Below are 55,108 nucleotides of genomic sequence, written 5' to 3'. Positions count from 1 at the left end.
AGGAACAGGCTGCACCTGCGGGAATGGTTCCCAGGAAAACATGAGGCCCCCACTTAGGAACGGCTCCCTCTGCCCCCTTCAGGAAGGTAAAGAATCAGGGGCTACCCAACGTCTGTTGACCTCAAGAACCATCACCTCACTGATTCAGGATCAGGAAGCTGCTTCAGCAACAACCTCTCCACACCCATAAAGCCCAACCCTGGATGCCAGAAGACAGCAGCCCCAGCATCCCAGTGTCTCCCCAGCCATGCTGGACCGGCCAGCAACAAGCCATATTCCCAAGACCACAGGACTGACACAACCTGTTGTCTAACCAGGACTTCAGAGGCAAAGGAATGTGAAAAATACAGAAAAATGCGTGCTCTGCCTTTTTGAAGATCAATCAACATACTCCATCCCACCCACAAGCTGAAGAAGAAAAATCACACGATCATATCCATGGCTGCATTTCTGCCCCACCCCCTGGGGACACTGACCGTGTCAGGGGGAAGGAGAGGAGCAGAGAGAGGTTGGGAGAGAGGCAAGGTGGCATGGGGACAGCAGCTGAGACTGGAATTGGTGTTCTAGGACTGGGTTAAGGTGTAGGAAGCGGCCAAATGTAAACAAAAAAGCCGCACCTTCCAAGAAAGACTATGACCTCAGGCACAGGGTCATAAGGGTAGGGGGCCGGTGGCCCTGAAAGACTGCCCTTTGTGCCAGCCCCCAGGGTTAACGGAGAACCCTACAGTCCTGGCCCAGCACCATCAGCTCCCCGTGACCTGCCCTTTTCCTCTCCTCTCCGCCAAACCCCCCTCTCCCACCCACTCCGCATCCCTGCCCCCCATCCTGAGCTGCAGCCCGGTGAGGGAAGCCGCTGTGTGCCATGCAAGCTTGCAGCTTGCATCCTCCCCACTTTCTTTGTTCAAAGACACAACTGCTCACCAAGTCACGTGCCCGCCGGGCTGCACAGATGTCCAGAGATGACTTTCAATGCGGCCATCAGGAGGGAGCACCTTTTTATAACTTTGCCGGCTGGGCTCCCTGGCCTCCCATGACCCTGGTTCATCAGGCCTCCCCAAAGCCACGGGGTGTCAAAAACTTTAAGGCTGGGGTGCCTGGGTGGCTCAGTCAGCTAAGCATCTGATGCTTGGGTTCGGCTCAGGTCAGGATCTCAGGGTTGTAGTAAGATCCCACCACAACGGGGTTCGGCTCAGCGTGGGGTTGGCTTGGGATTGTCTCCCTCTTCCTGTCCCACCCCTTCTGCAACCCCTCCCTCCCCATCCCGCTCACGGGCTCATGCACTCTGTCTCTCTCTTAAATAAATTTTAAAAATCTTAAAAAAAGAAAACTTGAAGGCCAAAAGCCTTGCCATTGAGCGTAATGGGGGCACTGAACAGCCCACCCGCCTATCCCCGAGACCAGCCACTGCTGGGATCACCATGAGTCCCTGAGTTAGAGATTTGGCCAACTCCGTCACTGCAGACCAACCTGCCCAGATCTGGCTCAGCTCTAGCACCAGGGCCTTCCCCTTTCAACACTCTGGGACTAGGGAGAAGGGACGCTTAGACTTCCTGTCTCTCTGCCAACGCCCTCACAGGGAGCTTCTGCCCTGAGGCACAGATCAGACCATGTAAAAGGCTAGCCGTGTGTGAATTAATGAAGTGAAACAAAGCTACACGCCCCTTCTCAAAGTCCTCCGGACACTCAGAGCCTCCTTCCCTTAAGTCAGAAGCCCCATTCCCCTGCGAAGAAGAAAAAAAGAAAAGAAAATGTAAGATCTGTGCCCAGTCTTAGTTCCAGTGGGCCCCTACCCTACGCCTGCTGCAGGGCAACCCACCCCGGACAACACAGGAGGGGGGTGTGGGAAGGGGCTCCTGCCCACTGGCATCCTGCTTTCCTAGGCCAGTGCCTTCACTGTCTGCTTGTTCTGCACCCCGTGGTGCTTTCCCTGGCTGGCACATGGTGGACAGAATGCTCACATCGCCCCTTAGTCCTAACAAGGCCCTGTCCCCGTGACAGAGCTTGTCTCTAACAAGCAGGACTCTGCTGACCATGCGGTGCATGGACCCCTCTCCCTTCCACAACACAAGGCAGTTAGGAGGGGTGAGTGGGACAGGCAAACAAGAAGCTTGGGAATCATGTACACACACACACACACACACACACGCACACAAGCACACAGCCCCAGCAACTGCCAGGGATGGTGCCTGTGCCAGCCCCACCTGAGCTCATCAGCCATAGGAGGGGCGGGCCTGCAGGCTATCAGCCACGTGTAGGGCCTGGAGGGGAAGAGGGAGGGAGGAGAGCCGTCTGCTCTTAAGGCAGGTCTGGAGGTGAACCACACCTCCCCGTACTCCATACCTGGACTTTGAGCAGCCTTGGTCCCAGGCGCCAGGAGTGAACACAGCGATCTGCCTGCCCGGACTCCAGGTATGTGCCTTTCTTCTCCAAAAAGAGAGGGAGATTCAGCACCGAGGCCAACCTGACTCATTTAACCCTTTGTCCTCAGCTTTTCCACCTGTCCTGGGGGCTAGAAGTCAAAGCAGAGAGAAAGGGGAGGAGGCCGGAGATGAAAGAGGTGGTCTCAGGACCACAGACCCTGGAGGTCAGCGCTTTAAGAGAATGAAATCTGTGTCCCTCAGTGCACAGATGAGAGAACCAAGGTCTGGGGGGGGGGAGCAGGGAGAGGGATTTGGAAGAGGCTTGCCTGAGGTCACAGAGTCTTGGGAAGGGAATGGACACAGAACCGAGGCCTCCTGCCTCCCAGCACAGAGCCCAGAGCCTGGCCCTGAGTGCTACCCCTGGCCCCTCTTCACCCATGCTGGGCCCTTCCCAGGCTGCCAGGAATCCAGGGGTGGGGGCTGTGGCTGGGTTCTATTTCACTGGATCTGGGTGGAGGAGATGAAACAATCCGAAGGCACTTGTCAAGGATCGGGGGAGGGAGGCAGTGGGGTGAGCTACTGAGGCAAAATGCTTTTGAGGAGGCTCAGGCTTCACCTGCTGTCCCCTCTCCCTTCCCTGAGCTGGGCTTAAGATAGGAGGGAGAGAGTAAGTCAGTGAAGTGGAAACGGGAGTTTGCCAAGGTTTCAGGATCTCTCTGCCTCCAGAGCCCTTGGGAACAAAGAAAGATATTTGAGTCAATCTGAAGGGAGAATACACGGGAGAGACCTATGAATAAGGCAGAGCTGGCTGGAGCACTCCCATGTACACAGGCAAGTACACACGCATACACACACGCCCCCCCCCCCGCCAAGTCTGGAGCCCCAGGGACCCTCCCCTCCACCTTCGAGCAGGAAAGAAAGAGCTAAAGAAGTGGGCTGGTGAGGGTGCCCAGGAAAAAAGGAATGAGACGCAGACTCAGCCCCACACCACTGGTGGTGTGATTCAGAGAGTATTCAAAGGGAGAAGAGCTTGAACAAGAAGCCTGAGTGCCTGCCTTTTGCTCAATCCCAGGCCTGTCCAGGTTTGTCTGGAACCCTCTCTGGGTTCCAGAACACCAGAAGGAGCAGATGTGAAAAGGGTCTTAAATCTATGAAGTAGCGATATAGGGTTAAGAGTTTGGGACTGTGGGGGCATCTGGGTGGCTCAGTGGATTAAGCCTCTGCTTTCAGCTCAGGTCATGGTCTCAGAGTCCTGGGATCGAGCCCTGCATCGGGCTCTCTGCTCAGTGGGGAGCCTGCTTCCCCCTCCCTCTCTGCCTGCTGCTCTGTCTGCTTGTGCTCTCTTGCTCTCTCTCTCTCTCTCTGTCAAATAAATAAATAATATCTTTAAGAAAAAAAAAAAAAAGAGTTTGGGACTGTGGAGCTACAAGCCCAGGTTCAAAGCCACTGGGTTCAAACCCACGTTCCACCAGTGGATTCTTCAGGTTCTGTGACCTTAAGCAAATCCCTGAACCTCTCCAGCACCACAGTAAGAGTACCCTCTGCACAGAACCACTGAGAAAATGTAACAAATAAGCTTAAAGTTGTTATTATTATATCCCTGTCATACAGATGGGACAACTGAGGCCTGTAGAGGAAAGGGTAGCACAATAGCAGTTTCCAGTCAGTAAGCAGGCATTCTAGATTCTGGTCCTGAGTGATGACCGAGGCCCCCAGTGTGCTCTCCAAGTCAGTAACCTCCTCTGTGGGGCCCAGCCAAAAACCCTATAGGATGCACTGAAATATATGTGCAGAAAGAGCCACAGCTCCGTGTCCTCAGCTGCCCCCAGGAAGTTGCTCGGAGGCCTAGTCCCTTCCACTGCCATTTATAGACAGACCAGTGCCCGGGACGCACCGCCCGCTCCAGGTCTCAGCCAAGGAGAGGTCTGGCAACAGAGCCTACAGGAACCATGGGGAACAAAGGAGCCTGGCTTTTCCCATTAACTTAAAATGCAACCTCAGGCAAATCATACGCCCTCTCTGGACTTTAGATATCCCTCCGCATTTGAACCCCATGAGGTATATGGAGTTAGGAATCCAGGTCCCTTCCTCCAGGAAGTCCTCCCTGACCTCTGCACCAGTGCCACAGAGTCTCCTCTGTTTTGCCCCTCCATGGTAACACTGTTTATAATTGCTCACCTGCTTACTTGTCTGTTTCACTAACTGGCCCACACACAATAGTAGCTATTAAATGTGGGTTCCTGACATCAGGCAGCCTGAGGTCCAGGCCTGCTCTGACACTAGTATGACACAGCATGACGCTTGGGCAAGTTACTAACCTCTCTGTCTCTCCATTCACACATCATAAAATGTAAAATAATAGTATCTACCTCAGAGGGTTGTTAGGAGGAGTTTAAAAGACTTTATGTGTAATATAGGTGCATAGTAATCGCTCAATAAATATTAGCTGGTATTTATTTGATAAAGAAGGCTGTAACAGAGCAGATATTCAGTAACCTTGTTGAAGCGATTTTATTTGACCGTCACCGGCATAGTGCTTATTAAGTGCCCTGCACCATCCTAAGCATGTTACAAATCTCAACATATTTTATAGTTAAGGAAAACTGAAGCACAGAGAAGTTAATTAACTTGTCCAACATGGCACAGCTAGTAAGTGGTAGAGCCAGAATGCAAACCCAGGCAATCTGGCTCCAGGACCCATGTTTTTAATGAATGAATAAACATGCCTTTGCTTGGGGGGAGGAGTGGGAGAAACTTCAACTACCAAAGTTACTCAGTTCCCAACCCTGACCTCTTTCAGATTCTGGGAGCTCCTGGTTGGCAAGTAACATATCTGGGGTGTAAGTGAGGCTGGTTTGAAGCTAGAGGCAAACAGACAGCCACTGCCCCCACCATGTCACAAGTGATGTCCAGCCCCCTGCTGGCAGGAGGCCATGCAGTCGGCTTGACTCCCTGTGAAGAACCCAGGAGGACCCTGCACCCAGCACCCAGCCCTGGCCTGCCACCCCAATGTCCTTACTACACCACAGAAGGCTGGGGAGCCCAGGGCCTGATGGCCTCCACGCCTTTCAAGGGGCCCCCCAGCAGGCTCCAGCAGGGCCCAGAAACTGGAGCCAAAGCCAGCCGCCTCCTACAGTCGCCCGCTGAGCAGACCTCGGGGACCCTGGAGGACCTCAACTCCTACATTGACTTCTCACTGGAGAGCCTCAACCAGATGATTCTGGAACTGGACCCCACCTTCCAGCTGCTCCCCCCAGGAACTGGTAGCCCCTGGACTGAGCCCACCCAGAGCACTACCTCAAGGAAAAAGAAAGATGACGCTGAAGCCTTGGGTAAGGATCTGGGACACAGTGCCAGGAGGGGGTGCTTGGGAACCAGACATCATGAGGAAGAAGGACTTTTCTATCAGATCAGAGGAGACAATGTCCTGTTGGGAGGTGCTGTGCAGCCCTGAACAAGTTACTTAATCACTCTTTTCTTTCCTATATCAAAGAGATATATACAGGCTTCCCTCACTCTCCAATGCTATTTTTGTCCCTAAGTTTGGAAAAGTGATGAATACCTGTTTTATGGGATCTTTCAGGAACTTTAAATAAGCTATATGTATATGTATATATACACACATGTATATACGTGTATATATACATATACGTACTGAGAAAATGTAACAAGTAAACTTAAAGTTGTTATTATTATAACAACATATATATATACACATATGTGTATATATACATATACATATATACATATACATGTGTGTATATACATATACATATATACATATATGTGTGTATATACATATATATGTGTATATACATATATACGTGTGTGTGTATATATAAATGTCATACAATGCCATACATGTAAATAAGAGATCAAGAAATGTGAAGTCCCTGAACCTCACTGTTCTATAGTAGATCTCTTTAAGTCCTAACCTGGATCCCCTGAAACTTTCATAGGATTGCTCTCTGGGCCCCTGTCCCTTTTTAGGGGTTATCTCTCTGGAGAGCTGGAAGCAGTAGGGTTGGAAAGACACAGAATTCAGTCTGTTTAGGGCAGGACCCTGCTGTGGGTAAGCAGTGGTGTGCTGGTAAAAGTTTAACAACGAGCTCCATGCCGGGGTGCTAAAGGCTCCAGCTGGAAACATCTACCAAATTTCATGGGATAGGCTCTCTCACTGTGGCCAGTCTCAGGCTACCAGCATGATGTCACCAAACGTAGCACTGGAAAGAGATAACCTGTAGACGGCCATTACGGTATATACAGTATTTCTACCAAATAACCTCTGGCATATAGATCGTACTGGAGCACCTGACTGGCTCAGTCGGAAGAGAGTGTGACTCGTGTGGATCACGAGTTCAAGCCCCATGCTGAGGGTAGAGAATACTTAAATAAATAAAATTTTATTTTTTAAAAGATTTTATTTATTTATGTATGTATTTATTTGAAGGAAAGTGTGAGCACATGAGGATACAAGGAAAGGGAGGGGCAGAGGGAGAAAATCTCAAGCAGACTCCATGCTGAGCGTAGCTCAGTCTCACGACCCTGAGATCATGACTTGAGCGGAAACCAAGAGTCGGACACTCAACTAACTGAGCCAGCCAGTGCCCCCCAAAAGAAATAAAACTTGAAAAAAAAAAGAATCCAGGTAATAGCAGCATCTAGTTAAATAACTGGTATATGATGAATTGTATTTATTACTTTTGTTTTTATTGTAAGTTATTTCATTGTAGACTTATGTAATTTAATTTTTAATAACATCTGAGTTTAGAAATCAGCTGGACAAAATCCTAAAAATTTAACAGTCTGCTCTTACGAGCTGGTACAAGTCGACTTCAATACACCACTGCATCCAAGGGAGTCTAGAAATCTCTACATCTGGTGTCAGTTTCTCAAACAAAGGGTTTCAGGTATATTCTGAGGATGAGGGTCAAGGAGCAGCAGTCCCAACAGACAGGCTAGAAGACTGAGGTCTCCGGGATTTTAAAGGATCAGCATGGATTAAGGGGTACAATGAGGATCAGTGATAGGGTCCATGAGAATTTCCACTTACTGAGATCTTATAATATCCAGACTCTGCTAAGCACCCTACAGGAGAACATTCAATCCTCCCAACCTATCCCCATGAAATATTTCATCACCATTTTAGAGATGGAAAAAACTGAGGCTGACAGACTTCAGTAAGGAGTAAGTCTAGCCTAATCACTGGAGGTGGGCAAACCTTTTTTTTTTTTTTTTTAGATTTTATTTATTTATTTGACGGAGATCACAAGCAGGCAGAGAGGCAGGCAGAGAGAGAGAGGAGGAAGCAGGCTTCCTGCTGAGCAGAGAGCCCGATGCAGGGCTGGATCCCAGAACCCTGGGATCATGACCTGAGCCGAAGACAGAGGCTTTAACCCACTGAGCCACCCAAGCGCCCCTGAGGTGGGCAAACCTCATACAAGCTAGTGACCTCACTCCTCTGTTTCATATTCTTCATCAGTAATACAGAGATGAGTTCTTACCTCCATGAGGTTTGCAGGGTTTAAAAGAAATAACACTTGGGTGTTTATCAGAAATCCTGACATGCTGTTAGTCATTATAAATGGTAACTGTTTTCATTAAACACTGGGGTGGCATTTAGGACCCGCCCCAGGGGAAGCTCAGGGACTGGGGTGGAGGTGAGCCCAGCACCCAGGTCCTTTGGTGCCCCCCCCCCGTTCCCAGTCTCCGCCCTGCCTTCTGCCCCTCCCACTGAGCATTGCCTGCCAGGGCTGTTGAAAGAACCACCTCTACCCCCCAAGATCTTCCTGCCTCTTGAGGCCAGTCACAGGCATGTCTCTGCAGGGAAGATGGCTTGGGTCTAATTATCACTGGCAGGAGCAAGCTCAGGGCTTTAATGTTCATGCCCCAATGTAGGGGTTCCACACACTCAGGGCCTGCAGGGGCAAGACCAGCCTCTGTGGAGCATCCACATGTACGGGGTGGAGATGTGAACAACATCCTCTTCCTCCAAGGGGCCAGTGGTCAGTAATCTGTGTCCCCTGATGCTCTGGACGCAACCTGCCATAGTGGGGAGGTGTCCACCTGACTCTGGGTGGCAGAGGGGTTCGGGGGGTGAGCGAGAAGCCAACAGTGGTCAGAGAGCCCTGATGAAGCCCCCTAGTTCTGCCCTAGCATCTTCTGATGCAATAAGAAAATCCTCTCCTCTAACCTCTGCCTGAATGGCAGTGACACCTGGGAATTCACCACATCCTGAGACAGCCAGCGCAGTCAGCTCCCCTGACTGCGTTCCTTGTGATACCTAATAGCGTGTCACTGTGATGGGTGGCGCCTGTCCCAGGCATCTGAACCTGCCAAAACTCTCCCCTCAGACCACCACTACCGGTGACAGAGAGCTTGCCAGCCCATGGCAGCGTAACTCGTTCTGGGCACCGTGATGAGCTTTCACTGGGCCAAACATATCCAAATGTGTGGGACGCCCTCCCTTCGCCTCTCATCCTTCCTTCTCTTGGGGTGTCAAAGGGAAGGTGTTCTATAATTGTGGTGCTAGCAGATGTTCTCTGTTTCTCTTTGTCCTCACTTGGCAAAATTAAAAATTAAGCATTGGCGATCCTATGTTTCTCCCTCCCTTAAATATATATAGATAGATTTTGTAGTGCGTGATCTCAGCCTCTGCCTGAGAAGGAAACAGCAGTAGCCTCATTTTACAGAAACCAAAGTGAGGCTCAGGGAGAAGAAGTAATGATCCAGGGTTACACAGCCAGTGGGTCGTAGGTCAGGCCCCAAAGCCTTGGATTTTGGCCTCCAAAGTCTGTGTTCTTGCCTTTCTCTCTCTTTTTTGGAGCCAGTTTCCTGCCCTCCGGAGCTTCGAAGAACAGATCTGTTTGGAGGCAGCCTTCAGGCTCCTCTTCTGGGGCTCCCCCTCCCCCAGTGCTCACAAACCTCCCCCCAGTTTCCCTGCCCCTGCCTCTTGCTTACCTTCCTTCAGACTGACCCTGGGGGGCTCCCAACCCACAGGGAGAATGGCTATTCCAAGCAAACACCATATCCGTCTCTGCCACTCCCTCCCCTCCCCATCTTTGGAACAGGCACCCACATTTCATTTTCCAGCAATTTTCCAGCAATTTCTGCCAGGCAAGGCTGTTTGCCAATTCCAAGGGAAGGGTGTTTAATAACTGTCTCTCTGCCCCCCGCCCACGTGCCCCTTCCACCAGCCCAGCCTGGCGCTGGCGCCTACATCCACCCAGCACTGCTGGGACTTGCCCCACGGGCTTGTAAACAGCGGCTGCACCCAGGTGAGGGTGTGCGGGGGCCTCCACCTCCCCTAGCCACATGCACCTCGGGGCAGCAGGGAGAGGTGACTCACGGCTCCAGGACTTCTTCCTTCCTCCCTTCCCACCCTGCTCTGCTTGTTCAGTCCCCCTGAGCAAGGCCTTTGGTCAATGTTGGGACCTGGTAAGCAGGAGGCCCAGAGCTTCACCACGAGGAGATACCCTCCCCCAAAGCAGCCAAGCACCTTTTCAGAACACAAGGCCTTGGGAAAGTATCCTGAGGAGTCCTTTGTCCTGGAAGAGGCCCTCCAAACACAGCACAGGAGCAGGAGTCAGATTCATCAACTCTGGCTGTGTGGCATCGGATCACTCCCTTAACCTTTCTGAGCCTTGATTTCTCATCTATTATATGGAATTCATAATATTTTCTAGTTCAATAGAGTTGTTGTGGGAGTTAAATGAGCTAGTACAGGTAACATGTTTGCAACAGTGCTGGCACACAGCACTCAGTAAATACCAGCCTTAAAAATTCTGCAGTAAATGCCAGCCCCATTGCCACATTTCTCTGAGCCTCAGTTTCCTCCTGAGGAATGTTGGCATTGGGCATAAGGGCCGAGAGGATTATGGGTAAAAACACGATGAAGTCCTATAAAAATAGAAGTTGTGCTTGCCAACCTTCCAGAAGAATCCACCCCATTCCAAGACCTCTACTCTCTCAGAACCCACAACACATTGTGCTAAATAGTCTTTTCTTACCCTTGGCAGAGGGACTCCCTTCTTAGCTGGACAGTGTCAACCTCTGGCCAATACTGGCCTCAAAAAGCAAGCAGGCAGGAGGAGTTCTCCAAAGCTCACCATGGGCCAGGATCCAGGCACCATTCATCAGTGTCTTTTATCCTTACCACAACCTCAGGAGGTTAGCTTTAGATCCCCACTTTGCAGATGAGAAAACTGAGGCTCACAGTGTCTAGGAAAGTTACCTGATGCCTCTTGGCGGGAAAGTGCAAAACGAGGACTCACACCCAGGTTTGTCTGATGGCAAAGCCAGGCCTGTTCCTACACCCCTTGGAACAGCATGCCCGGGTCAGCCTGCCAGCCCCCCCTCATCTGATGTAATCCTCCACCCCCACCCTAGCCTAAGCAGGCTCAGACAGAAGCAGTAACCGCCAGCAGGCTCTGAGGTCCTACCCAGGAGCGGGCTGGGGCAGGCAGGGATTCCACAGAGTAGGAGGGAGTTGGTTCATGGCCAAAGCCCAAGGGGGATGGGAGGCTGGCAGACAGGGGCTGAAGGTGCAGTTTCCTGCTGACTTTGCCCCAGTTTCCATCCTCGGAAGCCAGAGACAGGACTCGACAGGTCTCTAGGAGGGAAGCTAGGTTGCCCCCATCTTCTCCCACTTTTGCTGGAACAGCACCAAGGACAGTTCCCCTCCCCCAGGTCAAGAGGCGGGGTGTCCATACTCACCATGGGGAAAACCACAGGGTACCCCACTCCAGGGAGGAGCAAGTTCTCAGAACAAGAGCCCTGGGTGCCCACACAGGGGAATAGAAGCAGCATTGGAGTGAGTCACCACCCTGGGCCGTGTTTGATAACCATCAACTGCATACCAGCTAACAGCATGGCCTGGGAGGTCCACAGCTGGATAGTATAGCAAACCCTGGCCTCTGGGAGCCCCTGCTCTAAAGCAGAGTTCTCAGACTCTAAAGTGCTCTCAGATGCCAGGGAGTCGAGCTAAAATGCAGATTCTGCTTCGGTGGGTCTGGGGTAGAAACAGATTCTGCACATCTGACCAGCCCCCAGGTGACATGGCACTGCTGGGCAGGGGTCCCCGACCTGTGGCTTGGTGCCCAGTGGAATCGGCTGGGGAACTAAACCAGCCTGATGTCTGGGTCCACACTGGAGATTCTGGTCTATTTGCCGCAGAGGGTAGCCTGAGTATCGAGACTTTGAAAAGCTCATCGGGTGATTCTAGTGTGCAAACAAGCATGAAAACCCCTCTGTGCCTTGATTGTAGGCACAGATGTAGAAACAGCCTTCACCAGCCCTGAACAATGGAGCCATCAGAAGATGTGACTGGCACCCTCTATAAACAGTTCTTTCAACCTGGGGAGGGGGACATTCACACAGTAAAGGATTTGCTATTTTTAAAGTATTTACTGTGTGCCAAGAACAGTGCTATGCCACCTGCATTCATCTCGTTTCATCCTTACTTACCAAGAGACTGGATACAGTCAGCCCCGTTCAAGGGTGTGAAAGCTGAGGCTCTCGTTGGTGAAGTCGTTTGGCCAAGTGCTCTAATAGTAAGTAGCAGAACCAGATCTGAAACCCAGACCTATCCCAAGCCTGTGTTTATTCCACTGCATCCCCCCACCAGAAGGAGGAATCACAAGGAGGGTGACTTTGGAACTGTGCCTAGAAGGGGGAGCCGGGTGCTAATCCTAACCCAGCAAACTTGTCCTCTCTTGGAGCCTTGGTTTCCTCTTCTGCCTAAAGAAGGGGAAACCAGAGGTTCTGGAAAACTCTTCCAGAATTCTTGTTCTGGCAGTCCAGGCTCCTGGGTTTCACCAGTGCTCTGCTCTCTCCCCAGACATAAAGTACATCGAGGTGAGCTCCACCAGATCAAGGGGTCCTGATGGCCCCCAGTGCTGCTCCAACTCATCTGCCACCCCGCCCTTTGGCTCCCCACGCAGTGGTGGCCTCCTCCTTTCCAGAGACATCCCTCGAGAGACCCGAAGCAGCAGTGAGAGCCTCATCTTCTCTGGGAGCCAGGGCAGGGGGCACCAACGCACCCCTCCTCCTTCAGGGGCTCCCTCTTCCCATCCTTCACCCTCTCCCAGCATCTCCATCCCCTGCATGAGGAGCAAGGCCTCGGGCTCCCACGGCTTGGGATCCCCACTGGCGGCTTCTCCGGGCTTGGAGAAGGGGCTGGCCCCACAGCGAAGCAGCCGGATCTCTGTGCTATCAGCCAGCCCAGTGTCCGATGGCAGCTATGTGTTCGGAAGGTAGGTCGCTCCCACTATAGCTTCTGATATTGTCTCTGCAACATACACACTCACACTCAGGCACACACCCTAAAATCCGACAGGCACCCTGTTCTAGCTGAGCAAAATCAGGGTGCACACCCAGAACAAAAGAGTGAATATTCTCTTTTATGCCATCAGAGCCATTTGGACCTCAAGCTTTCCTTAAGCACTTAAGACGATAACTCAATATACAAAATTGTTGATTTATGCTGACCTCTTCAGTAGGAGAATGGTTACATTCATGAGGCTCACCTGTATCCTTTCCAGCACTCATACAACCAATCTCAAAGAGGGGATTTTTTTCTCTTCTTTTTTTCTTTTAAAGATTTTATTTATTTATTTGACAGAGAAAGATCACAAGTAGGCAGAAAGGCAGGCAGAGAAAGAAGGGCTTTTTTTTAAAGGTCAAAACACAGGGATGTAAGTACAATTTGGAGGCCTAGGGTAAACCATTAAGGAAAGAAAAGCCTCCTTCCTTCTTCCCTAGCAGGAGGGAGGCAAGCTTGCCTGGGCATTATTTGTTGCTAGCAAAACCTAGCAGGAAGGAGGGGAAACTGCAGTTTGCTGGCCTCACAGTAGAGCTGCACACACACACATACACCCAACCTGCGCATGAGGACCACACCACAGGACCTCTGTCCCCCACACTGACTACAAAGCCGATGTGCCAAGGCAGTCCTTGGCAAGGAGGCCAGGATTCCACAGCCATGGCCGTTGGCATGGGCCTCCAAGCTCAGAGGAAAGTCTGGCTGGATGCAGAGCTGGCCTCCTCCTCTTCCTCCAGCTGGGGAGTTCCCTCTGCATCCGCCATGGACGTGGTCCAGCCAGCGTGCAGGGCTCTTGCGAATTTCGGGTACTTGCGTGATAGCTCAGTCAGACCTGCCCGGCTGGGAAGGCAGAGGGAATCCAGTCCAGCCTAAGCCCACATGACCTGCAGAGGATCAGCTCATTAGCTACTTTAAATGACCAAAGACTCTGCAGTACAGGGACATTTCTGCATCCTTCAGCATCCCTTGGGGATGAGGTGGCCATGTACTTTGCTCTGGGCTGTGGGGGATGGAGTATGCAATATTCATTTTAACCAGAGCTGTGGGCACCCAAATCAATAGATTCCGGAGCCTGGCTCTGGCTCCTGCGTGTGCACTGACACCCTAATACCCTGCCTGTCTGGTGTCTTCCTTGCAGCAGCCAGTCCCTCATCCACTCCAGCGTTTCCAGCCATCAGTCATCTTCTAGATCCTTGGAAAGCCCAGCCAGCTCTTCCTCCAGCCTCCACAGCCTGGGCCAAGTGTCCCTGTGTACAAGAGCCAGCGACTCTCAGGTCCCCGGCAATCCCACCCCAAACATGGGCCAACCCAGAACAACTCATTCCCCGCCAGCGGCCAAGGAGCATGCCAGCAGCTGTCCGCCATCCATCACCAACTCCATGGTGGACATACCCATCGTGCTGATCAATGGCTGTCCAGAACCGGGGTCTCCCCCCACCCAGCAGATCCCAGGACACCAGGACTTTGTCCGACCTGGGGCCACTTCTTCCAGCAACTCTTGTCCAGCCACCAGGAGCCACAGCCAGACCCTGCCAGATGCCTCTCTCACCACACCCTCGGAGGGTATGTTGTAAACCAGTCCTTCAGCCCTTGTGAGGTTTGGCTTGGAGGCAAAGACAAAGCATCAGTGGGTTTCTGCAACAGCAGGTCCATGTGCTGAATACCTACTGTGTGCCAGGCAGTTTGCCAAAGAGTAGAGACAGAGATGGAAACAGCTTCAAGAGAGACAAATACCAAGGATCACTATAGAGTAGAATAAACACAGAAGTAGAGGTATCCTAAGTCTTATGGGGCCACAAAGGAAGGGGTGATCTTTTTAGTCTAAACAACTCCTTGGAATTTTTTACTCCTTGGAGGAAGCGACATCTGTGTTGGATCTGGAAAAGCGGATCAAATGTCTAGAGCCAGAGCAAGATAGGAGGGGCCTTCCGAGCAGAGGGAACAAGTTCATGGTCATGGAGGTGTAGAAGGACAAGCATGTTCAAGGAATGACTGGAGTGTTGGGTGTGGGATGAACTGGTTGAGAAATCTGGAGCCAGATTGGGAAAGGTCTTGAACACCAAGCTAAAGGATGGATTTTCCCTATTAGACTGCGGGGTGGGGGGTGAGGAGGGGTCTAGCAGGGAGTCTCAAACAGGAAAGTGATGGGGTCAGAGGTATACATTTAATAGATCACCCCAGCAGCTGGCAGTTGACTTGCAGGGCCCGGCCTGGACAGGGAGATCAGCTTTGTTTTGATTTTCCTCATGAAGTGGTCCAGACAAGCTGTAACGGGGGCCTGCACCAGGGCAGGGCAGGGCGGAGGGGAGAAGACAGAGCCAGGAGACCCTCGGGATATGAAAACAGCAGGCTTGATGACTAACCCAAGAGAGGGAGAAAGAGAAGGAGAGTCAGTTCTACCTCTGACGTTCGTGGATGACGAGTACACAGAGAGCCGACGGAGACAATGCATTCCAATTCAGACAGCTAAAAACCACAAAGCAGAAAACACCCTCCTTCCCGTAGTCTGTGACTACAGGCATCCAAAAAGAACAAAACCAGCCAGAACCCAAAGCAGTAAACACAGAGGCTCAGGCTTAGCACCCGCAGGGTACACGTCTCCAGAGTAGAGCATCCCCCACCACTGGCAGAGCCCCAGGGACACTGTCCCCCATCCCCCGTCGCTCAGCCACAAGCATCAGGGTGACTCCTAGGGGTGTGAGGTTCAGTCTGGCCCGCACTGCCATGCAGGAAGCCATCCATGTCAATGGCAAGACAGGTGTGCCTTTGAATCTGCTCTGATCGTTTTCCCAGGACAAATCATTTGCAGATTTTAGTACTTTTTTTTTTTTTTTAAATAATGAGTTACTCTCAGCTGGCCACAACACATCTTTTCAAGGTGCCAAAATTGAGAACCACTGTTCTCTGCCTTAGGGACCTGGGGAGATGACCATTGTGTCATGGCAGAGAGCACATTTACTTAGTCCGGTGATATTCCCATCCTGGTTTGGTGATGCCCCGGGATATCACTAATTATACCCTGGGGTCTTATCAAATTCCACAAGCTGTTCTCAAAACAAAATCCACCCTAATTGCCTAGGCTATTGGAACGTCAAAAACCCTCAGAGACTGCTTAGTACACTCAGTCCCCTCTGGGCTTTAGAAGCAAGACTGTTGTCCCAAATCAGAGTCAGGAATCCTGTCTCCTGACTTCCGCTCAGGCTCATTCAACAAAATCTGCCGCCTTTCTTTCCTCAAACTTTTCTTTCATTTTCTTCTCCAAACTTAATATGCACCCCAAAGACCCTTGTAGGATTCTTAAGGGGGAAAAGAGGGTAAAACCAAACACGATGCCTCTCAGAATCCCTTGTCTCTTCTTTCCATCCGCACCAGACAACACAAGGTTTGAGAAACTGTTTCTCATTAAACTGAGATTTTATCTGTTTGTGATTCATTACCAAGGATACAAGGGGAGACTCCTAGGTCCTAGATGTGCCAAGCCCTGAATTCTTCTGTTGGATTTTGCCTCTTGTAGGCAGATGGAGATACAATGGGGTTGGGATAGGGTAGGATGGGTTGAATGGGACCACTGGGTAGAGGTGGGTGAAGGGTGTCTCAACTCCCCTCTGTCCAGCCTAAAGTGTTCCCCCTCTCTGTCTCCAGGTCCCACCAGGGACATGCAGCCCACCATGAAGTTTGTGATGGACACATCTAAATACTGGTTTAAGCCAAGCATCACCCGGGAACAAGGTAAAAGGAAGTGCTGTGTTTCAAGGGATGAGGGATCCAGGAGTCAAGTCTGGGTCTTGTACCTTGTATCAGGTAGATGGGGCCCCGGGTCACGGTAGGGGAGGGAATGGCAAATGGTAGATCCAGGGAAGGGGGATATCGTGCAAACCTCATGTCCTGAGGAAATAGGGGCCGCAGCAGGAAGGGTGGAGATTAGACAACAGGAAGGACTTCCTGGGAACACAAGGTGATTCTGTAATGTCTGTTCTATGAAGATTCTATGGGGCTGGGGGACAGGGGGTGTCCCCTGCAGGTGGGGGTGGGTGGCTAATTCTCTCTGACTCAAGGATTGTTCTAGCAATCGAGCTGCTGAGGAAAGAGGAGCCCGGGGCTTTCGTCGTGAGGGACAGTTCTTCCTACCGAGGCTCATTTGGCCTTGCCTTGAAGGTCCAAGAGGCCGCTGCTCCTGCCGCAAACCGGTCAGGTATGCACCCGCCTCTTTATTCAAGGCCTCGCAGAGGCAAGGGGCGGTGGTAGGTTCTAGTCCTAGCTCCCCCGCTACCTTGCAGCGGGCCCGCAAGGACTCCTAGGAGGAGGGCCCACCTCCGTGCTCTTCCAGCTGCCTTCCTGCACCAAGGTTCCGTAAGGAACTCCTTCCACGGCAAGCCTGAGCCTCCTCTGCCTCCGGGAGTCCCCAGATTCCCTGCTCTGCTCTCATGGGGGCAAGAGGAGGGAGTTCCCAGCCCCTCTTCAGGATGCTCTCCTCCGCACCCCACCCCGCTGTCCAGACCAGCCTTATTGTGAGGGAAACTGATGTGGTAATAACGTGTGTGTCCCAGCTTGTCACATGTATGCGAGGGTTTCTCACGTGTGACAGCTTATCGAGGGTATGCCCTGGCTTATTCCACGTGCATGATAGCTTATCACATATGTGCTGGTTTTTTCACACTTGTGATAGCTTATCCCATGTTTTCCCGTGGTCTCGCATATGCAACACACATCTCTGGGGCGTCCCTCCTGCCCTGGGATACCTCGCTGGGGAAAGAGGTATAATGAAATGTACTATAATGAAAGATCATTATAGTACAAGGTACCTAAGTTACAACCCCTCCCCAAGCCCCCAGGGTATAGCTCTCCTGTAACAAAAGGGTCAGGTAAACGGGTCTCCAAGAGTTAGTTAATGACAGCCTGCCACACCCCCTCCAGAGCAAAGACAAAAACCCCAACTTTGTGCTCTCTACACTTTGCCGCTCTGGTTAAATCAGAATGTGAGATCTGGAGCAGGGCTGGTTTGCAAGGAAGCCTGGCCAACAAGCCCAGAGAGGAGGAAGCCATGGGCTGGTGAAGAAGAGCAGAGGGGAATGGTTTCCCTCCAGGGCCAACCAGCTCCAGTAAGGACCATCTGGTGGAGAATAACAGCCCCTGGGAAGGACTAGGTAGACAGAGAGAGCGATCAGGCTGATGGATTAAGATTTCATCCCAGTAGTTGTTGGGACCATCCCCGGGAGCCCTTGAGACCAAGAGAAAGTTCTCCTAAAAGGAGAATTACTGGATGCAGAAGCCTTGGAGCAAACATGTTGGGACCTCCTTTGTGGGAGGCCTTGAAGATAGGGTCCCACCTAGCAGTCCCACCCCGAGGCAGGTGACGAACCAGTTAACCTCTGGGTACACCTGGAGGAGGCGGGTCAGGGAATGAGTGGGTCAGTGTTCGTCGAACACTGGGCTCTGGAACTCCCATCCACATGCACTCTTTCCTCTGTCCTTGTCCAGGTGAGGACAACAGCGACCTCATCCGCCACTTCCTCATCGAGTCTTCTGCCAAAGGGGTGCATCTCAAAGGAGCAGACGAGGAACCCTACTTTGGTGAGCCTCTCCAGCCTGAAGACCTCTGGGGGTGGGGGGCGCTCTTCTGCAGTGGGAGACTGGTCTGGGGAAAGCCTTCTCACACAGGGCTATCTGTTTTCTTGCAGGGAGCCTCTCTGCCTTTGTGTGCCAGCATTCCATCATGGCCCTGGCCCTGCCCTGCAAACTCACCATCCCACAGAAAGGTGGGTCTGGGCCCCAAAGAGGCAACACCAGAGCACCGGAAAGACTCCTAGTGGTCACGTCCCACCTTATTTATAGATTAGTGTCACAATTAAAAGTGAATTGCCTAGCATCCGCTAGCATTTCCACTTCCTGGCCTGAGAATTTGAGACTGTCGACCTCTGTGAACCTCTGTTTCCTCCTCTATGAAATGGAGACAGCCGTCATCATACTTACTGACTGGATTGGCTGGGGGTTAAAAGAGCTGGTCCAGGCAAGGCTCTTATCACAGAGTATATATTTGATAAACAGGAGCCTTCTTCGAGAGGATGAAAGAAGCATAAAGCAGCCAGTTTGGAGAGGGCAGGGTTTTTTCCTCCCAGGTCCAGCCTTTACTGGGCGCTCCCTCGTTCACACGTCCCTTGTCCCTCGCCACAACTGTGTCAAATAGGTGTTGTCCCCATTTCACGGATGAGAAAAGGAGAGCTCGTGGAGCTGAGTAACTTGCCCAAAGACACACAGATCAGACCCCAAACGAAGATCTGGAAGCCCCATCCAGAGCCCCCAGCCCCGCCATACCAGCAGCCAGAGTAGATGATCTCTGAGTGTCCAGGAGAAGCAGCTGAGGGGTTCTGGGAGAGGACACAGAGCAGGGGGATCCCCCGGTGTGGGGATGGGGAAAGCCTCCCTATGTTCCACAAAGAAAGGTGTGGGTTTGGGGTGGGCTCTGAAAGAAGGATCAGAGACATCTGAGGACCAAGTGACGGCCCAGTCCTGGGGCTGGAGGAGTATGGAGGGGAAGGAGGGATCAAAAGGCTTGTAAGTCAGGCCTCTGGGGAGCCTCAAGTGGCCCTGTTTGTCTAATTAGGGTAATCACACCAGGTTTCTCAACGGCTTGCTTCCTGGGGGCGGAGGTGGGAGATGTTCAAAGGGATTAATGTTCCTTCATTCACTCCACCTCCCCCTCCACCCCCACCCCCCACCCCGGGCCTGTTACTTTGCTTTGGCTCAGAATTGGGAGGTGGAGTCTCCTCGGACACTACAGACAGCCGGGCCTCCTGCCTGAAGAAATCTGCAGGTGAGCGGTGTGGGGGAGGCTCCAGGCTTGCCTGTGTCCCCGGAGGGTGCCTCCCAGCCCCCCACATACACATGTGCATGCACAGGTCCACACATGTTCCCACGCCAGCTCTGTTTCTTCGTCCTTAAAGAGGTGCCCCGCGGTCCTCCCCGTCCCTATAAACCTAGAGGTGAGAGGCTGCAAGCCTGGGGGTGAGGGATGCAGGGGTGGTAAGAGGGGGGGATGGTGGGTTTAAACCCCATCCTGGACACACATGGGCATATATGTCACGTGCTGGGGTCTCTCTAGGGCAGGTTCTGAGGGACCTGCCCTAGAGGAGATCTCTGGGTCCGGGATCCTCTGTGGAGTGTCGGGTCCAAGTCTTGGGGGTTCCAACAGGGAAAAGGTTGCTCCTCTTCACAGCCAGACGCCAGGCACAGATCAGCGCTTGTCTGAGTGCCTCCACCCCATTCTTGTCTTTCACCTTCTCTTGACAATGAACCAGGGCCGCAGGGTGGGTGGAGGAGGTGGTGGCAGGGCCAAGCATGCTTCTGGACAGAAGGAAGATTTGCCTGGACATCCCTATACAGAGGGCAACAGCCCCTCCTTTACTCGGCCCCAGAGGGCCAGAGGCCAGAGCAATGCAGAGCAAGGTCCACTGGACTTGGCCTTGAATTTCAGTCACTTCCACAACTCCTGCCTGCCTGCCTGGTGGCTCAGAGGAATCCCTGATTCCTGAACAAGGAAGAGCCCAGACACCTGGCTCTGGGCAGAGGGAGGACCAGGGCTGGGGGAACACTTCCTGCCCCTGCATGGTGGATCCTGGCAAGGCCTGAGCACAGCGTTTACCTCCTACAGGCTGCCATGCCCTGTACCTGACCTCTGTGAGCGTGGAGACCCTGAGCGGAGCCCTGGCCGTGCGGAAGGCCATCTCAACCACCTTTGAGAGGGATGTCCTCCCCACACCCACTGTGGTCCACTTCAAAGTCACTGATCAAGGCATCACCCTGACCGATGTCCAGAGGAAGTAAGGGACTTCCCTTGCCCTGGGGCTGCTGGGCGGGGCAGGGGGATCTGGAGGGGATAGCTGAGATGGCTGTGGATCACTAATGAAGGTACGATCCAGGATCCTGGACTCCATATGGTCGGTGGCTTGCTGAGTGACTCCAGAAAAGTTCTCTGCCCTCTCTGGGCCTCATGCCAATGACCTGCTTCCCCTTCCCTGAAACTGAAGGAGATGGAATTTACCAGTATTCGTTGGGCACTGGTTAAATCGGCATCCCCTGATGGAACGACCGCAGAAGGCCAGACTCTGGCTGCCCACTGGGACACAGTGGATGGAATCCCTCCTTCCCAGGGCCCAGGGCTTCCCAGTCTAGCAGGCGCCTGGTCCTGGGCTGGAGGAACAATAGACGAGCAAGAAAGACATCATTCCCATCCTCAAGCCGTTAAATGACACCGTGGGCAGAGGGCGGAGAGAGGGCAAAAAACCTAAATACCTAAGACACAAGGCAGAGTCATTCCATGAAAAGACAGAAGTTCAGGGCACCTGGATGGCTCAGTCCGTTAAGAGTCTGCCTTTGGGCTCGGATCATGATCTCGGGGTCCTGGGATCCAGCTCAGCGGGGAGTCTGCTTCTCCCTCTCCCTCTACCCCTCCGCTTGAGTTCTCTCTTTCTCTCTCTCAAATGAATAAAAAAATTTAAAAAAAAAAAAAAAAAAAAGGAAGGGCACCTGGGTGGCTCAGTGGGTTAAAGCCTCTGTCTTTGGCTCAGGTCATGATCCCAGAGTCCTGGGATCGAGCCCCACATCAGGCTCTCTGCTCAGCAGCGAGCCTGCTTCCCCACCCCCCCTCTCTCTGCCTGCCTCTCTGCCTACTTGTGATCTCTGTCTGTCAAATAAATAAATAAAATCTTTTTTTTTTTTTTAAGAAAAAAGGAAAGAAAAGAGAGAAGTGTAAACATGTGCCCCAGGGCCCAGTAGTGGGAAAGTATGTGCCAGGCTGTAGAGCGGGGCATCTAAACTTTGGGAGAGCTGGAGATGGTGGAGGTAGGACATGGCACTGGGACAAACTCTCACCAGCTGTCCTTCTCTTCCAGGGTGTTTTTCCGGCGCCATTACCCCCTCACTACCCTCCGCTTCTGTGGCATGGACCCCGAGCAACGGAAGTAAGTTCAAGGCTGGGCCAAACTCAAAAAGCCATCCAGGACCCAGCTGCCCACTGAAGTTTCTTGCTGACTCTGGGACTGGGGTCACAGACAAAGCCTGTGAACCTGGAGTGGCCAGGAACAACAGGATGAAGGGAGGGGACCCGGTGGGGCGTGGCCACAGCTGGCCATGATCTACAGCTGCTCAGCCAGAGTCCTGTGGAATGCAGAGAAGCCTCAGTACTCATTCCTGTCCATCTTCCTTTCCCACAGGTGGCAAAAGTACTGCAAGCCTTCCTGGTAAGGCCTTCCTGTGCCCTGTCAGTCACCCTGAAAGGTCTCCCTGGGCCAGAAACAGGGACCCAACAAGAGGAGGAACTCGGGGAAGGAGAGAGGCCCTATCCTGACCTTAAGAGAGTCTGTGGTTTTGATGGGGGTGGCACAGGTCCTCAGAGATCCTCCAGTCTGAAGGGGGAGACATGAGCCTGGGAGCCCTTGGTCTTAGGTAGGAGGCACAGGCTCTAATCTCAAGGAGCCTTCACTGATGGGGATGCTGCAGTCTGATGGTCAAAACACATCCTTGCCCTCAGGAAGCTTCTACTCTGATGAGGAATACATAGGTCCTGTCCTGAGGGAGCTCTCATTGAAAGGAGAGAAACCCAGGTCTTGAACTCAGGGATCTCCCAGTCTGACAGAGGAGGCGAGGAGGTCCATCCCACTCTCAGAGGGCTGGGGAAGGGGCAGGGCAGAGCACCGTACTGATCTCACCCCTCCCAGCCTCTCTGAGACCCACCACTTCACTCAGGCTATTTTCTCCCATCAGGATCTTCGGGTTTGTGGCCAAGAGCCAGACAGAGTCACAAGAGAATGTGTGCCACCTGTTTGCGGAGTACGACCCGGTCCAGCCAGCCTCCCAGGTCATCAGCCTCGTGCGTACCCTGCTGCAGGACACAGAAAGGATGTAGAGGAAGGGAGCTGCCCACGCACCTTCCCGGACATCCCAAGGGGGCTGGAACCCCTGAGCCGGAGCTAATCTATTGGACTGGAGGAGAGCGGTACCAAGTGAAATCCTGGAAACCCTATGACCATCAGCAGTGACCTTCATCCAGACCCAGCTGTCTCAGTTTCCTCAACCATAAAAAGAGGCCAATAGACAGGACCAGCTATGCTTCTCAGACTTTGATGAGACCTTAACAAGCTCCCTGCGATTCGGAAGCATGCCCTCATCTGAGGACCCCGCATGGAAACAACCTCTGAGGACGCCTGCCTCCGTCAGCTGGGACACTACCAACACAGCACAGAGTTAGAGACCTGCGGCTCTCTGTCATGGTGAACAGCAGGTGCTGGGTCAGGACCCATGGGCCCCTCACCCAAGGCTGACCTGGGAGAAATGATATGCAAGGATCGACCGAAGGATGGGTAGATGGACTCTATTCCCCTCCAGATCTGTTCCTTTCCCCATTCCCATAATGGCTTCTTGGGCAGCTCTTCCCAGGACAAAGCAGAATCTGTCTGCCCTGGACTCTTTAGGCCAATGTGGCCATGGTTGTCAGGGCAGTTTAGCAAGGGGGAACTTGTCCCCAAGATCAGAGACCACCCAGCTGCCCTCAAGTTCTTGAGGTCTAACCCCCACCACTGCAAATGAGGACCAGCCCCATCTTTTCTCTCAATTTTTTTGTAAGCAAGTGTCCCCCTGCACGCGTCACAAAGGCCCTCATGCTGTCTATGTAACCCACAGGAGGCAGGTAGGGGCAGGGAGACCCCCCATACACTCTCCGGAGCAGACACAAGGACCAGCTTTCTCTGGTTCTGCCTCAGTTCCAGACCTGCTGATTGCCCCCTACTCTCCAAAACACACACATAGACACAGAGAGAGGCCCAACAGGAGGGCATCTACTGCCCTTACAGCCACACGGGGGCAGCAGAGAGTCATGAATGCGTGCAGACAGCCAACTCAAGAAGTTTGTTGGAGAAGCTGGGCGGTCTTTCCCCCACCCCCACTTCCATCAAGATTCCCAAGAAGCTGGAATCATTTGTGCAACAGGTCTGGGGTCCTAGGTAAACCATACCGTGAGGATGGAAGAGGAGGCTCAGAGAAGAAGCCCACTTTTGTTCTACAAGGAGCAAGGGCCCGCCCCCTCCCAGCTGTAGGCCCTGCCACCCATCGTTATCATTATCTTTGGCCAAAGTTGGGTCTGACGGATTGTGATTTCAATCCAGGAAACCAAAACAGACTGAGGCTGCCCTGGGCTGGCGCGACTGGCTGAGAGAAGCCCACCCAGTCTGTGCTCAGGAACTGTCCCATCCCTGGAGAGTAGAAAGCACTAGACAGGTTCTCAAGGTCATATTCAGGAGGCGGACAGAGAGCCCCCCTTTTACCCATGGGTGCCTGTGTAGTTCCCGTGGAGAATAAAGCGTCTGTCTTGGCATAACAATCGGTTCTAAGACATTCAGGGCAGCCTGCTCAGAGGTGGAGACCTGAACAGAGAGGGGACCCGAGATGGCAGGCGGAGGCTGTGTCATAGAGAACACTCCCTCCAACACCCCTGGTCACAGCTGTACAGTCTGCACTGGCTTCCCTTCATAAACCCTTCCCTTCATAAACCATCTCTTCAAACCATTCCGTTGCCCCCGCATGGCCCAAAGAGGCGATTTTCTTCCTCATGACTCCCTGCTCGCCTTTCTGCCAGAAAGACAAGTTGAGATCTCCCCCATGTCCCAGAGCTGAAGGTGAGTCTGTGTGGCCTCCCTGTCAGGTTCCAAGTTCTCACTCGGGCTCCCTGAGGGCCAAGGAGAGGCAGGTAAAATACGGGCAGGAGTTGGGAAGAGTTTCGGAACCCAAATGAGCCCTGAGCTACCAGCTCAGCCCTAGAGAAATAGACAATGGCTTCCTCATCCTGCCCTGGGCCTCGGGGTTCTACCACCAGCTTCTGCCAGCCAGCAGTCCAAGTCTTGCCAAGTGGTATAAGAGGGGCCTCAGGAAATCTACTTTCCGAAGAGCCTTAGGAAGGAGAGCTGCTGCTTCTGTTTAAGCCGGGTTCTATGACTCAGTGGCAGGAGCTGCCCTGGAGGGCCTGCAAAGAGACCCTCCCAATGGCCTTGAATGGCTGTTGAGGAGACTTCCTCCCCTCCCACGACCAAACTTGAATTCCGCCCTCCCACCCCAGCCCCCTCGACCTGGCCATGGACCCAGTCCATGGAAGGTAATATCTCTGCTCCATTTACAACAGTTCATCTTTCCTCCAGGAAGATTTAACAAAGAACTTGACTTGGACTTTTGCCGATGGACAGAGCAGCCAGCCCAGCAAGGATATGGGGGGGGGGGGGGGGGCGGTGAGCAGAGGGGAGGAAGGACAGCCACCAAGCCTGGAGCCAGGAGGAGAGGAGTCTTCATACCCCAAGATGTTTCTGTTCAGGAAGTCCCAGGCCTTGGAGCCCTTGTTCTAAAGCCTCCCTCCCCAGTACCTTCTAATGTCACCCCTCCCAACTTTCTAGCTCTCCGCAACCCGCTGTCTACACACACATCCACCACCTGCCCAGTCCTCCCTCATCCTCCCCGCCCAGTTTCTCCTCTCCCTCATCTTTCTCCAACTCATTCCTTCTTGACCTTCCTGCCTCAAACCTGTCTTTTTTCCTTCTTTACAGAAAAACCTTCCTCCCTCTCCCTCTTGTCCCCCGTAATTTCCGCAGGTGGCTGGACCCACAGCAAAGCCTAGCTCGAGTCCATGGGAAGGAACAGAGGCAGCTACCTGCACTGCCAACCATTTTGCAAGCCTCCAATTGCCACCCTCTCTGAGCCCTGCCTCCTTTCTGGCTATAGAGTGACCTCCCCAGAAGGCTGAAACACCCTCACCCCTCTACCAAACCTCATCCCACCCCCTCTTCTGTCTGCCCATCTCTTCTCTTTCATCTTCTGCCTCCTGTCCTGGACTCTCAAGCTATCCAACAGGCCCAGGGCTTAGAGCCAGGACAGGCCTGGTAGGTGAAGGGCCCCCAACCTAGAGATTGGTGCTTTGCTTCATGCAACAAGGGTTTTCTGGCTGGATGCTTTGTTCATGTGAGCCAGGAAAACAGATCAGTACAACAGCTTTCTAACAGAGGTATGTGAGTGCCATGTGGGACTGGCAGGAAAAGTAGAAATAGGGAATGTAAACTTTATCCATTTGGAGGGAAAGAGGACAATATTCCCAAGGAGGTAACATTCGAGCTGGGTCTTCAAGAATGAAAAGGACTGGGGCGCCTGGGTGGCTCAGTGGGTTAAAGCCGCTGCCTTCGGCTCAGGTCATGATCCCAGGGTCCTGGGATGGAGCCCCACATCGGGCTCTCTGCTTAGCGGGGAGCCTGCTTCTTCCTCTCTCTCTGCCTGCCTCTCTGCCTACTTGTGATCTCTCTGTCAAATAAATAAATAAAATCTTTAAAAAAAAAAAAAAGAATGAAAAGGAGTTTAGCACACAAAGAAGTGGGGAAACCAGCTTTTATTGGGAGGCTCTTATGTGCTAAGTGCCATGTGAGGCCCATTATATATGTTTAATCCCATTTCACTGCGGCTTGGAGGGCTAACTTGCCCATATCCTCCTAGCTGGGAAATGGCAGAGAAATGGGATTCCAGATCTGGGCCCACGCTGCCTCAGCAGTCTCAGACAAGCTGATGGATGAATTTGTGTGTGAAACACACAGGTATGACACAGTACCATGTTCAGTGTGGCTAAAGTATATGGTACCCAAGGAAATAAGTAACAGAGGAAGGAAAGGGGAGTCTGGAGCCAGATTATCAAGAACCTTGGGTTCTAAGCTGAGAATGTCTAGGGAATGAACACTTGTTAAATGAATGGATGAGTGAGTGAATGAATGAATGAGGTTGAACTCAAGACCCCTCGTGCACCGTTGCACAGGTTGTGCAATGCACAATCATACATGGCACCTTCCTTGGATTTCATTCTGTAGGCAATGAGGAGACATCAGAGGCTTTTCAGTCAAGGAGTAAGTGACCAGATTTGTGCTTTAGAAATATGGCTATGGGGGCAGGAGACAAGACCTGAGGCCTGGGTTGAGGAGAAGTGTGATCAGAAGAGAAAGCTATGAGAACCTGGAACTTCAGGCCAGGAAAAGAATAAAAGCCTAAGGAGATAGGCTAGGACAGGAGCCTACTTGATCTAGGCCTGGGTCCTGGGTTCTTCAGGCCTGAAGGGCAACATGGGAAAAAGCAAGACCGGGGCCTCCCAGCCCCTCTGGTGTTAGTGTCCTCAGGCACCATAACACAATGCTAAGCGATTTAAACAACAGATACCTAAACTTTGTCCCTGTTCCAGAGCCTGAGGTGACAGCATGGTTGGGTTCTAGTGAGAGCTCTCTTCTCGGCTTGTAGATGCCCACCTTCTCGTGTTTGCACACATGGCCTTTCTTCAGTATGGGCTCCTAGAGAGGAAAATCCCTCTTCTTCTTAACAAGGCCCCAAGCCTCTAGCATTAGGACCCCACCCTTCTGATCTCAGTTGACTTTAATTAATTCCTAAAAATACTATTTCCAGATACAATCACACACTGGTTGTTAGGGCTTATGAATTTAGAGGGTCACAATTCAATCCTGCCCCAGCCACATCCCCCACTCCCATAGCTCCCCTGTGCTGGCTGGGCAAGGGCTGTCTTCTTTCTGAATCTTGCCCTTAGAGGCAGCCAGGGCCTTCTTAGTAAGCTTCTGCTTCCTAGAAGGCAGCTCAGCCTTTACCTCTCTGCAATCGGGTCTTATTGAGGAAGTCAAGTGGAGCGTGGCTTGCTGCAGGCCTGGAGGTCAGGGAGGAGAGCCAGGAGGAGGGAAAGGAGAAGAGAGAATGTTACTCACTTCACTCATTCACCAAACATTCACTCATTCACCTCATTCACTCATTCACCAAACATTCACTCATTCACCTCATTCACTCATTCACCAAACATTCACTCATTCACCTCATTCACTCATTCACCAAACATTCACTCATTCACCTCATTCACTCATTCACCAAACATGTGCTGAACAGGGTAGCATTAGCCATACTGGGGCTGGGCAAGGAATGGAGAAGAGGTCTGCATGTGCCCCACAGATGTTCTATCCTCCACAGCATGAGATGTGACACCCGTGAACACTGAGATGGGACATATCATTTGTCCAGTTCTCACCACTCTCACCTACACATACACACACACACACACACACATCACAACGTCCCTCTTCTGCATCAAGAATTAGAAGCCTGGGTGGTCAGGCAGATGTGGGTGGCAGGTCCCCTCTGCCATTGACTAGCTTCATGATTTATCAAGAGTCGGACGCTCAACCAACTGAGCCACTCGGGCGCCCCATCTCATTTAACCTAGACAGCAATACTGTATAAGTACTCTTATTTATGCTCATTTGATGGATATGGAACTGTGGAGTAGAAACTAAGTCAGCCTCTTGGGATCCAACCATAATAAGTAGCACACTGAGATTTGAACCCAAGCAATCTGGACCCAAACCCATGGTGATGATGACAATAAGAATGATATTTGGAGTTTGTTGAACCCAAGGTCATCAAGTTCAATCCCCACATACCCCAGGATAGGGCTGTCTGCCTCTCCTCTGGTGTCTCGGCCAAACCCCTCCTCTCAAATCAGGGATTAGGTCCCCCACCCCAGGCTGCTCAGGATATTGACAAAGTCACCCCTCCTCCTTCCTGCCTGGAAAGTGGCACATCTCCCCCTATAATCTCCCACCCAGAATCCCAGAATCTTCCCCCAGGGCCACCTTCCTTCCTCTCCAACTAGAGCCCTTAGTTAACTTTCCTTTTCTGGTATCTGAAGAGTTTCCTGTGGAAAGGGTAGGTGCCCAAACATTCCCCCTGCACTCGCTAGGAGATGGTGCAAATAGAATATCGCCCTGAGTTCTAATCCACTTCTGCCACCAGCTCTTTTATGGCTTTAGACAAGCCAGTCGCAGACCCCAGTAAGCCTCCATTTCCCATCTGTGTAATGGGTGAACTGGAGAAGAACTTAAAGGCTGCTCCCAGCCCTAGTCTTCTTGATAGTGACCTTTCTCAGCCACCAGGCTGGAGCCATCCTCTCTCCCACCACATGTGCCCCCTCTCCAGTGAGATACCGCCTGGCTCTCCCCAAAGCTTCCTGTGTGGTCTTCCCCATCTCTACCCCCCACCCTAGGGCAATGGAATCTGCCTGTGGACAGCCTCTGCTCTCCCCCCATTCCAGACCTGCCCTCTACTTTGGATTGTGCTGACCCTCCCATCCTCTGCCAGAGCCCAGAGTCCCCTATAAGGCCACCATCTTCAGAGAACACAAAGGGAGACTAGCCCTTCCCTAGCCTGTGGGCCGGTTCCCCTCATTTGAACCCCAAGAACATAATCCCTTTGCATTTTAAAGGCAAACTTCCCCACTCCTCTCCCAAAAAAAGAAAACTTATCAAAACTTTCAAGGTCCCAGTTTACATTTCTTACATAAACCCTTCTGGGCCTACTGCCTGGGATTTGGGACTCACCCACCCCTAAATTCAAAGTCTCTTTTGGGGAGGGTTTTTGTTTTTACCAAAACCCCTCCCTCATTGCATAGGGCAAGCACTGCCCAGGGCTTTTGGAAGTGGGGGTGGTCACAGTTCCGGGCTGGCCTGGCCTGACCCCTCACACAGCCAGCGAGCGATCAGGCCAGGGTCACTGAGCAGTCACATGTCACTTTGAATGGAAAGCCTTGAACTGAGGCTGAGAAATGAAGTTGGGAAACAGCTCGGCCAAAGGCAATTGAACTTTTTTTTTACTTATGTTTTTTGGGGGGAAAAAAACCTCTATTGTCCGGCTAACCTTCCATGATGCTGGAAAATTAAATTTATTTCCTGAGCAGTCTGGTCCAATTTCCCCTGGGTGGGGACAAGACTGGGCTTCCCTCCCTGCTGTTCCAATTTAGAAGCTCTGGCTGCTCTCAGAAACCGGGACCCAGGAGGGAGGCAGGGACCCTGAGTCTTGGCCTTCCAGGAAGCACGACCCTCCCCCACCTCACAATCCTTTCCCAGGAAGCCCCCATTCCAGCCCCTGCAGGGTAAGGAAGCTCCTCCCCCAACCCGCCCTGCATTCTCAAGGTCCCAGTGTTCACTGCCATTCTCACTTTCACAGCAACCTGGGTTTGCTGGGCATCCATCCTGGCCTGTCCCAGACCTACCCCAGCAATCCATGTGTGCCCCTCTGTGCCCCCCCAGCTTCCTGCCTCTGTCTCCAGTCTCTGCGGGGCAAGCCAGTAGAGGTACAGCTGTAAGGCATTTGTGCTGGCCGCCAGGCTGGGGGGGAGCCATCTGCAGCTGAGGAGCTGCCAGGCCTGCAATGACGAGAACCCTGGGCCCCAGCCCTTCCACCCCAACCCCCAACACAGGAACCTCTCTGTCCACCAAGGCCTAGGAGGCCAAGGGGAAGGGGAATGACCTTGAGGCCACTGCAGGAGGCAGTATACAGACCTAGTCAGCCTTTACTGGGCAACCTGCAGCTGAGCGTCACTGCAGAGGTGGGGGATGGGGTGCTACTCCCAGAGGAGGCTGTCGATGGTCGGGGGTCAGGGGTCGGGGATGGGGGTCGAGGGCTACCCCCCAAGCCTCGTGACAAATGTGTCCTCTGGTCAGCGCCCCATTGCTGCCCTTCCCAGGCTAACAGAAAAGTTCCCAGGGCAGTAGTGGGCAGAGTAGCAAAGAGGGAAAGGACTCTCTCCTAGCAGGGGCACAGAGAACCCCCAGGTCCCCACTTCCCCTAAACTACACCCACCTCCCCTCCTTGGGTGAGGGGGAAGTTGCATTGAGTGAATGGACTTCTGAGATGCCTCCGGTCACAGCAGACCCATTTGGTTCTCATCAGAGCCGTTTCCCAGATCATAGAGGGCACATGGGGGAGGGAAGCTGGGCACAGGAACCGCCCCCCACTCCAACCCCTCCCCAGAGTGCAGCCCCTGTCCTATTAGATCTCCTTTCACCTCCCAGGTGGGTCTCACTCAGCAACTGGAAGACTCGGTGAGACAAATCTTAGGGGGCAACAGTATAGACCCCGGAACTATGTCCATGTTAGAAAGACAGACTACAGAGGAGAGTGGAAAACTGAAGGAAAGAGGGGCCTGGAAAGAGGAAAAGGGGCTGCAAACAGAGTCAGAGCAACCAAGGTCCTGGAAACCATGAGGCCCCCACCTGGATCCTATCACAAATGAGGAAGCAGAGGTCCTGAGAAACAAATCTAATAGAATCACTTACTGAATTCAGACCCAACCCCTGTTCCTGCATTCTGCTCAGCAGTCTTACTAGGAATTACAATCCCACCTTCAAAAGATGGGAAAACTTTTGCTCATAGAAGTAGAAAGTTCCACCTGCCCAACCTCACCCAGGTGGTAAGCAACCAGGGCCACTGTTTTGTCTTCCCAGCCATCTCTAGACTTGGATCAGGTGGGAGCCCAGTTCTGGAGACATCTACCCACCCCACCTAGGGAGGTTCCCCAACCCTCACCTAGCCAGTCCCAACTTCTGTCTGGGATGTGCAGGATAAAAGCCTGGGGGTGGGGGTGGGGGGCCTTCCTGGTCATGCCTTGGTGCCAGGGTCCTAGGGTCCTAGTTCTGGCCTGGATGACTTTGGCACTGGGGTCTCAACTTCCCCATCGATAAAATTAGCCAGTATTGTCTAAAACTGGATGGGACAGTGATTCCCCAATCCTCCATTTCTATCATCCTAAACAAACCCAAAGGTTTCCCTTGGCTTGGGTGGTCTTCAGGAAGAAGGTCAACCCCAATTTCAGAATTTAGAGCTGGCAAGGGAGCCAGCTCTAAAGAGAACAAGGGGACCCAGCCAGCCATGGAAGCCGCTAATCTCCATCTCTCCCTGGGGGGACTTCACTGCCGCCTCCACTGAAAGCAATTTGTCATGCCCTGAATTAAGTGATTCCAACAAGGGTTTAATTTCAGTTTAATGGCTCTGTTTTTATGTGTAATTAAATACCATTGCATGGCGAAAATATGTTGTTTGCACTTCTTTAGAGACTGTGTAAGGGCCCAGGAAGCCAATCCCATCGGGTTTCTACTCCCAGGCTCCACCAGCCCCTCCCCTAGTCTGGCTGGAATTGTCCAGGTCTCGGAGAAGGGGGCTGGGGACCTGGGGAAGAGAGGGGGACCGTGAAGGGGAGAAATGGTCCTGGTGGCGCCTGCTCACTCAGTAGAGCATGTTTCTAATTATCCTCAGCACCCCCACTTCTACTCCCTGACCCTAACTCTCTCCAGGCCCTGGGGCCTCAGACATAGAGGGGACAGATCACTCTGACAGTGAAGATCTAATTAGACCCTTGGCTGGCTGAAGTGGTGTCTACACCCCTGCCCCCGTGGGTATACCCAAAGGTCTGCCCCATTGTCTCTCCTCCACTTATTGTTCTCATTAACTCTCTCCTCCCCCATGAATATGCTTCCTCCCCATTGATCCTCTCCCCTGACTCACAAACCCACCCTTTCCTCTCCTCTTCCCTGAGAGGACCCCGGGACCCAAAAACTGACCCAATGTCGCAGCTGCCTGCCTGCCTGCCTCCCACATCATCTTGACTTTCTCTTTCTAGGTCAGAGGTGACAGTGCCATAGGGGTCTGGAATGCAGGGGGAGGTTCTCTGGCTGGGAATGTTTCAGGGTCATTTACCACACAGTCATATCCCCTCCAAGGAGGGGGGGCCAAACAGGCACCCCAAGTCTTGCATACCTCATAACATTCCTGGAGCAGCTTGGTAGAGCTGAATGTGGCCCAGAGGGCAGAGGGGTTGGGACAAGCAGCCTTTTCCTGGAAGGAGCTAAAGGGATTGCAGTAGTTGGAACCTAGGGACCTTCGTAGGAGGAGGGGCCAGGAAGCTTGGCCAACTCTTCAGAGATGCCCCCGCCTGAATCCAACTCTGGAGTCAGTCCAAGTCTCCCCTTTTTTCTCCCTATTCCCACCCTGCTGGCTTGCCAGTGGAACACCCAGCCCCCAGTCCTCAGCGACAGCAGGGCTTGATCTCAACTAATGAGCTGGGAAATGGAAACCAAATGCCTGAAGTAGATCAGCACCAATGGGCTAAGGGATCCTGGTGGGGAGCCTCCCACCCGCCTGCTCCAAGCCACAATGGAGGGGAATAACATTTCTTGGGGAAGCAGAGCAGAGCCCTCAAGGACTTCAGTTTTAAGTTTATCTAGGTAAGTCCCAACAGGACACAAGAGTTTAGTCCTTGCCCCCTCCTCCCGTCCATGTCTGCCAGACATACTGATGCCCTGTGGCTACTAGAGCGACCATCCAAGGGTATTTGGAGGCCATGGCTGGGCAGGGAGGGGGTGGGGCTAGGTGCAAACTAGACCAGCAATTCTCTGAAGCCTGGTTCTCCCCACTGTGGCACTGTCCAGGACAGTGTACTTCCTCTAGCCTGGGAGTGGTAGAGCGTGCCCACGCTGACACAGAGCTGCCTTGATTTCCTTCTTTTTGGACACCTAGGACCTGACTCCCAGATGGTGGAGGCAAGCGCCAGGCAGTGTTTCCGTGGGATGTGTAATTCCCTCTCCCAAAGTGTGTATCCTCTATTCTTTGATGCTTGATTAAGCTCCCCACATATCCTGCAGTGGGGACACCTAATGAGTGAAGGCCATGCGTTCATAGTCGGCAGGGAACGACAGACATACTCTGGGAATTTCTCCATTCCCTCCCGCCTCACGTCGCATGCATTCGCAGATTCACACAGCCCACATAAACACGCCCCTCAGATTAGCATCTCCCCTACACACACCCACACCCAGGACACATGCGTTCACATCTCACCTTGTATATTCGCTTCGTGTATTCAGATGTAGCACTTTGCTGTATTTACACACGTGCGTGCACCCACACTCAAACCCACACACACAGGTACCACAAATATGCAGATATAACAAAGGTTCATCCCAGGCCACATAGGCAGCTACTTCCCAAGCAGATCCAGCTCTTTTCGGAGGCCCCCGAAAGGGAAAAGGACCTCTTAGTACTCACTACCAATGGTACCAGGGGTAGAGCGTTGAGAAGGGGGGCTGGATAAAGAAGGGAAATTTAAAGAGATGCTTTAGGGAAAGAGATACTCTCTCTACATTTATTTGCTTTAAGGACCTAAAACTTAATTGTCAGCCTACACCTACCTCCCACCCCAACAGGCCTTGGCCTCAGCCCAGGAAGTACGGGGCTCCATGAACGGGGGTCAGGGGGCCCAGGTCACTTTGTTCTTTAATCTCCTACTGCTGGCAGTGGCTTGCGGTGCCTCAGGGAGACCAGATGGCTGCGGGATGCTGTCACTGAGGCAGAGCTAGAGAGATGAGGATTGCAGGCCCCAATTTAAGATACAGATAGCACAGGGGCTAATTCATCAGGAGCCAGAGAATTTAAAGTCTGAGAGTGCCTCTGGAACTGGAAAGGGGCTAGGAATCCAGAAGACAACCCAACAGGAGGGAACCCTTTCCCCCCACCCCTGCAGAGCACAGCAGACTTGGTGCACAGGGTATTCAGGCTGCCTATGACCACCTGAGAAGGGGTACCCAGATCAGCGTACACACACACACACAGAGCACAGAAATGGTGGAGAGGGGTGACCAGAAATCCAGTCATATCACATGGGCACAAATTCTGGGTCTGGCCCCAAGAGCCCACAGCCTGCCGAACTCAGGACAGCAAAATGAAAGATGCCCCTACTCCCAATCTCTCAGAATCAAATAACGACACAACCACCCCATTAAGGAATCTAGGCAGCGGGAGCTATGGAATATATTGGAGCTTACCCCCTTCCCTCAACTTCAGGGAAGTGCCTCCCCCACTAAATTAATACATCAAATCCAGATGCAAATCCAATCTGCCTGATGCCCTAGGAAATACCCCAGCTTCACACACCATATGATCCCAGAAATAGCTCTGGCCCAGCAGGGCTGTCCTTGCTTGCCTTCCTTCAGAAGCCATTATTTGCTCACCAGGAGTCTGAACACAGACAGTATGACTTTGGGGACAGGGAAGCTCCCTAGGAGGAGACTGCAGGGAAGAGGAGGGTGAATTGGTTGACTCTGCAATCCTCTTACCATGTAGTATAGGTCTAGGGACCACATGATGACCCCCCTTCCCACCCCTGGTGCATCTCTGTCTCTAATTATAAATAAATCAACCAAACACAATTGTCTAGATTTTTTTTTGTTTGTTTTGTTCTGTTTTGTTAAAAAAAAAAAAAAAAAAAAAGACAAGACATCATGGCCAACTGGTAGGTCCCTAAGTCTCCTTCCATCCAGTCAAGTCAGAAATGCCTGGAGGATAGGGAGGTACAGGGAGGGAGGCAAAGCCACAGGCAGTGAGCCACTGGAAGGATGGAGTCATCCTGGTGACTTTGTGACTGTGACCACAAACAGGGGAGGAAGCAAGACCCTAGACAAGTCCTTTACCCCCCAGCATGTGTGTCCTCTGTTCCATCTGGCACATGCAGTCGTATCCTTTCCTCGCACTCTGAATATTCAGAAATGGGCCCCACCTCCCCAGCGCTCTATCCCGCTTGACTGCTTCTGACCTTCTTCCCTCCCCCACAGCAGGGTCTGGGCAGCCAGGCAACAAACCATGTGACACACCAGACCCAAAGGTGGGCTTGTCTTATAGGTCCTTCCCCGTGGAGGGGCCTGGGGAAGAGAAGAAGGGGAGCCTGGTAGGTTTGAGCTTTCGAAGTGGGTCTGGACTCCTGACCATCGAATCATCTGCCACCCCACACTTTCCCTACGGCCTCTACCCTCTGACTAAATTGAGGGGAAGGACAATAATAGTACAAGGTACAAAAGTCAAGGTACATGTCTACTTTGCTTCTCTGATTCTGGAAATGGGACTTCTCTTCCCCCACAAGCTTGTGCTCAGCTTATAAGAAGTGGCCTCACATGCCCAAATCAAACAAAGTCAATATAAGAGCCCCCAGGACTAAAAAACTAGAGCTGGCATGTATATGTTGTCAATAAGTGTTTTTAGATGGCTGAATGAATGAATGATTGAATGAATGAATCCAGGATCAATTTGGAGACACACCAGGGCTCCCCGTTGCCACTCTTAGACCTCTCTGACTATCTAAGCCCAAAGATACCACTAGGCTTTTGCTCACCCCAAGGGCACACCCATGCACACACACATACACACACAGAGAAAGGGAAACTTCTGGGCCAGAGACAGAGCTAAGACTCAGACCCAGGCTCCAGGTCAGGTCTATAGCCTCTAGGGGCTGGGGGCCGCAGGGGGCACTGAGCCCCCTGCCTCCTGGCAGGGCTCACTCGCGAAAGCTGTCAGCCAACTGGTGGCAGTCCAGCTCCCCTTTTGGCTCCAGGCCCCCCGGAAGCTTCACTCCCGTCTTCCGGTCCACACACCAGCACTTGCCGCGCTGCCCATCTAAGGCCGGGTGACACTGCCAAGACAAAGGTGTGAGAGGTCAGTTCCCAGGCAGTCTGCCCCCGTCCCACCCCAGCTCAAGTCAGACAGCTGATCCCAGATGGCCTCTGAGGGCAGAGGCTCTTTCATGAGTTCATGGAGTAGACAGAGCTTGGCCAAGAAATGAAGGTTGTCTCAGGGGCCAGCATTGGTCTAGGGATAAAGGGCTCAAGTGTCAGAATGTTCAGTGGGAAAAAAACTGGGGGAAGAAAACATAGAACTATACAACACGAAGAGTGAACCCTAAGGTAACTTATGGACCAATTTTAGTTCCTTAATTTGTGGTAGCATATGTACTACACTAAACCAAGACGTTAACAGGAGAAACTGGGGGTGAGGAGTAGATAGGAATCCTGTACTTTCTGCTCGATTTTTCTGAAACCTAAAACTGCTCTAGAAAATAAAGTCTATTAGCTTTTTTTAATGAGGGAAAAACATTTTTAGAAATTGGTCAAGGATGGGGTTGCCTGGGTGGCTCAGTCAGCTGCGCATCTACTCTTGGTTTTGGCTCAGGTCATGATCTCAGGGTTTGGAGATGGTGCCCTGCGTGGGGTTCCTGAGATTCTCTCTCTTTCCCTGTCTCTCTCCCCCTCCCCCTGCACTTGCTTGCACTCTCTCTCAAATAAATAAATAAATAAATAAATAAATAGATTTTTTTTTTTTTTTAATGGGACAAAGATAAAATTCGTGTTGGGATAAAGCTTGCAGGTAGGTTTGGCACTGGTTTGAGAGGCCCTTTTTGGTTCTGCCCTCATAACCTCCTCATGCCATCCTGGGATTTGCAGACCTGGGAGCAGCCCTGCTTTTCCTATCTAGGTGTCTAGCCCACTTTGTGGATCTATCTATAGAGCACAGAGTGAGAGAATGTATGTATCTATGCCCACAAAGAGCTGGAGAAAGACCCAGGCCAGGACTCCCCAGGTCACGCCCAGTATAAGGCTCTGCCCAGATGTGCCACCCTGCCAAGTAAGCCCACCTCTTACAGGTCAGAGTTGGGGCTGAGGCAAGCCAACCTTGCCGAATATCCCAGCCTCCTGCGGGCTTATGAGAGGAACCCATGTTCCAAGGGAATGAGGGAGTATGGAGGTTCCTGCATTCATATTTTCTCTCCTGTCCCACTCCTTCCTCTGCTTCCATCCAAAGCTCCCTTTCCCAGCTGTCAGATCTGGCTTTACCTCCATCCTGGCTGTACCCCAGGTGGTTTGGGGGAAAGGGCAGGCTGAATTTCCTCCTTAAATCTTCACGACTGAGCCCCTCCATCCCCAAATGTAACCCGAGACATTCTGTGGCAAAGGAGAACTACTCATAGGACGGGAGTACAGTACAGGGAGTGAGAGAGTGCGGGGAGGTAGAGGTTGGCAGGAGTGCGAAGTGGTAGATCCAGAGGTGATGGAAATAACCCTGGATGAGGAGGCAGGACAGCTGGTCTGCCGTTAACTCACGCTGTGACTTTGGGCCTCAGTTTCCTCATCTCCAAAATGAGTGCGGTGGGCAAAATAAGCTGAAACTGTAAGGCTGGGGGAGGGTCCAAGGGGTTAGGTGTAGGTGGGAAAGTTCCCTTTGCTGAGATCTCCATCCTGGACCATCTCGTGGAGAGACCAGGCATGCCCCAAGAGCTGAAGTCAGGATGGAGCCAGCGGGGATGAAGACCCACCTGCTTCGGGTGGAAGTTGCCATTGCGATCGCAGTTGGGAATGGGGATGATGTAGAGGTCCTCGTGGGTGCGGCTCTGTGAGGCGGCCAGCCGCTCCAGGGCCCGGTGCAGCTCACTCTGGCAGGAGCCCTGGGGCTAGAGGAAGGGAGAATGAAAGCGCTTAGCAGAAGGGAGAGAGGCAGGAAGACCAAGGCTGGGGGTCAGATCAGAACTAAAGGCCCAGAAAGGAGGCTCAAGGCCCAGAGGCCAGGCAGGACCCAGTATTCAGGGGACCCTGGTGGACAGAGCAGGACACTAACGAGAGGATCCTGAGCCAAAGAGCTTCTAAAAAGGAAGGGTGTGAATGGAAGGGACCTTGTAGGGGAAAGTGGCTGTGGAAACCAATGGAGATGGTTGGGAAGGGAATGATTTCTAAGCAGGAGGGATAGCGGACATCATACAATTAACAACTTGGTAAGAGCTGGGCATGGATCCATCAGAACCATTCATCAGAAAGGACATTAGCCAGACTGTGGGGCAGGGTCTCCAGGCCCCCTGCTGTGGCCAGCGTTAACCCCTTAGTTACTGAAAAAGTCTGCATGGAGAATCCAAGAGAAAAAACACCAGGAAGCTTGGAGCAACCACTATTTTTACACACCAGTACGGAAGTATTTCAGTACTTAACAATTACTTCCACTGCAGCAACATGTAGAACTGATGAACAGGAAAGGAAGTTCAAGGAAAGGAATGAGGATTGTTTGGGTCCTGATGATGCATTCTAGGTGCCTCTTGCACACAGTTTGGCATCCAGTGAACATTTGCTGAATGAACATAATCCAGATCTAGTGGGGAAGGGTGTGCCCATGTGCATTTGTAGGTCAGAGGTCCTCACCACAGGCCGAGCTTCCTCCCGGGGCACCCCGATGACCTTCATCTTGCCCCCGCTGTTGCTGCGGTCTCGAATTTTGGCGAAGTGCTTCTGCAGGCACCTGCGGTCGTGGGCGCTGCAGGGACTGAAGCTGTTGTTGGGGTGGTCACCCTCATCCTTGTCTGCAGTCAGGCCGAGGTAGGGAGAGGTCAGCACTGGGAAAGGACAGGGCAGCACACCCACCCAGCCTCCCACCTTGCTTTTCTCTTGGGGATTCTCCAGCCTGGTTCTGGGAAAGAATAGGGGACCTTGGAGTTGCAGTGGGGGGGGGGGGGGATGAAAGCAACACCCTTGTCTCCTCCTCATTCTCCCGGGATTTCCTCAGGAGAATATTCTTCTTAAAGTCCTTGACTTGTCCCTCACCCCACCCAGTCCAGCCCTCAGATGAGTCACCAGCTGCAGCTGCGCAGACAACAGGAGTGTCCCCTGAGCCCTGCAGGGAGGTCTAAGGCAGGCAGGAGCCTCCCCACCAGATCTCACACCCTCCTCCATTCAGCTCCTCCTACCATCCCCCACTCCGTCTGCTCTCTTTTCCTGTCTCCTGTCCTGTTCTTTTCAGCATCTGGCTGAGCCAACCAGGGGATCCTCAGATCTGTTGGCTCTGCTACCCCTCTTCCACATGGCCAAAATCAGAATTTCCATGAGTGATGAGAAATCTGGCCCCAAAGGCTCTCCCCACTGGCTGAACAGGAGAGAAGAAGCAGGAGTGGGTATGTATGTCTACATCTGAAAGTGTGAGTCCGTGCGTGTGTGACCCACTGTGTGGCTGCAGGACCAAAAACACCTTCACACCTCCCTTCAGTTCCCCCACCCCAATTTCTTCCATCCTTAGACTTTGGACTCCATCCGAAGTCCATGTCTATTGCCCAGAGTCAGGGCACTGGGGATGTGGAGATGGGGGTGGTGAGGCTCGACCTGCACACTCTCCCTGGGATCTCCTGAAGACTCTATCTGAACTCAAGAATAACCCGATCCCAAAGTCCCAGAATCCTAACCACTATTCCAACCTCCAGACAGCCAAAACCGGGATTCAGGGCTGAGCTGGAGAAAGAGGTTGCAAGACCTCTCTGCAGATCAGAGTCACCTCTAAAATGCTTGGGCTTGGCAGCTTGCTGCTGGCCTGAATGCAAAGCCCCTGCCAGCATTCCAGATGTTGGCAGCCAGACAGAAGGTTACATCTGGTTTGCGTCAGGATTTTTTTCCTGAGGAGTTAGCAGGTTCCTCCACGCATGGCAATAGTCCCAGAGCTGCCTCTGGGTCAAATGGTATTTTTCCGTCTAGCCAAAGTTAGTTGGGGGGTTAGTTCTCTTTTTATTCTCCTAGTTCTGGTGGTGTGGGGGGAAGCAAGTAGATAAAGGGAAACCAGGCAAGGAGGAATCTAGACTTTCAGAAAGTCTTTGTCAAGATTCCATACCCAAAGGTTATTTATAAAATTGAGTCACCAAGGATGGGAAGGTTTTGTCATGGGTGGAGGGCGGGTTTAGAAAGAATCAAAGGTAAGGAAATAAATGAAGCAGATAGATATACTCTGTCCTTCTGCATATTTAACATCCCAAGAAAGACAGTCCAGAGGGGACTCGTCTCAGAGATGACATCAAGTTCTTAAGGGTCAACCGAGGAGTATCCACTATAGCAAGACCTCCCAGCGATGTGGGCAGTAAAAGATGTGGGTAAATTTCGGAAGACCAGGATTGTCAAGGGAGCCATAAGAAGATGGACCCCAAACCCTTGGTCAGAACCAGAGAAATGATCTGGGATCCAGGCTCTACCCTAAAGACCCTCCCAAGGAAACTTTCTGGCCAAAAGGCCCAGAATAGCCAGCGATCCCTGCCCCTGCATCCACCTTGCACAAAAGCATAAGACTTGTGGAGGGCTCACAGTGTTGCAGGGGTGTAGGCTGGAGGTAGATAATGGAGAAGAAGAGGAAATGGAAGAAATAAAAGAATTAGAGCCAAATTTTGAAACAACAGAGGCTGAGCTGAGCTGAGCCATGGACAAAAGCACCCCCATTTTACCCGGAAATGACTGGAAGGAATCAAAAGGACTCATGTGCCACAGCCCATGATGCTAATTCAAGCGGCACCCTTGGAACCTGGAAAAGGTTTTGGTCTTTCCTTTAAGCTTGCTTTCTTTTCATGGCCATAAAGGGAAGCACTACTTTGCACAATAACACTTGTTTCTCTTGGTAATTGGGCAGAATGTTCTCAGGTTCAAGAAGTAAGCAAGAGTTTTCTTAACAAACGGAGGTAGAGAGTCTCCCATCCTGAAAGTGTAGCCCATCAGAGTGGTAAAGGCCTCAGGAACCTAGAGATCTGGAGTAGAAATATAACCGCAACTAGGCTTTCCAACATTGAGTTTCCTTGAGTTGAAGTTCACAAATGACTAACTCTTGGGGGTTATTAATGAATATATGGAATATTTTTTCCCTTAACTTAGGAGGCATGATTAAGGAGAACAACTGTTGGAGGCGTCTGGGTAGCTCAGTTGGTTAAGCAGCTGAGCATCTGGCTCTTGGTTTAGGCTTATGTCATGATCTCAGGGTTGTGAGATCAAACCCCAAGTAGGGGTAGGACTCTGCACTCAGCACATAGTCTGTTTGGGGTTTTCTCTTTCTCCCTCTCTCTCTGATTGTGGATGCTGTCTCTTTCTCTCTCTCACTGAAACCTGGAGCTCTATGGGCCATAGGGCAAGGCTGGAAGCATAGCTTATGCTCTTGTGTGGGTAGGGCCCCATGTCACACTAAGGGGGTTATCTGGGAAAGCTAAGCAGGCAGTGTGCCTGGCCTCCCCTTCCTTGGTTTCCCCACTTCTTTGTTGTTGCTAGGCCAACTTCCTTTTTTATTTTTTGAAGAACTGAAGAATCCTACAAGCCTCCAAAATACACATACTTGAGTCCAGATACGCATCCATGCCATACTCGGACCCTTCCTGTCCAAGACCAGACTGTTTCACCCCACCAAAAGGGCACTCCACAGAGGAGATCAGTCCTTCATTAACAGCAAGCAGGCCAACTTCCAGCTGCTCTGCCACTCTGCAGATCTGGTCCCAGTCTGTCCCTACCTCGAGTCTAAGCTCAGGGAAGAATACACCAGAGAGGAAGAGTAGCAGCTCACTTACTCTCACAGGCACATAGATACACAGAGTATATTTGTATCTTCCCACTCAGACACAGGCCAGGATTCAAGAACCACAAACATATACAAACAATCACGTGTCCGGGCACACTGGTCCACACAGGCACACCCACATACACTTGGGCACCTTGACCCTGCCCTGGGCAGAGACACAGAGACTGGGGGCAGGGCACTCTGCCTGCCCCATCGCTTGTTGACTTTCCATTTAATCTGTAACTTTTCCTTGCTCAGCCTTGCTTAGCAGGCGGACTGAGGATCCACCCCAGGATCCACCCCTAGACACTGGGTTTGGGAGGGTGAGGGTCATCGTAGCCTTGGGCCTCTGAAAAATGTTAACCTTCCACTCTCCAAAGCTGGCTAAATTCTTGCTACTTCCCCGCTCACTCAGGAATTCCATCCCTCTGGTCGTGCTCACCAGGTGGAGCCCTCAATCCCTGTGGGCCCCCCCAGAGTCAGACCTAGCCCCCTGAAAGATCTGACTTTCGGACTTCCGGAAGGCTTATTTAGAGGGTGGGACTTCCAAGGTGGGCCAGGTCATCTCTTCCAGCCCCTGCATGGGGCTAGGCCAACAACATGCAACCACAGTGCAAACCTTGGTCTTTGCTCTAGCAACTAGGTGCCCAGACAGAGAAAAGACTTCACAGCTTTGGCACCAATGGCTGAAAAGTTCATGGTCAAAACTAGAGGATTTCCTCTTAATGGAAGCCTGATTCCAACCCCATGATTCCTCCTCAACTCCAGCCCCCATCCCCTTCAAGACACCCAGGGTGAGGCTGTGACGTAGGTGGGCCCAGCCACCCAGACACAGGCGTTTCAGCTCACCCCTCTTACCCTGCAAGAAAGGCTTTTTCTTTCTTCCCCTGGACTCTCTCTAGAGAAACCAAGATCACCCATCCCAAGTACCTAGCCCTTACTTCAAGGTCAAGTTCAAAAGGCGTCCCCTTCACCATCATGCCACGCTGCTTGCCTCAGACTGAAGGAAAGCTGATCTGTTCTTCCCTTGTTTACATCATAAAAAAGGACCAAGTTCCTGCCCACCCCCCTCAACAACTCTGAATGTCCCCCTACTTTGCTCAGTTGCCCTAATGTCCCTCAAAAATCCCAGCATCAGAGGAGGATTTAAGTTTGGACCAAAATCTTCTCAGCTTCTTCTTCTTCTTCACCATCCTCATCATGGCTCTAACTGATGAAGCTCTTACTCCATGCCAGACACCCCAAGCCTGTGAGGCAGGTCCTGTTGTCATCTCTATTTTACAGATGAGGAAACGCAGCAGCCTGGGTGGAGGGGAAGGAGGACTTATCCCTGCAGCTCCTATGTCTTTAAATGGAAAGACTCCTGATACCCGAGGCACCAATAATTCTGGCTTTGCCAATACTAAAGAAAAAATGTTAAGCAGCCATGCTCCTCCCCCTACCTCCCCCAAGGCACAGAACTTCTGGGAAGGCCCTGTTCCCATGACATGACTGAATTCCCAGTACTGAAGTAAGGGGGACAATATTTGCTGCATTGACTAAAAATTAACCCAGTCTGTCTGTGCCCTAACCCTGTCCCAGAGAGACCCAAGAGCACAGTTTAGGAGCTCCCCAGTCCAAGCACTGATCTTCGTACTGTCCACTCCCCCAGATTCCATGGGTCAAGGGTCAGTCCACTGATGCAGAATTTTGGATTTCTGACGCACACGTTCCTTCCCACCCCCACCTCCGGGGGCCTGAGCAGTGTTAACCCACAACATTTCCTGGCTCAGAAAGCTGGGACAGGAGGGCTCTGGAGAGGTTAGGGGCAAAGGCTTAAGATGGAAGGAGGACACCTGCTCCTGGGGCACGTAGTAAGCAGCTGGACATAGCAGACCAAGGGAAGGGACATGTCAAGTGATTGTCTGCCCCCAGTCACCTGCTGAAGCTTAGCTCTAAGAGGAAAAGGCAGAAAGAAGAGCCTGATACTCTCTGCCAAACTATTCCCAAGGCAAGAGGGTCCAAGTCTTGGGACCTAGGAGGGACACTGGCCTATTGACAGTGAAAGGTTAGAGAGAATAGTGGGGATAAGGGCTGAGCCCTGGCCATCTTGTCACACCAGAGACCCTGCAGGGCTGTTGCACAACTCTAGGGGGCACCTTTCACATGGTGCAGGGGAAGCTTCTGTGATGACTAGGAGGTGAGAAGGCACGGACACAGCTTGCCGAGTCGGTACCAAGTTTTCCCCAGGGTTCTCCAGGCTTGCCCTTTCCCTCTCCAGATCTTCGCATACCCTGCATGGGTGGAGGACAGGCAAGGAGGGAGGGGGTGGGCATTAGAGACCTGGACCCTGTAATCCCAAGGGGACATAAAGACCAATTCACATGATGTCCACAGGGCAATCACGAACTTCATAAAGTTTCCCCCAAAGCCCCTAGGGGATTAGATTTTTCCCCCACTACAGGATGAGGTGCTCCTGCTCAGCCAGGGAGGAAGGGGTACTCAAGACCCTCTGAGAGCTCTTTTGTCCTGAGTTCAAGTCAGGGAGAGAGGAGAAGCACCCGTTCTAATCTGGTGCCAGATACATACGCACTGGCCAGTGGAGGATGGAGATATGAAGGAAAAGAGATCCCATTATACTCAGGGAGCCAAGGGTTCAGCCCTCACTCCCAGTCTGGTCTGGTACCAGTTCCGCTCCTCTCCCACTCACACCAGCATCTATGCCCCAGGATCAGTGCCTTACTCCCTCGGGACCACCACCCCCCGCCCCCCACTTCCCAGATGTGTCGGGTGCCAGGCTGGCATTTCTCCTAGCATGTTTTTTGCTGACCCATCTCTCACTGCCTAAGGACAGGAAGGGCAGAGAGGCCTGAGGCCCAGACCCCTGGGGTCCACCTCCTTCCTGTTTTCCCTGCATCCTGCTTTCCTCCACTAACAAGCTGCAGAGGATTGAGGAAGTGGAACGGTCTGGGACCCGAGGCAGGAAGCTTGGGGCCAGAGTCCCAGCATCCGGACTGCAACAATGGAAGCTTCAAGCACCAGGAAAAGAGACAGACACAGACAGAGGCACAGGGAGAGCAAAACAGTCAGAGAGGGAACAAGAAACAGAGGCAGAGATACAGAAAAGCAGACAGAGAGAATCCAAAAGTAACAGAAAGATAGGAACAAAGACAGAACGAGAAACAGTGACAGAGACACAAAGAGAAAGAGCAACAGAAAGGGGCTGAGGAGAAAGTGAGAGAAGCAGGACAACAAAAGCAGAAAGGGAACAACGTAGAGAAAGAGAAACTGATAACGGGCAGAAGACACTGAGGAAAGGAGAACCAAGGAGAACTCAGGCCTGTTGGTAGTGAAACTAGAGACTGCGAGATGTAGCAGGAAATAACAAAAGAATACGAAAGACTGAGAACGATTAGAAGGAGAAACTGAGAGGCTCACTGAAAAATGGAAAAAGAGAAAGTGTAAGAATGAGTTTAGAGCAAAGGGCCTCCCCCCCCCTCTCTCCCACCTCCCCCTCTCCCTCTCTCTCCCCCTCTTTCTCCTTTCTCTACTCCCTATCCCACACCGTTAGGTTTCTACAGCTCTGGGCTGGGAGCCAAGACTTGCTTCTCTTCCGCCACCTCAGATGACACCTGCCAGGGGAGAGGAGCGGGGTGCCCATATACCAGAGCAGGATGAGGTGCCCAGGCCTGGCAGAGAGACTTCTGTCTTCCCAATACCTCTCAAACAGCTAGGTGAGCTGCCTAGGGGCTTTGGGGAGGGGCAACTCTGATGCCCCCCACCACCAAAGCCCCTCTGATCTGCATGTCCTACTCCACCCCACCCCACCTCAATGTCAAAAGGCTTCTTAGACCCCTTGGGTTTCAAGTGTGGCCAGGATGAGGGACATTCCAGGATCAGGAACAGAAAGCCGCCACCCCTGCCATCCCCATCCTCTAGTTATCTGACCCCAAGCCGCTCACTTGCAGGCTGCTGGCTGGACCAGGTCAGGCTATGTTCCACTCCTGCAGCAGCAACCAGGACTACCACCGAGACCTCTCTTCCCAAATAGGCACCCTTGGGAGGTTTGAGATGGAGGGCTGGGACAGTCTTCCTTGCTGGTGGCAACAGGCTGCTAGGGACTCTACAGCAGTTTCCCTGGGTGAGCCTGTCCCGTGCCATTCCAGCCCTGCCAGGTACCTGTCTCCTTAACTCACGAAAGATTTTCAAGGGCTTTTCGGACTAGCTTGAAAGGGGAAGGGGTGTCTAGGAGAGGAGAACACCAGGTAGGGCACGCAAGGACAGGGGCACCTTACCAGAGGGCTGCAGGCTTTCCTGGATGGCCTCGATCTCCGCCAGCTCCATGCACACGCCCTGCCCGTGCATCAGCGTGTGCAGGGGCTTCTCCACCCCCCGGGGCGGGTAGCAGCGCAGGCCCGAGCCGCAGCGAGGGGTATACACCCCGCAGGGCATCCCCTTGCCCAGGGCGCAAGTGGCGCAACAGCCGCAGCCAGGCTCCCGCACCAGCTCCTCGCAGCCCACGGGGGGGCGGCAGCGCGCCAGCTTCTCCTCGGAGCAGGGCGGGCAGTGAATGGCTTCGTCGCCCAGGCTCGGCCCGGGCCCGGCGGCCAGCAGCAGCGCGGCCACGAGGCAGAGGGGCAGCATGACCGAGCTAGGACGGGGGCGCGGGCGCGGGGCGCGGGAGCTGAGAACGCGCGCGCAGACTGGCAGCAGGGACCCAGGGAGACCGCGCCTGGCGCGCCTGGAGGACCCGACCCGGAGGGCGCGGGGAGACGGGGCGGCCCCGCGGGCGGACAGGGACGGAGCCAGGGAAGTTAGCAAGCGGACGGGAGGGGAGCGAGCCTGGCCGCCGATGCGCTGCGCCGCATCCTCGGCCGGGCCCAGGCAGCGGGCGGTGGGGCAGGGGGGCAGGGGGCTGAGCGGCTGCTTGGGACCGGCTCCCCCGGACTTTATACCGGCCCCTGGCCACACCCCCAGAGCCTTCCCAGAGGTGGGGGAGCGGGGGCGCCGGGGGGAGAGGGAGAGGCGGCCGTTAGGGGGAGGGGGCGCTGTCCTGAGTCGCCGCTGCCGCCGCCGCCGCCGCTACAACATCTGAAAGTCCTTTTCTGCCGCAGAAGGAAGCGGAGCAGTTTGGAAGCCGTGGCAGGCGCCGAGAGCGCCTCTGAACCGGAGTCTGGGAGGGGAGAGAAAGGAGAGGAGACGCCAAGGGGCTGCTCTTTGGACCCCTCCTCCGACCTTGGAGGATTCCTCCCTTTCCCCTCCAAGGCGGCTGCAGCCCCACCCCCCGCCCTCCAAGAACGAGACCTCCTAGCCCAGACTCCCGGCTCCGCGATTCAGTCTCCCGGGCCAGAGTCCTTTCCACCACCCCCCCAGTGCTTCCAGTCCCAACCACTGGAGACCAAGTCGGGTGAAGCGGGGAAAGGGAAGCAAGCACCCAACGAGGGACCCAGAAGGGCCTCATGGCCCTAAGAAGTTAGTAAGCTCTCTTCCCACTTGCCCTTCCAACTCCCCGCCCCGGCCGCGCGCGCCCTGTCTCCGCGGGGCTCATCTGGGTCCTGATCTGCTCTACCTTCCTGAGAACTGAATCCACCGAACTCCTGGAGAAGGAGGTGCCCAGCCTCTTCTTCCTCCAGGATGCTTGCTTCTACTGCCCGACTCCTTCCCCAGAGGAGGACTGGCTGGGGAGATTGCCACTCTCAGTGTGCAAACTGTGCATAGCACAACTCCAGGGGGCAACATTTCTCTTGTGGGCATTGTAGGTTTGTGTAGCTGGTAAGACAGTTTTCCAGCAGAGGGCAGTCAAGCATTTCGAGGAAGGGGTGCCTTCTAATTCAGCCAGCATTGTGCGTGGGGCTGGCTAGGCCCTCTGTGATATCCTATTGGTGCCTGTTTCCTTCACCCTTCCCTCAGTCCTGCTGCGATCCAGAGAGACCTGGAGTAACATTTGAGTAGAGACCCATCTCCTAGGTTCTCTCTCTGGTCCCGCAGGTACTCACCGGTCCTCCCCCACAAAGGCTTCTCCTGTCCTGGACCTGGTTTTAGGGTAAGAGTGCCTGTCAGGGCACAATCAGTGACACACTATGGACTTTTTTTTTTTTTTTTTTTTTTTTTTTTTTTTTGGTTTGGCTTGGCTTGGCTTGGCTTGGCTTGACTTAGCCTAGAAAGCGGCAAGGCAGCCAAGCCAAGTGCAGATCAGAGACTGTTTCCCTGCTTCCTACTTTCTTTCCCAAGGCAGCAGTCTTTCATTTCAGTCTCACAGCCTTTAGGCCCTCTCTTACTTTCTCCAAGTGTAGACTGTCCAGGTGATAGTAGGAAGAGAGGAGCTGGAAGCTGAACTTGCCTGGACAGAACCAAAAAGTTGCAAACTGACGGCACCTACTGGCAATCATCAAGACTGCAGAAGGTCTGGAGAGCTCTGGCAGGGGACAAGATTGTACAATCCTCTCCCTGCCATCTCGCAGACATATTGGGGTCTCTTCTGTCTTGGAGCACAGCAAAAAGAGCCAGGATCCTCATGTCCCTGGGGGAAGCCCAGCCTGTCCCTGATTCAGAAAACTTCCCCCCGCCCTATCCCCCTCAATCATCTTGAACCCATTTCTGCCACTAACTTATTGTGTGAAGTTGGACACCACTCCTTGGAGTTTGAATGTCCCTAACTGTAAAATAGAGGTAGGTCATCTCCACCTATTCTGCCTCTTAAAGCTCTTACGAGAGTAAAATGGGATCAGAAAGGACAGTTCTGGGGTGCCTGTGTGGCTCAGTGGGTTAAAGCCTCTGCCTTCCGCTCAGGTCATGATCCCAGGGTCCTGGGATCGAGCCCCGCATCGGGCTCTCTGCTCAGCAGGGAGTCTGCTTCCCCCTCTCTCTCTGTCTGCTTCTCTGCCTACTTGTGATCTCTGTCAAATAAATAAATAAAATCTTTAAAAAAAAAAAAAAAGAAAGGACAGTTCTGATACCAATGCCAGACTTGCCTCATAGACAGCAAACTTGGGAGAGCTAAAGACACTGGGACGCGGAGGAAAGCGTGCAGGAGAGGCTGGACTCAGAGCAGAAAAGTACCTGAGGTGAAGCATGAGTGCAGGTGTGAGAAATCCAGAAAGGTTTCCAGGTGAGACAGGTGCCCAGACCTCTACCCCAGCAACCCTTATCCATCTGCTGGTGCCCACCCACCACCCCACATCACCGTCTGGGATAATTTCAAGGAAGCAGAAAAATAGACATAAGTAGGCCATCCAAGCACCTTCCCATCATTCGTGCAACACATATTTACTGGACAGTGATTTGCGCAGGCTTTGTGCTACATACTGAGGACACAGAGATGACCAAGATCACTCTCTGCCTTCAAGAAGCTCACTGCCTAGTGAGGGGAGACAGGCATATAAATAAAATGAACCTAAGAAGTGTGCAGGTGCCCTGGGAGACATTCCTGTGGGGCACCGTGGGGACCCAGACGCATAAGTGATCAGTTCTACGACCAAGGCATGGAAAAGCTTCACAGAAAAGGTGACTGATGAGCCAACCATCTGCCACGCTAGAGTAAAAAGCACTGGTATTAGCATTAGGCTGACCTGGATTCTAATCCCAGCTTTGCCACTGGACTCACTGGGGAATCTGAAACAACTTACTCTGAGCTCACTGTTCTTACCTGGAAAATGGGGCTTTGTGATAAGAAAGATAAAAGCGTAAGGAGGGAAGAGAGAGAAAGACTAGATTGTGCAAATTGTCCAGCCTACAGGGGCACTGAGTGTTTGCTCCTTCCTATCAGCCACCCTGCTGGAAACTAAGGATCTTTGTCATCCTGCACCCCCCACCCCCAGCCCCGGCAGACTGGAGGCTCTCAGAGGACTAGAGATTTAGTGTCCTCCTTGGGCTTGCTGGTGTCTGGGGATAGGCTACATAAAGGGCACAGGATTTGGAATGAGAAGACCTGGGTTCAAGTTGTAGCACAGCTGCTTAAGAGCTATGTGACCTTGGATACCCACTTAATGTCTGGAAGGGTCATTTCATCCTCTATTTTAAAAAGAGAAAAAAAAAATCTGAATTCAGTTCTTCTGTGTTTTTTACATGCTCCTGAAACAAAGATATAACTTAAAAAATTAACCTTAAAAACATATCATAAAAATAAGAAAAAAAGAGCAAGAGAGGTAATTGGGCTTACCCCACAGGATGATTTCAAGAGAAAATGAGACAATGGATAAGAAAGGGTTCTGGAACCCAAGAAATGGGGTACAGAGGCTGCTCATTGATTTTCTCCAAATGATTGCTGCTTCCTTGAGGACTGAGAGCACCTCCAGGAGCCCCCGGAGACAGAAACATCGCCTTTCTTCCCTGTCATCTTTTCCAGCCCAGGGCTCTACCAGAAAAGGAACCTGTTTGGGGCACCGGGGTGGCTCAGTTGGAAGATCATGCAATTCTTGATTTCGAGATTGTGAGTTCCAGCCTCACACTGGATTACTGAAAAAGAAAATAAACTTTTTAAAAAGAAAAAGAACCCCTGCCTCCCTCTCGCATCCTTGTCTGTCCCTAAGCTCCTGCGTACTCAGGATGCCAGGAAGATGCTACGGATGGAGAAGTGAGAATGATCCCCACTCCCCGCCCACTTCTTCCAGCCCACAATCTCCTTGGCTTGTTGCTTAGAGTCTAATTAGGCTCCTTGTTTGTTCAGTTTCAAAACTCTACTGCGTTCAGGATGGGCTTCTTAGAGAATTGACAGTCCTGCCTTCAAGCTACCCCCAATCTCATGGGCTTGTCCTATAGAGTGTCTTGTCTGATGGAGTAGGCAAAATATGCATAATAATGAAGGTTAACACTTAATGAGCATGAGTCGTGTGCTAAACGGTTCCAAGTGCTTCACGAGTGCACTTCACAACAATCTCATGAAGTAGGGGCTATCATTATCCCCTTTTTAAGACAGGGAAACTAAGGCACAGAAAGATATGTAACTTCCTTAAGTCACACAGCAAGTAAGTCAAAGAACAGGGTTCTGAACCCCACCAGTCCTGCTCCAGAGTTTATATGATAAACCTTTATGTTTCACAGCCTTCTGAAAGAGCTGTCAGAAGTATCCTAAACAAATGCCAAGGGCAAAAGACTATTGTAGAGAGTGCAAGATGGGTGTAGGGGGTCAGAGTGGAGGAGGCGGTAGCAGAGAAATAGGCCCCAGGCCTCCCCATACCTTTGGCTTCCCAGCCCTTCCCTGGTTGCCCTGGACTTCCCACAGTGCCCAAACTGAGTAGGGGGCTCAACTCCCCTCCATGTCTGCTGATGTCCAGACCCCAGGGAGAACATCCTTCACAGTCACTCCAGGTATGAGCTGAGCAATGGCCCATCAGTACAGCTGCCTCCTTGTGCACCAGGGCCCCATACTTGGAGAGATCAGATCAAGAGAGCTAGAGTCTCCATAGAGACCCCACAGTGCAGAGGGAAATCTGGTTCAGGAGCTAGAGCCTGGGTCCTTTCCTCAGGACATGTGGCTCCAGAAATGAACTCCCAGACAGAGGATGCAGAAGGAACAGGAGAGCCCATCTGTAGTTGGACTGGGCAGGATTCAGTGTCTTATCTCCAATCCAACCAGCTCCACTACTTGCCAGCTTTGTGACCACTTCCCCTTCCTCAGCTTCAGTTTTCCATCTGTAAAATGGGGGAGGGGAATACATTGAATTGGGAACCCCCTTCCAGCTTGGGCAGTTGAGGAATCTAGAACCTCTGGAGTCTTTACACGGTCCTAGACCCCAGGCCAGCATGGCTCCCAACACTCCAGAGTTTGCGCCAAGACAATTGGCACCCGTGGAATCACTTTCTCATTAACTCATCAGCCAAAGCCTGTGTAGGAGGCAAGTCAAGGGAATGATGTTGGGTCCTTTGAGAGTTCTGTCACCGCCCAGAAAGGTGATGAGTTTCACCAAAGGGCACACAGCTAGTAATTAATATATTTATATTAATATTTTTATTAATATGTATTATAAATATATTATATATAATACATATTATATATATATATATAAATATATTTACTACCTGCTACAGACTTAGTGCCCTGAGCCAGGCTGCCTCTGCTGCCAGAGCATTTCCAGTGAGCCATGGGCTAAGGGCTCAAGGAAGGCGTGAGTGGGAGGAGAGGGAAGTACAACCTGGGAGAATCTATACAGACAACACTTGCAAAAGTACCGATACAGAGGGCACTCTGGGAGGAGGGTGACAGATGTTAGAAAGCCCCCCCAACAGCTGCTGAATAAAAGAACAGCATACCTGTTTGCCAGGGTGCCTCTTGGCCTGACAGATCAGAAGCCCAGAATCAGAATAGACCCCAGGTTCTTCTCCCACATTCTCTGGAGGGCCACTAGGTCCTGCCTTTTACTCCCCCAACCATGGAGAACAAAGTGTTACCTACCTCTTAGAAAACTCCCAAAAGACTCTACTAAGGAACTGCTGAGCCCAGAGTGACCCCTTAAATGGGCTCTAAGCTTAGAGAGACCCCACAGACTCCTCTGACTTAGCAAAAACCCCAGAAAGAGGTCCTGGGATCCAGAAAAATCCCCAACATCCATACACACGTGGGCTCATATTCCCCGGCTACACAACCCCTCTTTCTACACCAGCACTCAAAATTCACAAATATCCACTGTCGTGCCTTTTCTCTATTTCCAGACCTCTCTTCTGGCCCCCTCATCCATGCCAAGAGCCAGAATCTCTTCACACCCCTCTTTATGCCTCATCCTTTCTGTCCTACCATCCCTGCCCACTTCAGCCCAGCCTTCCTCTTTTCCTCACACAGGAGAACATCCTGACCTGAGGGCCTCCCAAACTTGGTGGAAACCAGGCCTCCCAACCCTACTGGGGAAAGTGGTGAAGGGGCCTCCAGGAAAGGTGAGTGGATCGTGAAAGAGGAAGGGGAAAGGAGCAACTGTGGCCTCCATTCCTCATCTGCAAAATGGGAATGATACCTGCACTCCTAGGGTTGTCAGGACAAGCTTACAGAGTGCTTGCTTTCACCTCATTTAATAAATAGATATGAAAAAACATACTGAGATACCACTTTATAGCCACCAGATTGGTAAAAATTTTAAATACTGACAGTGCCAAGTATGAAATAAGGGACTCTCATATAATGCCAGTAAGAAAACAAAGTTGTACAACTGCTTGAAAGCAACCAACAATTCTACCCTGAGATATATACCCACTAGAAATGTATGTGTGTGTGTGTGCGTGTTTGTATTCCAAAACACATATACAGTGGTCATAGCAGCATTATTCAGAATAGCCAAACACTGGGATCAACAGTGGAATGGATAAATCTATAGTTGAATAAACTATTGCTCTACCAATAGCATAGAGGAATCACAAAGCAAGCAAAAGATTGCTACTGTAGGATTGTCTTTCCATAGAATTCAAGAACAGGAAAACTAAGCTATGGTTCAGAAATTACGATAGGGGTTACTTTTGGGGAGAATGGAAGTTACTAGAAAGTGCCTCATGGGGTACAGGTGATGTTTATTATTTTGTTACATAGTATATTTACCATATGAACATTCATTGAGCTAAACATTTCTTATTTCTGCACTCTTCTGTATGTACTTTCATTTTTAAATTTCATTATTTTAAAGATCTTATTTACTTATTTATTTATCTATTTATTTGAAAGAGAGAGAGTGAGAGAGCACAAGCAGGGGAGCAGCAGAGAGAGAGGGATAAGCGGACTCCCCATTGAGCCAGACGAGGGGCTCCATCCCAAGATCCGGGAAATTATGACCTGAGCTGAAGGCAGACACTTAATCGACTGAGCCACCCAGGCGCCCTTTAATTTTTTTAAGAAAAAACTTCTTTGTTTATTTTTTAAAAGACTGCTGGCTTTCAAGTAGCCTGCCTGGACTGGATTCTTGGCAGTAGGTTTAGGCTAAGTTAGCACACCTCTCCGTGCCTCAGAATCCTCAGCTTTCACGTTAACTGACTATTATATAGAGTGGCTATAATGATTAAATGAATGAGTCTGTATAAAACACTTACCATAGTGCCTACTATATAGTAAGTACCCAGAAGGTGTTGGTCATTAGCCATGACCAATCAAGTGAGTGAGATGAAGAGCTTGGAACCAAAATGCCTGCACTGAAACTTGGATTTGCCATTTACCTGCTCTATAACTTTGGCCAAGTGACACCCTCCCTCTTATCCTTAAATACCCTCAGTTGTGAAGGAGGGCTAATGGCAGCCCAGCCTGATAGGGCTGTATGAGAACTTACAGAAACAATGCAGAGAGGCACTTAGCACAGGGCCCGCCACAGAGTAAGGCTCAACCATGCCAGCCATTATTAGTATTATTATCACCATGGTAACCTAGACCCATTGTATAGATGGTCCTCCAGGTAGTAAAAAGACTGGCTTAAGGCCACATGCAATTAAATGTGCTTTGAACCCATTTGTGTCCTGATGGATCCCAGGCTCCAACTGGTACCCCCACACCACCTCCAGAGGCACCATAGCCTTGAAGAATTTTGCCCAAACCCAAATAGCACCTCTTGCTCCTGCTGGCCTGCCCTTTTGCAGCTGAAGCTCTTATCTTCCTAGCCCCAGTTTTCGGGGTTCTGTGCTCCCACAGGCTGTTGTGCCTTCCCTGCCTGCCCAGTTCTAGCAAAAATCTGATCATTCTGGTACCGTCCATTGGAATGCTGGTGATGCAGCCTAGAACCCAGATCTAGCCCCACCTGTGGGAAGAGAGGGTCTCAGAGAGAGCCACATTGCCCATGCCAGGGCCCTCTTCTGCTGCAGTCTTTGATTTTCCTTGTCCCCAAAGAGGTAGGGAGAGTCCTATAGATGGGCAGTGAGGGCTGGAGAGAACTTGAGGGCAAAGGGACAGGCTGAGTGAGCCCAGAAAGAAGGGCTATCCTGCCTGGAGCCCCTAATTCACATTGCCTCCACCGTGCCTCTCCTGAAACCTGGATTCCTCCCACCCTCACCCACTCAGTCATCACTGTTTCCAGAGGCTTGATGTTTGGAGCCAGTAATCTTCAAGATCTGTGCAATCTGTTCCTCACCCCCACCCAATCTTTATGATCTAAAAAGCAGGAGAAGTTGGGCCCCAAGCCAGGGGAAAGGCAGGCTGCCTGCAATGGAGAATTTTGCCCTCAGGTTAGAGTACACAAGCTGTGAGGCAGAGAGCTCGAGTCTTGCAGTCAAAGCTAGGGGTTCAAATCCCAGCTCCGTCTTTATAAGCCATGTACCATGTGCTTTTCTCTTCACCATGATGATTCTCAATTTCTTCATCTGTAAAAATAGGGATGTCAGTCCCTACTTCACCCTAAAAGGCTATTAAGGAGCATTGGGTGAGGCTACTACCTATATAAGTGTCAGGATATGTATACCTGAAAACAGGTTACCAATGATTGGTGTCGTTATTGTGACCTTTTTTGATTCT

The 55,108-nt window shown here is 51.9% G+C and overlaps 2 protein-coding genes across 3 annotated transcripts; one reads left to right on the top strand and one right to left on the bottom strand.

Moving 5' to 3' along the window:
• Positions 1-2,295: 2,295 nt before the first annotated feature.
• On the top strand, positions 2,296-26,047 carry TNS4 (tensin 4). Of its 2 annotated transcripts, XM_082705035.1 has the most exons (15): positions 2,316-2,409; positions 3,087-3,191; positions 5,161-5,692; positions 12,199-12,613; positions 13,820-14,244; positions 16,324-16,410; positions 16,748-16,873; positions 18,160-18,252; positions 18,360-18,437; positions 19,427-19,492; positions 20,330-20,498; positions 21,570-21,638; positions 21,891-21,917; positions 22,441-24,560; positions 24,616-26,047. In XM_082705035.1, the coding sequence occupies exons 3-14, from the start codon at positions 5,254-5,256 to the stop codon at positions 22,580-22,582; spliced, it is 2,136 nt and encodes a 711-aa protein (XP_082561161.1). In that variant the 5' UTR covers positions 2,316-2,409; positions 3,087-3,191; positions 5,161-5,253; the 3' UTR covers positions 22,583-24,560; positions 24,616-26,047. The 2 variants fall into 2 exon arrangements, with proteins under 2 accessions (XP_082561160.1, XP_082561161.1); XM_082705034.1 differs by lacking the exon at positions 3,087-3,191 and having other exon boundaries at positions 2,296-2,409.
• Positions 26,048-34,783: 8,736 nt separating this feature from the next.
• IGFBP4 (insulin like growth factor binding protein 4) lies at positions 34,784-46,966 on the bottom strand. Its single transcript, XM_082705036.1, has 4 exons — positions 45,996-46,966; positions 38,580-38,737; positions 37,709-37,843; positions 34,784-36,031 (listed from the first exon to the last, which is right to left on the bottom strand). The coding sequence occupies exons 1-4, from the start codon at positions 46,342-46,344 to the stop codon at positions 35,897-35,899; spliced, it is 777 nt and encodes a 258-aa protein (XP_082561162.1). The 5' UTR covers positions 46,345-46,966; the 3' UTR covers positions 34,784-35,896.
• Positions 46,967-55,108: the final 8,142 nt, after the last annotated feature.

The sequence above is a fragment of the Mustela nivalis genome, assembly GCF_964662115.1.
Source record: "Mustela nivalis genome assembly, chromosome: 17".
In the NCBI taxonomy this organism is placed as follows: Eukaryota; Metazoa; Chordata; class Mammalia; order Carnivora; family Mustelidae; genus Mustela; species Mustela nivalis.
Note: the sequence above shows the minus strand (reverse complement) of the source record. Positions and strands in the feature narration are given on the sequence as shown.

Bases quoted from the DNA above. Each gene is read 5' to 3' on its own strand.
- TNS4 (XM_082705034.1), top strand. From the start codon at position 5,254: ATGTCACAAGTGATGTCCAGCCCCCTGCTGGCAGGAGGCCATGCAGTC. The intron at 18,438-19,426 runs GTGGGTCTGGGC...GCTTTGGCTCAG, and splicing joins ACTCACCATCCCACAGAAAG to AATTGGGAGGTGGAGTCTCC. The intron at 19,493-20,329 runs GTGAGCGGTGTG...TACCTCCTACAG, and splicing joins CTGCCTGAAGAAATCTGCAG to GCTGCCATGCCCTGTACCTG.
- IGFBP4 (XM_082705036.1), bottom strand. From the start codon at position 46,344: ATGCTGCCCCTCTGCCTCGTGGCCGCGCTGCTGCTGGCCGCCGGGCCC. The intron at 38,738-45,995 runs GTAAGGTGCCCC...GCCTGACTGCAG, and splicing joins GGAAAGCCTGCAGCCCTCTG to ACAAGGATGAGGGTGACCAC. The intron at 36,032-37,708 runs GTGGGTCTTCAT...TTGTCTTGGCAG, and splicing joins GCAACTTCCACCCGAAGCAG to TGTCACCCGGCCTTAGATGG.